General features: G+C 35.3%; 2 protein-coding genes, 1 long non-coding RNA gene and 1 pseudogene across 4 annotated transcripts; all 4 read right to left on the bottom strand.

Moving 5' to 3' along the window:
* Positions 1-1,835: 1,835 nt before the first annotated feature.
* Positions 1,836-3,931, bottom strand: LOC121234125. Of its 2 annotated transcripts, none has more exons than XR_005934307.1 (4): positions 3,866-3,931; positions 3,405-3,765; positions 3,150-3,325; positions 1,836-3,055 (listed from the first exon to the last, which is right to left on the bottom strand). It is a non-coding gene; the product is annotated as an uncharacterized LOC121234125 (long non-coding RNA). The 2 variants fall into 2 exon arrangements; XR_005934306.1 differs by having other exon boundaries at positions 3,658-3,765.
* Positions 3,932-25,801: 21,870 nt separating this feature from the next.
* Positions 25,802-29,888, bottom strand: LOC121234124 (RING-H2 finger protein ATL20-like). Its single transcript, XM_041129945.1, has 2 exons — positions 29,177-29,888; positions 25,802-26,076 (listed from the first exon to the last, which is right to left on the bottom strand). The coding sequence occupies exons 1-2, from the start codon at positions 29,820-29,822 to the stop codon at positions 25,850-25,852; spliced, it is 873 nt and encodes a 290-aa protein (XP_040985879.1). The 5' UTR covers positions 29,823-29,888; the 3' UTR covers positions 25,802-25,849.
* An 11,845-nt stretch (positions 29,889-41,733) lies between these two features.
* Positions 41,734-55,260, bottom strand: LOC121235253 (annotated as a pseudogene).
* A 12,327-nt stretch (positions 55,261-67,587) lies between these two features.
* On the bottom strand, positions 67,588-69,703 carry LOC121235425. Its single transcript, XM_041131769.1, has 4 exons — positions 69,396-69,703; positions 69,172-69,267; positions 67,944-67,999; positions 67,588-67,758 (listed from the first exon to the last, which is right to left on the bottom strand). The coding sequence occupies exons 1-4, from the start codon at positions 69,442-69,444 to the stop codon at positions 67,588-67,590; spliced, it is 372 nt and encodes a 123-aa protein (XP_040987703.1). The 5' UTR covers positions 69,445-69,703.
* Between the last annotated feature and the right edge of the window lie 2,386 nt (positions 69,704-72,089).

The following is a 72,089-nucleotide window of genomic DNA, read 5'->3' as shown; positions in this document are numbered from 1 at the left end:
CATAACAGTAATGACAAAACACATTCACAAGTAAATTAGTAAAGTAATCTCAACCAACACACAATTTAAAATCACCAACACACAATAACTTAAAATCACCAACACATGACAACTTAAAATCACCACCAATACACTACATCTTACCACCAATACACTACCAATACATTACATCTCACCACCACCAACACACAACATTTAAGAGCACTACTAAAACACTTCTCACTACTACCAACACGCAACATCACCAAAACACATGACTTTTGCAAATCTCCACTGCTACACAACATATCACCACCACCAACACAACTTCTTAAATCACCACCAATACACAATATCAAACCATCATCAAGTAACAACATACTCCACTAGCATCATTCAAACTATTTTCTGGTTGTGTTCCTTTTGCCGTAGAAGATTGTGCTCCATCCATTTCTAGTTGCATCTGTGCATGTAATAGCAGAGAAAGTAAGACACACATAACAACATATAAATACATTAAATAAGAAAATCAAGTAATTATACACTTTCTTGTGTCCCCATCACTGGGATTTGTACACTATCTTGTACCACTGGCTGTTGCACATTTTCTTGGTTGGCCATCACGGATGTTTGTACAGTTTCTTGTGTACCCATAATCGATGTGTTGATTTAGTTCCTACTGCTTTCCAATAATTCAGTGTCCAATTTATGCCACCGCTGACAATCCAAAAATAAGCCAAAAAAAAAAAAATTATCAAGTACGATATAAGCAACTATGACACTATATATCTATTATCAGGTAACAACTAACATAACTTGCATTCCATGCTCTCACCGGTTTGCTTTTTCCCTTGTCATTATGGTTTTTAGCAGCCTTAGCTTTTATTTTCTTCACCTTTTCCTCCATCATCAACATCCTCCTCTTAGTCGGGGGTCTTCTCTTACCTTTGACAATATGAGAACTTAGTACTTTTTTAGAACTTCCTTCCGTGGTTGCATGAACAATACTTAATCCAACATTTGAAGCTACGCTGTGGGGATTCAAGGTGCGGTATACCTCATTCATCGCATACAACTTCGAGACCATATCCTCAGTATACCCATCACATGATGTTGCATTTTTTATTACCTCATAACAAATTTTCAATAGACGTTTATATCTAAATGTTTCAGGCCTTTGATCCTTCTTGTCATAACTGCTCAGAATAATAGTGTACTTACGGTTTATGTCCTTTCTCCACCGGTCTAATATGTACTTTTTAGGCAACCCATAGACTTTTCTAGCTGAAAATATGGCAAGGATATGCCTACACAGTATCCCTCGCATCTCAAACAACCCACATAGACACTTCGCCTCCAACTCGACCTCATTAAAGTAAACAGTATAAACAACCTTTTTGATGAAATCTTCGGCTTTAATTTCATCATCGACATGGTAAGTTGCGATTACACCATCCTGTTTCTGAAAATGGCAATGACAATAAATCATTCCCATTGTCTCGGATTGAACTTCCCTAAATTTGGCATTCATGTACACTTTTTGAAACTTCTTCTCAAGTGCCAAGTGTGATATGAGTAGAATTGTGAAGTTAAATGAAGAAAGTCTGCTTGGTTTTCATTCTCAATTTTTTTATTCAATGCACTGTTGAACTGATCAATAAACTCTTTTAAGTTTGTCTTAGCTTGCACATAGCCGTCGAAGAAAGCGTTCATGCTCTCACTATACTGAGTTGTACTCATTCCTGCCTAAAACAATTCTTCAAATATATCGACACAAAAAACTCTCGCTCTGCATATAAGTTTTGCAACCAAACATTTTCTTGCAAGTTGTACGTTATAATAAGGATGTTCCAACCAACTCAAACTCCTCGATAGTAAGGGAGTCATAGACAGAAGATAACAACTTACTTTTCAGGCCACATTTGTATTGACTATGGGTACCAAGCTTCTCAGGAACCTTGCGCAGTATGTGCCACAAGCAATATCTATGACGCGTGTTAGGGAGCACAATGACGATAGCATTTTTCTTTGCGCGATCTCGATCTGTAATAATAGTATTCAACGCCTTTCCATCCATGCAATCAAGCCAAGTTTTAAGTAACCACACAAATGATTCTGTATCCTTGCTTGAAATAAGCCCTGCACCTAAGAGGATTGACTGCCCATGGTGATTTACACCCACGAAAGGTGCAAATAGCATTCCATATCTATTTGTTAGATACGTGGTATCGAATGTCACCACATCTTCAAAGTAGTTGTAAGCTCCTCTACTAAGGGCGTCTGTCTAAAACACATTCCTCATCCTATCATCATCATCCAAATCCATTATGCCGTAAAAACCATCATTCTTGTATTGCATCCTTCGAAAATACTCAAATAGCGCTTGTGTACCACCTTTCTCCAACCGTAGGTGACGTGCCTTATCAATGTAGTTACGACAATCTTTTTCCCCAAAGGATACGTTCTCAAACCCACCCGCATCAGTCACGATAGCTTAGAAACTCTTATTCATTTGTATGCCAGCTTCATCATTTGTATCCAAAACCCTCTTAACGGACTCACTAACTTCTCTATTGCATCTGAAAAACCTAGATTTTCTTGGACTTAGCATATGATTGTATGTGTTAAATGCCGATGTGACACACAACTTCCCATTATTCAACAACACAGTCATCCTTGCCTTGCAGACTGTTTTGCTTGTTGGCCGAGGCTTAGAGACATTTGACGTCCGATTCTGTGCCTTGCCACCACGAGCATATCCTAGAGTGACGTATTTGATAGTCCCATCATTCTCCCTTTTACTCCTTTGTGCTATTATCCCAAATCTACATTGTTTACCGTACTTTTTATAGTAAGCAACCAACTCATTTTCTGATTCAAAGCACATCTCTGCCTTTGGCTCCTCAGTGATATCACACCCTAAAGTAGGCTCCGTGGACAGTGTCCCGAAACTGCCAGCCTCCTTGGTATCAATAGTATTACCCAAAGAGGCAGTAGATTATGCTTCAATTTCAATCGAGTCTAGGGATGCGTCACTAGTTGTCTCAACAGAGTGACTTTGTTGTGCCTTATTTTCCTGATATTTAAAAGAAAACAATTATAACGAATCAATATATGTTGTGGAAAAGGATAGATACATACTACAATCATGTGGAAAATAAACCGATCACCTCACTGCCACATGGATATAGGTTGGCATTTGTAGGAGGAATAAATGCTGGTAAAGCGGAGCATGAGCTACTAGCAACACTAGAGCTAGCATTGGAGGCATGGCAGCACTGATAGTGGAACTAGACATGGAAGTGGAACTAGGCATGGCAACTAAACTAGGCATCCATGGATATTGCTGCAATTTACAAAAAAAAAAAAAAAAAAGATTAAAAACTCGAAATCACACTAAGTACATGAAAACTCGAAATTATCACCTGATTGCTCCATGGAAATAGGTAGGCAGTTGGAGGAGGTCCCATCACTGGTATGACGGAACTATACAAGGCAGTGGAACTATTCAAGGCAGCGGAACTTGATGTGGCAATGGAACTTAAAGTCGCAACAGAACTTAACGTGACAACAGAAGTAGAGTTCCATGGATGTTTCTGCAATCATACAAAAAATGTTATTAATACCCTTATAAATAATTAAATGTTATTTAATGTTACCACATTTCGAAAGCATCACTTGGTTGCTCCATGGAAATGGGTAGGTAGTTGGAGGAGGTCCCATCACTGGTATGGTGGAACTATACAAGGCAGAAGAACTACTCAAGGCAGTGGAACTACCTGATTGCTGCAATTTTTTCAAAATATATATATATATATATATAATTATAACAAATATTCAAGTTCATAAAATTGGTTCCCATGTACTACTTTACCATCCACATCACCTAAATGTTCCACGGATATGGGTTGGCATTTGGAGAAGGCACAAAAGATGGTACTCATGCATGAGGTATTGGACTGTAGTAACCATGTATGTAGTTTGAAAAATCTAGATAATGAGGTCTCAACATGTCCTAATATAACACACAATAATGTTAATCAACCCAAGTTGGCATTGACTACACATAAAATAAACACACGATAACTGTTGAAATAATATTACAATACCTGGGTTGATGGATTTGTGAGAGGTGATATTAGGCGAGATGTGTCTTCTTTCTCTTTCCCCATCTAGACAATTCAAAATAGAATATTGAGATCTTGTGTAAATCTAGAAAAGTGATAGCCAAAATGATAATGCAATCAGGTTGTTGATTTATGACTCTAAATTGGTTTATGACTCTTTCCCCATTTTGGCTTTATAAACAGTCTTGTGTTTTATTACTCTAATTTGATCTGGTCTTCTAATCTTCAAACCAAGTTGAAAACAAAAACCCATTTCTTCAAATCTTTCAAACAAAGCCAATATCTTTAACACAAAACCCAAAATCAAAGACAAGAACAATTTTGTATGGACTTTATAATCTGGGCATATTATTAATCTTACATACTTTTTCATTGACTGTTTTTTTTTTTGGAAAGAAACACAAAAAGCTGAATCTTTAAAACAAAGTCCAAAATCAAAGACAAGAACAAATTATTATGGACTTTATAATCTGGGCATTTTATTAATCTTACAGACTTTTTCATAGACCTTTTTTTTTGTTTTTTTTTGGAAAGAAACACAAAAAACTGAATCTTTAAAACAAAGCCCCAAATCAAAGACAAGAGCATATTTTTATGGACTTTATAATATGGGCATTTTATTAATCTTACAGACTTTTTCATAGACCTTTTTCTTTTTTGGAAAGAAATACAAAAAACTAAATCTTTAAAACAAAGCCAATATCTTTAACAAAAAATCCAAAATCAAAGACGAACAAATTTTTATGGATTTTATAATCTGGGCATTTTATTAATCTTACAGACTTTTCATAGACTTTTTTTTTTTTTTGGAAAGAAACACAAAAAACTAGAAAGTTTTTCCATGTACTCAACAAGATTGACCTGCTTTCCTACTTAGATTTGAATTTGTACATTTCTTTTTAAGGGGGAAAAAAAGCAAAAGAAAAAAGACCCAAGTGTACGAGTACCTTGGTCTATTTCCTAGTAATTATCACCTTGGATATTGACTATGCTCTACTTTTGGAATTATTTTATCAAGAGGAACAAGTTTCAAACTTAGGAATAAGACTTTGCCAAGCATTTGCAATACCATTTGCAGGCGTGCCTATCATTTCACACAAAACTAACCTCCTAACGCATCTCTCTCTTGATAAGAAATTGTTTCATAGAGTTTTTCACATAAAACTAATCTCCTAACGCATCTCTCTCGGTAAGAAGCCAAGTTTCATAGAGTTTTTCACATAAAACTAATCAGATGAACAAAATTAGATGAACAAAATCAAAAGTTTTGATCTTGGATCTTACCTGGTTCGACATCGAAGGGTAGAACGCGCGAGATCAATTTTGAACTGAAATTTATTGCTGAAAAATTGCAGACGACGTCTCTTTCCTTACCTTTTCAAGCCTTTTTTGTTTTTTTTAATATAGATGATGACGTGGCATTTAGCCACATCAGAGGTGTGCACATACATGCATAAATTTCGCCTGTATGTAGCAGTTTTGGTTGAGTTGTGATTGAATTATGTAATTATTGCTAGTATGGGATTGATGTAATTCAGTGGCCTAAATTCAAAGAAGCTAGTAGGTTTTGCTTGAATTGGTGCTTGAATTCTGAAGGTAGTATGTTTTGCTTGAATTGATGCAATTAGATGAAATAATTTAATTATAATTCAATTGTTAATTACTCTACGATCGGTAGAATTGTAAAATATGAGAAAAATAAAATAAAATAAAAAATAATAATATTATTAAATTAATAAGATTTTATATTATTTTGACTAATAGATGGATAATCTAATATGGGAATAGGTTATGAATGGAATAGACAAAAGGTAAAATATATGATATTATCCAAATTTTAGATTTGCATTTGGCTATTCTAATGCTAATGATAATCATGGGATGACCATCCTTTTGAGAGAATAAGAGATGGCCCAAGTAGGCTCGGTAGATACCGCCAATTCACTACAACAAATATGGGTTTTTTTCACGAATTAAGATTTTGATCTTTTTGCGGCGACGCTTGTCCGCCGCAAATATACTAACCATTTTAATTCATGTTATTAGTATTTGCGGTGGTGTTATGAGCTTTTTCGACGATAATAACCCGCCGAAAATACTAATAAAATTAAATCCTCCGCTCCTTTCTCCCCCCTCCCCTCAAAAATACCCGCGCGATACTCTGAGTCTCTCTCTCTCTCTCCCTGCGACTGTCGAGCGTCTCCTCCCTGATGCGCCTCTGCGAACGGCTCCTCCTACCTTCGAGCCATCATGGGTCTTCCCCCTTAGCGCCTCACCCTCTCGTTGATTCTCGTTCTCTCCCTCTCCGTCTCGGATCCCAGCAGATCTGTGCACCTCCGCTGTCTCCAACCATGGCCATCGCCACCCTCAGCCGCCCTACGGTTATGCCAGTCTCCAACTGTCGCTCCACCCCAGCTCCCACATCTCTCTCCTTCGCATGGTCTCTTTCGCTGGTCTCCACCGCACACCCCCACGGTTTTCTGATTATAGTGGCCTTCCTCACCGCCGTGAGCCACCATCGCCACCTCCAGCCAAGACACAGCACCACCACGAGCAACCCATGGACGCAGCAATACCTCCCGCACGCCTCCTTCGCTGTCCAACCCTTAAGCATGGTAAAAATCCTACCTTTGTATCTCAAGTGCATTATTCTAGTGTATATAGACGTGTATGGCTGGTACACTGCGTTGAAACAGAGAATTATAGGTATGGAAGTATTCATTGTGATGTGGTTTTATTAAAGGAAATGATGAAAGTCTGTGTAATCTAATCATGTAAACTTGCCTGTTGATAAAATGTGGTTCTATTGGGATTATTCTTTAAACTTCTCGTCGTAGACTGACGATCTCTTTTATGGAGGCTTTTTTTAGGTGGCTTGCACTTGCAATTTTGGGGATATAAGAATTAACATACGTACCTATATTTTTGTGTTTTTGTCATTCATCTGCTTGTGTACCTTGTCCAGTCCAGTGTTGCAATTTCGGGGATTTAAGAGCAATTTGTTTTTTGACTCTGGAATTTCTTGTGAAGTTTGGATCATAGTAAATGATGATCTTTGAATCTGTGCTTGTGAAACATTATGAACATGACAAGAGTTGCCACTACTATATTATATACTGATTCCTTTGTTATTTTATATGTGCTCACTGCTTTTGCTCTTCTTGTGGCGTTTGATTTGGATTCGTTTTGCATTCTTTTCCATCCCCAACTCCCTTAGGAGAAACAAAGAGGAAGTTTGAAAGTGTGTACACAGGAGGTACCATGGATACTCCCAACTCCGATAAAATTGTTCAATACTGGCATTGTTGTGGGTCTGAAGATCCCTTTGACCCTGGATGCACTGCGTCTCCTCATTCCTCCTATGATGACTGATGAAATTAATTAAGATCTGGTTCACTTCTTTTTCCCAGGATTTTGGACTCGTTCCTAGCTTCTATGATATGTTTGTCATACATATTGTTCATGTGTATTTTCTTACTCTAGCCTTTAATTCTTTACTGTTTTATTATCTTCACCTAAATGAGATTTATCTCATTCACTTTGAAAATAGCTCTTATAGATCTAGAGGATGGGCGATAGCCTTGTCACCACTCCTCAGGTATTACTTTCGGTTCGAGATTCTATGGCTTTTGCACTGCACTATCCAAGAATGGCGCACACAATATATTTAGCAGATTATACATATGAATACTGAGAGGCTTCTAAGAAGGTGTGTGATCAATTTTTATAACTCTTCTGGTTCAGTTCTATTCTGCTTCGTTTTTAGGAGATATGCGTGAAGTGGTGGAGCATGTTGCTGCTCGGTACCCAAAAGCTAATTTATATGCTGTTGGTTGGTCTCTTGGTGCAAACATTCTTGTTCGATATTTGGGTCAGGTAGGATAACCATATAACTACGTTATTTTTTTTGTTCTTTTTGATCATGTCGATTATATACGTCATGTTTAGCAAAGTGTTCTCCTTGCGATTATTTTTTCGTATCGAGTATTTTGCTTTCTTTAACTCATTCTCTTCCACGATTGATGAGTTGATGTGATATGTTGATTCAGGTTTGGAAGGCTTCTGCTTTTTAATTTTGTATGATACAGAGGACCCTGTGCCAGGATAATCTTATTCTAGCTTGTATGGCTAAGCTTGAATATGGAAATAATTTCAGATTGTCGGAACATCCACTCATTTCATCAATGCCTTCATTAAAATTTTAACTAACCAGGTGGAATACGCAGTCATTTTTATGGTCTACCCACAGGCTAACCTCCACTAGATCATAGGCTAGCCAGTGTTTTGCCACTGTCTTAATTTGTTCTTTTTCCCTTCTAGCTGTGGTGCGTTTTACTTGATCTGTCATGAATAATTGAAACTATTCCATTCATATATGTTCCATTTCAAAGGTTTTTCAATTTTGAGGTTCTAAGCGACAAGGGAAAAGTCTATAAAGAGATTAGGGTATTGGAAAATCATGTCACTACTTCAGATTTATCATAGTGGTGCTTCATATTTTTTATCGAGACAGTAAATCTGCGATTTTGGGGCATCTGAAGAGTGGAATGTGTTAAGTTAGGATGTTGAGTCTTAATTTCAGCTAATTACACTCTGATGTGACCTTGAATGCGACGTGCTAAAGCCACCATCTTTGGGGAGAAGTAATGTTATCTGGTTGTAGGAACTACTCTTGGACTGGCTTCTTATTGTTTTCTTCTTTTCACTTGCCTCAAATCTGCTGCTGTACGTGTTTCATTTATGTTTTCATCATGTGTGACTTGCAGGAATCTCATACTTGCCATCTTTCTGGTGCTGTGTCACTGTGTCACTGTGTAATCCTTTCAATTTGGTCATAGCAGACGAGGACTTCCATAAGGGCTTTAACAATGTCTATGACAAAGCTCTTGCAAGTTCTCTCTGCAAAATTTTCAAAAAGTAACCGCTTGTTATATTGTCCTGATACTTATTTGAACCTCAGTTTGATCTCTATGATTGTGGAAAGTATCACTTGAAAACTTTTTTAAGGACATGGGTGGTGAATATAATATCCTGTTGGCTGCCAATGCAAAGTTTGTTCGGGATTTTGATGAAGGACTAACCCGTGGACCATGGTATGTGTTTCTTGTACATGGGAGTAAATATTTCGTTAAGGATATAATGATATTTCATGATCCTGCAATACTTTCTACAATTGATGCAGTTTCATTCGGTTTCAAGTCAGTGGATGACTACTACTACAATTCAAGTAGTTCAAACTCAATAAAGCAAGTTCGCATACCTTTGCTTTTCATTCAGGTAACTAACTTCTTTACCACTACATTTCTATAAGCATATATCTGGAACCTCAACCGTAACATAGAGCATGTGCATTTCTGGTAGATCATTTTTTGTTTTGCTTTTCCGTCTTTTCATGTGTATAAATTTTGGTGATCAATTTTCTGATAGACAAATACAAAACTCATGCACTTGCATGATTGAGAACCTATGACCTCACCCTATGTTAAATCTTGAATATTTAATATTTCTATTTCAATTCTCTTTCTATTTGTGTTGATATTTTTTTTAAACCATGCCCCACTATTTTATGTATTGCACTTCTCTTTCATATTTTTGTTTTTATGAATGTTTAATTTGGCTGCACTGATTAGAAGCAATCATATCTGTGCATTATTTTATGGTTCTAAAGTGGATTTTTTTTTTTTTTTTGTTTGTTGGTTGGGCGATAGCCTATTTGGATTGCAATGGAGTGGATGGAATGAAGTAGTTTCACTTGTGTTGATGTTTGAGCATGGAATGGAGTTGGGATGAAGATGAATTGTTTTGAAGTGTTGGGATTAAGTGATGGAGTTGTAGTGAGTTTATAAAGTATGATGATGATGTTGGTTTAATAGAGAAATTTGTGTATATTAAATGTATTGGGTATGGATTAAACTTGTAAAAACAAATGAGTGCTTTGAATGAATTGTATGTTGATCTTATAAAACTTGAATGGATTATATGGATTGTATGATTGTGGTTTTGTGGAGCCATGAATTGTAACTTATAAATTTTTGTGGTTGTGTGGTGTATGTGTATAAATTGTATGAACAGTTTCCTCTCTTGGCTTCTCATTAGAGCTTTTTCTTGTGAATGTTAGCACAATTTTACATATTTTTTTTTAAATTATTATAAGCGTGAATTTGGATCTCCAAGGTTCAGATATATTTATTTTAGCCTATATTAGACTATTTGTTATAATTATTTTTGGCTCAGTCTCACTTTTTTATTTTACAATTTATTTATTTATTATTTTTTTTTCTGAAGTCTCTTAGTATTTGCTGCAAATGCAACTCGTGGCAAATACTTTTTTATTTGCGGGAAGTGATTATTTCCTGCGATAATAGTTCTTAGTAAATAAGTATTTTATGGAAAATATTATTTCCCAGAAAATATGTTATGGGCAAACACTTTTTGCCACAACCTCTTCCCATGGGGAATTTGAAGAGTTTTTTCCCACCGCATTATACTAGATGATTGTGGTGGGAATTGCTTATTTCCAATAGAATTGATCATCCGTAATAATTTTTCGCCACGATCGAATTTGTGGGTAAAACTTAAAAGACATCTTTTGACACGAAGGGAATTTATGGATATACTTGATTTTCCACAAACTTCTTACATGGATAAAGACATTATTACTGACTACGAGTCGATGTTAGTAAACTTAGTTGCCACGAAATTAAAATGTTTTATCCACCGTTCATGTCGTGGCAAAAATGATGGTTTTTCCCATGAAATCAAAATTTGGTGGAAAACGAATTTTTCCCCACCGGTTTTATTTCACGAGTCTCTCACGATACAAATTGGTGGGAAACATACAATTTCTCACGAAGTCTACACTTTTTTCGACCACAATCCCTCTTGGGAAAAAATAAGATTTGTTGTAGTGATTTCAAAGATTCTAAGAAAAACCTACATACATAATCTTTCGGTATATTTTCTAGGAAAAAAAAATTAAGTTTTAAGGGCAACCTTGAGCTATTTATGTAATTTGTTAATGTAGAAACTATTGTATTTGGCATATTCTAAGGAAAATATTTAGTTAAGTTGATTTGTAATTAAAAGTGCTAAAATTGGCCAAACCAAAAGTTGGCTCGACAGTGGCTTGGTGTTGGCTTGACCTAACATGTTTAGCTATAACATTTCTATATTCGAAATATAATTAAAAGTCCAAAAAACCCACTCTTAGGTAACATCTTTTCTGTGCTACTTAATTTATTTATTTTTTAAATATACGCTACTGCTATACATTAGTCAGTGAAATATTAAACTTAGTCAGTGAAATAGATCGTTTCCATAGTTCAACCTCACCTTTTAATTGCAATATATGAAAAATATAGATATAAAATTATCAGTATTCATGAAAAAATACAAATTTGAAATTTATTTGCTTCTTTCTTATTTTTTATATGGTTTTTTACCACTTCGTTAAAAGTATTCCTAAAATTCTCAATTCAACTATTTATTCTAGACCAAAAAGTACTTTGTCCCTGCCCATCATCGTAAGACATTTTAATCATATCCTATCAAATTTCAAAATGACCCCTAACTCTAGGGGTTTTTTGGGAATAAGCTTTATCTCATCTCATATAATTTTCATCCCAAATATCACTAAAACATAAACACTTTTTAAATTCAAATCTTCAACTTTTTCATCAAATCATTATAATTTTTCTAAACTTTCAAACAAAATACAAAAAGACAATTCAACTTTTTCAAAACCTAAAACAAAAATAATATTAACAAATTATATTATAATAATATTATAATAATATTTTTATTTAATTTTTTTTTTCTTATTTCTCAAAATCCAATAAAACATCATAACTACTCAAATCATATCATTATTATTTATAAACTATTTCATTATTGTTTATATATTTTTCATTTTATTTCATTCTTCAAGCATACGAAAACAACATATTAGTCTGAGTCTTTAATAAAAGCATAGAGATTGTTTTATCAAAGTAGAAAAATTAGTCGGAGTCTTTAATAAAAACTTTTTAACACCAAAGTTTGACCCAAACAGATATTAAAAGTTACAAAATGTTTTTTTTTTTTTTTTTGAAAAAAAAAAAAACAAAAGGAAAACAACATATGAGTTTTTCTGTATTATCTCTAATGACCTTCAACCCCTTTTTGGCTCCTCACCGCAATCATAATTTAGAATGAAAATATTGAATTGTCCGTTGAGGAAAGGAAAGTGCATGCATACTTTATCTACAATCTGTCAGAGTGGCACGGGTTAAGCATTTTTGCATCGTCTTCATTTTTTTTTTTTAAAATAAACTTCATTCATTCGTGAAAATAGAGTTATAACTGTGACTAATATATACAAAAAAAAACCTAAATTACAAGCCAACTATTTAAGGTTGGAGCTCCACCAGTACGCAAATCCCTTTGTGGCTGGTATAGTTTTAAGTTTAGAACTCTCTACAAACAAATCATTTGAGAGACTATACTCTTCTTAAAGCAGAGATTTCAAATCACGCACTCTAGAGACTGTTTTTTTTTTTTTTTTTTTTTTATTAACCTAAAAGCAAAGGAAGTAATTGAAAATGTAAATGATATGATGTGCTTAATTTCTACACAATTTTTGTCACACTTTTACTCTTAATTTTATGCTAGTTTGTGTTTAATTTTCTTATTTATTAGTGTTTTTATTTATTTTGTTTATTTTTGTTTAGGAATAAATAAATTGAAGGAGTCATAGAAATTAAAGGAGTCATCAAGAGAATAAGAAACGTTTATTTCTCGAAATTCCTGAATTATCCTTTGGTAATTGGAGAATAACTTTTGCTAGAGAACTCCAATAAGGGTAATTTTGGTATCTACGGAAATCTAGGGAAAAATCCAACAACTTTTGTGTTAAAGCCTTAGCTAAAAACAAACATATTTAGAGAGCAAAGGGTGCATCAAGTGGGAGGTAAAAAATCTGCCAAATTGGAGCTTGTCAACAATTGAGATTCTCAATCTGCATACAGTTTCTTTTTTAACTCTTTCATATTTTCTTTATACAATTTTCATTATGAATTTTAGAATTATTATGGTTTGTTTTGATTATGATTTCTATGTGATTATGATTTTATCATTCCTTTTGAGTATAAATTATTGAGTTTAATGTTCTCAATTATCTAGCTAATAGTTGAATGATTTGTTGTGCATGTTAATTTGAGATATGATGCATGTAGTTTAGCTTCATATGATGTATGCCATGAATTAAATGAAAGACAAGAATGTGCCACGTGATTTGTGCGGCTTTTATGTGAAATATTATTAATCTTAATGTGTTCAAATGTTTTTAAATTCACATAGACATATCGCGGGTTATCGTATGTTGGGTAATTATAATTCTACTGAGAGAGGGTCTTAGATAAGTTAGAATATTTCGCTATTAAATAGGATGATAATTGATTGATTGTATAGTTAGGATTTTGAATTGGATTGGTTAGGTGTGTCGAATGCCTTAGTGCTTTCATCTTGAGTGAAATCTTCTTATTTTAAGTATTTGGTCAATTCTTCATTTGTTGTTTTAATTTAATTTGTTGTTGTTTTTTAAATTCAAAATCCACCACTTTTCTTGATTTTCATATAACTTAGAATTAGAACAATTTCAATAGTTAATAGGTAAATAGTCTTCGTGGGTTCGACATCTTTCTTTATCACCATATTACTTGGTACAATTTTGTGCACTTGCGAAATTTGACAACAAGTTTTTGGCGCCGTTGTCGGTGACTATTTATTTTCTATCACTTTTGATACCAACTAGTTCTAAGTTAATTTGAATTTTGTTTTCTTAGTCTTAATTGTTAATTTTGTTTTTATTTTTTCTTTTTGGATTTCCCGAATTGTGCATGAGACATACTCGAAGCTTAGATTTAGTACATTTTGACCCTGAAATTGAACGCACCCTTCATCGTTTGAACAAGGAGAAGGGGGATTCAACAACCGAGAACGAAACAATGGAAGATCAATTTGGAAATAGGACTTTGGGAGATTATGTTGTCCCCTTAGTCACCGTAGCTACTTCTAGCATTAGACGGCCTACCATTCTAGTCAATAACTTTGAGATAAAACCTAATCTTCAAATGGTGGCTTCAACAGTGCAATTCAGTGGCATGCCACATGATGATCGAAATGCTCACATAGCTAATGTTTTGGAGTTATGTGATACTTTTAAACATAATGGGGTTTCTGATGATGCTATTAGATTGAGACACTTTCCATTCTCCCTCTGAGACAAGGCAGATGCATGGTTAAACTCACTTTCACCATTAACCATAACTACATGGGACGATTTGGTTAAAAAGTTTCTAGCAAAGTTCTTTCCCCTAGCCAAAACTGTGAAAATGAGAAACGATATCACCACTTTTGTTCAATTTGATATGAAGTTGCTTTGTGAAGCTTGGGAGATGTATAAAGAATTGCTTAGAAAGTGCCCATATCATGGACTTCCTGTTTGGATTCAAGTACAAACATTCTACAATGGTTTGCAGCCTACAACACATGCAATTATTGATTAGCAGCCGGATGGACTTTGATGAAGGAATCACCAGAAGACGCATATGAGTTGATGGAGGAGATGGCAACCAACAAGTACCAATGGCCAGTGGATCGAGGGTGTAACAACCCGATCCTATGATTAGGCCATAAGATAAGTTTTATATATTTTTCATATAACTATAAATATTCTATTATTATTATTATTATTATTATTATTATTATTATTATTATTATTTTATCAGATTTTACATTGTTAATTTTAATATAATTATTATGATATTGTTATTATTACTATTGGTATTTTATTTGCATGAACCTTCAGATTTTACAATAGCCAAGAGTTCTTTTGTTTTTAAGCCTTGTTATCTCTTGATTGTATAATCCTAATCTTATCTCCACCAGCTAAGTAATCCTATCTCCACTAGCTCAGAAATCCTCCTCAATCCTCCCTTTTCCCTCTCTATAAAATCCCAAGAAAGCTTTGTATTAAGCAACACAATACCATAGAGAAGGGAAAAATTCACAGCAAGCCCCACGTCAAAAACTAGTCAACTCCCATCGAACCCACTCCCTTCTAGTAAGTCCCCGACAAAACTCTCTCTCCCTCCCTCTCTTGACATCGCACCACCTTGACCAGAAGAACCCAGTCACGTCGCCGGCAATCCCAGCCACTCAGAGTCGCCGTCGCACTCAACCCTCTCTCGGTGAGTATCACACGACTCTCTACCGCGAGCCCTCTGTTTCTCTCACACGGCCTTCCTTCTCCAATAGATGGCTTTTATTTCCTTTACTTTACTAAAAAGTATATACAAGTTGACCAAGTCTTCCCATGAGTTATTTTCTTTTATGTGTCTTGTATCAGACTTTCCAAAAAGCCCCTCCACTAAATACCATAATTACTTTTATGCCCTTTAAATTATTGTTGTGTAAACCTCCCGCAAATCCTCCTGAAGGAAACCTTTCGGAGTAATTTTAAATTAGACTTGTCTTTTTGTGGGCTGATTATTAAGCCAAAGTTTTTACTTAGATAAATATATTAGTCATAGACTTATTTTTATAAGAAAATGTTTGAAGAATTTGAAATGTATTTTAAAGTATACTATTGAGCCTATTATTTTGTTAATATTTCCCTTTGTCTATTTAGTCTGATTTTAAATTATTAAGTTATATTTTCAATAAAAATTAAGGAATAGGTTATGAGTTTTGAATAATATTATTATGTATTAATTTAAGTGTAATTAAATATGATTAAGTCTATTTTTATCGAATATTTCCACCAATTATTTTAGATTCAAAAATACATACAAACATATATATATATATATATATAATGATCTTTGAAAGATTAGATATTATATTAGTATTTAGATTTCAGCAGTTTAATCTTTATTTTAAAATGCTTTTTAATTCAATCTCTATCGTATGAAGAGAATTTGTACTGTTTATTGCAATAGATTTGATATAATTATGCTATTAAAGTTTTAGATTGAAAATAAAGAAATATGTTAAGAATATTTAAATGATATTAATATTTATTAGATTTCTTGTAAAATTGAATAATTATGTTAATTATAAGAAATGAAACTTATTTTAAGAATTGAGGTTTTTATGACTTATATCCCTAGTATTATACTAAATTATATCTTGGAAGTAAAAATATGCTATTAATATTTTAAATAATTTAAGATATCGGTCTTCATTGATTTTCGTGATAAACAAAATATTTACTTGATTATGTTATATGATATGAATTTAATTAAGTGGGATAGTAGGACACATTTCCTAGACAGATATAGTGACTTATAATACTTCATATAGGTAACGAGCTATGAAGTAAGATTCAAAAAGTAGTGCTAAGAGGTAAGTAATTTCATCACAAATTAGGATCATCATAGTTCAGATTATATAGATTATTTTTTGCGCCAGTTCTTTGACAATCATTTTTTATATACTACTCATGGCATATGCAAATATGTTATCCAACATAATATACGATCATGTCATTCCGCATCATGTTCAGATTCAAAATTTATAATTATGTCATGCATCTCATGTACATAAGACACATAAGTTATCATAAATTCAAGTGTAAGATAAGATCATATCAGTTAATCAGATGACCATTTAAATGCATGGTGTCAATGCAGTTCAGTTTCAGAGTGGATGTGCAAGTCATGAACTCAAGCGCGGTCCACCATAGTATGCTAGAATACTATCAGTGGCTCCCCTCGCGGCTGTGAGACGTGGGGCTACTGCACAACCTCTCACAAAGGGTTAAGTGTGTTGGCCAGTTAGATCAATCAATTAAGTCAGATTAGTCAATTAATCCAGATAAATCAGTCATGCATAGCATAAACATCAATATGAACAATTATGAATTTAAGCTCTCAGCAAGAAATCTTTTATGAAAATCTTATATTTATTATGTCTACGTTGTAATGGATTTCTTGCTGAGTTTTCAACTCATTTTAGTTTATTTCATGTTTTTAAACCACTCCAAGTGATGACATTTAGGAGAGTGAGACAGCATGATAGGACTTGACCTAAGGAGGCGAGGCAGAGGCTAGATAGTTTATGTCATGTTTAGTTTATGATTTAAAGTTTAAATATATTATTTTCGTAAACACATGAGATTTTAGTATTTTTTTTAAATAAGTGCTTTCGCAGAATCTATTTTTGGATTTTACATATTTAATAAAATTTGTTTTATTTTTGGAATCTTTCACATTTGACGCGTCATTAAGAAGAATTTTTTTTTTTAAAATTCAAGTTTAGTAGCACACTAGCTCCCCGAAAATTCTAAAAATGTCTTTATTGAGGAGTGGGGTGTTACAGAGTGACACCAAAAAGAACCCAAGGGGTTCACGAAATTGATTCTTTTTCTGCTTTAGCTGCTCAAGTTGCAACTTTATCTAAGAAATTAGACAATATCAATGTGAGTTCCATTCAATCTACTAACGCAATTTGTGAATTTTCTACAGAGAATTATATGGGGGTAGATTTTCAAGTGGGAAATCCATTCGCGAACAATAGTTTGGAGCAAGAGCAAGCAAAGGGCAAGCAAACTTTGTGTTGAATTACCAATGACAAAGCAATCCTTATTCCAACGCTTACAATCCAGAATGTCAAAGCCACCCAAATTTCTCATGGATCAACTCCCAAAATGTTGTCAAGCCTCCACCGGGTTTTCAAAATCAATAGCAAGAGAAGAAGCCGACTATAGAGGAGGTAATGGCACAATTTATGGCCAAGGTGGATGCTAGATTTTTAGATTATGACATTGCTCTAAAGAACAATGAGAACACTATGCAGAGCATTGAAAGGATGGTTGGTCAACTGACAAAATTAATGTCTATAAGGCCTCAAGGATCACTTCCAAGCATCACGAAAAACAACCCGAAAGAGCAAGTTAATGTCATTACTTTAAGAAGTGGAAGAGAGCTTAATGTACAAGAGGAAGAGAAAAATTTCGGAAAATAGGAGTTGACTGTGAGAGCCGCAATGCCCACATCCAAGGCTACGACGCCCACCCCTGTTCCGAGCTCAACTTTGAAAAACTCGGGAAATCCTCCTGAGTCTTGATCTCCTTTTACTTCTTCTTATGTTCCTACTATACATTTTCCTCAAAGACTTCAGAAAAATAAGCTAGATAAATAATTTTCTAAGTTCCTTGTTGTTTTTAAAAAGTTACATATTAACATTCATTTTGTAGATATCTTGGAACAAATGCCTAGCTATGTGAAGATCATAAAAGAGATTCTATCAAACAAGAGAAAATTAGGAGAGTATGAGACCGTGATGTTGATCGAAGAGTGCAGCGCCATTTTGTAAAATAAGTTGCCACCAAAGCTTAAAGATCTAGGGAGGTTTACTATTCCTTGCACCATTGGAAACTCTTATTTCGAAAAAGTTCTATGTGATTTAAGTGCTAGCATAAATCTGATGCTCTTTTCTATTTTCAGGTAATTGGGGATAGGAGAGGTTAAGACCACCACCGTTTCACTTCAATTGGCAGACCGATCCATTAAAAGACCAAGAGGCATAATAGAGAATGTTCTTATTAAAGTTGACAAGTTTATTTTTCCTACAGATTTTATTATTTTAGATATAGAGGAAAGTCGAGAAATCCCACTTATTTTTGGTCAACCTTTCTTAGCTACAGGAAGAACTCTCATAGATGTGCAACAAAGGAAACTAATACTGCGGGTGTAAGATAAACAAGTTACATTTAATGTATTTGAAGCAATGAAATACCCGTCAACAACAGATACATGCTTCAACATAGATGTGATTGATGAACTTGTGGTAGAAAATTTTGAAGAGAGTTATCCTAAGGAACCAATTGAGGCATGTCTTGTTCAATCCGACACTGCTGATTCTGAGAATTCCAAGATAAGCAATTGTGCACACTACTTGGAAGCATCTCTGCCTTACTTGCCTAAAAGGAAGCCGGAAAACATAACATTGGGCAAAAACACTACTCCACAAAAGTCACCCATTATTGAGACCCCTTATCTAGAACTCAAACCTCTTCCTTTTCATATTAAATATGCTTATTTACATGATTCTTCTTTACCCGTAATAATTTCTTCACCTTTGACAAGTCTTGAAGAAGAGGAGTTACTTCGAATTTTGAGAGCTCACAAGCAAGCTTTGGGATGGACTATAGCAGACGTTAAGGGAATAAGCCATTGACCTTGTATGCACAAGATTTTAAGGGAAGGGAATTATAAGTCTACGGTGCAACCACAAATGAGACTTAATCTGAACTTGCAAGAAGTTGTAAAAAAGGAAGTTCTCAAATTGTTGGACGCCAGAATTATTTACTCTATTTTTTGATAGCTCATGGAAAGGAATTGTACTTGAGCATAAAGTTTCTTCCAAGGGCATTGATGTGATATCCCGTATTTTAGTGTTTTTATATTTTTTTTTGTGAAAGATTATTTTTTTAATTAATTTAAATATTGGTTCTCCTGTCTTAAATTTATTGGATTTCTCATTGAATTTATTTTATAATATTTTAGTTGTGAAATTTACTTTGATGTGCTTTCTTGATATTAATTAGTGTTTGCATTTAAATTTGCTCTTTGCTTTAATGAATAATTTTATTGTTGGACTTTAATTATTTTATTTTATTAATATTGAGTTGTAGTTTTTTTTTTTAATTGGCTCTTATTTATTTTTATTGTGCCATTTTCTTTTGTTGGACTTTTCTATTTTTCGGACTGGGCCTGTTTAAGTGTCTTTTAGTTTCTTTTGGGTCCCAGCCCATTTATCATACCATACCCATGGGCCCAAATACATGGAATGGACCAGTAAGCCCAAGCCGTCGCAACGAGGAAACAGTTTTCACTTCCATATCTCATGCACGTATGTGATCTTCCCACTAGGGTTTTCAGTAGCCGCTAGATATACCACTTCATCACAGAAACCACCATCGTGCAGCCCCCATAGCTTCTACAACTGTGTTTCTCCTTCCGTCAGCATACTTAGCATTGTACCCCCTAGGCCTCGCATCTCCGTCCTCCACCCCCCACCGTGCACTTCTACAGTGCACCACCCACGGCTAGCAGAGATCAAACTCGTCCACGAGTACTCAGATCACAACAAGAGACCCACCCACCGAGAGCCACTCCACGAAAGCCCAATCCCGCGTATGTCCACCGCACGGAGTCACCCTGCCCAAACCTCACAACCACCACCGAAGGGCAGTTCCACTGCCAAGCTCTTCCACGCTGCAACCCACACGACAAGCCCCCTGCACGACTGAAGACGCTACTTCATTACCACCGAAGGACCCCTATTTTTAATACCCGAAATAGAGTAATCTTGACTCAACCAACCCATAGCCCTTAAGCCACCGCCCACGCCGTTTGCCTCAGCTGTAAAAGATGACATTGTCACTGCTCCCAGCCACCTTGTCTCCGTTTCGTCGCTGCCCTCATGGTGAGTCCCTCACATGCTGTTTTTCTCTCGCTCTCTCACTCTCCATTCGCTCTCCCTCATCTCTCTCTCTCTCTCTCTCAGTGTTTTTTCACGTTGCCGACCACCCAGTACCTCCCCAATTCGCTGTCGCGAGCTTCCCTCTGGTGAGCAAGGATCCGCTGCACGTCTCCCTTCCCTCTCGGTAAGCTTTCAAACTAGGATAGTTGTCACCCGTAAAGTCTTATGAAGGAAGAAGAATAATTTTGAGATGATATTACAGTTTTTCCCTTTTAGTTGTAAGCCATCCAAACCTTATTATGTTAACGTGTAGTTTCGGTTGGGTTGTTTTATATGGTGGCAACTTACATACTGTGCTTGTTGTTATTTGGAATTAGGTTAAGTGATTAGTAAGCGGATACCAATGAATTTGAAAAGCGACAATATTTTAGGGTAATGATAATTTTCGAAGTTTAATTAAAATAGGTTATTTTAAAAGTTTAGGCTTAAATATTGAAATACGTGATTTATTGAAAATTTACTAGAATTACGTGATTATTTTATAGGTGACAATTGATTTTTGTTCAGTATTGCTATAGAGAAATTCTGATAAGCTAAGAAGTTCAGGTAAGCGGGATTCCTATACTAGACTTTGTATAAAATGAAATGAATTGAGGTCATTTTTGAAAATGTGCATGTTTTCTTATGAAAAGAAATCTGAAATGACTTCAGTTTTTTGTTCTGCATTACTCATGAAATTCTGTATAATAATAAAATATTTTCTTGCATGACTGTTGTAGACATAAGCTTATTTTTGGTATTCTGTTATTGAACTGAGAAAAATGAGCGAATATGAAATTTTGATAAATTTTGCATGTGACGCGAAGATGTTCCGAATCTGTTTTGAAAAATGTGAAATGATTTGAATATCAGTACTCTGTTTTGTTATTATGTGGCATCTGAAAAATCTTTAGCATGACTTTCTGATTCTGTTCTGACTCTGATTCTGATTTTGATATGGTGATTCTGATTCTGTTTTGCTCTAATATGTGGCCTTGTCACGGGATACAATAGTGACCTCTGGCCCTATCACCGGATACAATAGTGACCTCTGGCCCTGTCACGGGATATAATAGTGACCTCTGGGCCGCCACGGGATATAATAGTGGTTTTCTGTTCTGAGTGCAATCGCTTTGTTAACATGGTGATTTATGTTCTGCTTGGCTTTCCGCAGGATGCACAACCCTACCATGGGGGTTAAACATGGTCTCTGTTCTGATATGATGCTCTGATATGATATGATAAGATGAAAATATTCAGTCATGTTGTGCCAAATGAGTCTTTGAATATGAAAAGTTAGTTTCTGAATATAAAATGTTTGAAAAGTCGCTCAGATTTTCTGATAATATGTATTTTTGAGATTTGCATATTGATACTGAAATGTTTTGTTTCTGCATTCTGAACTCTGTGAAAATATTCATGTTTATACACTAGTATATGTCCTATGTTTACTGAGTTATTGATAAATCACTCCCTTATCTTCATAATTTATTTCAGATGATTTTGAATAGTTCAGCTAAGGATCAGGATTATGGAGCATCGGTGAGATGATTATTTAAGCATAGTGGATTACTCATAGAAGATTTTTGAGAATTGGCGGATTTTATTAAGAGATTTTTTGTAGTATTCTGATGGTTTTATATTTTGGAGTCTGTAAATATATTGATGAATTGTGAGTTTTAAGTTACAAGGAGTAACTCTTCGATCCCTGCAGAGAGTAACTCTTCGATCCCTGTAGAATCGGGGCGTTACAATTGAGGTAGATTGGGCTAAAGTAAAGGTCATTGAAAAATTACCTCCACTTAGCACGGTCAAGGGTGTGAGAAGTTTCTTGAGACATGCGAGGTTTACTTTTCAGGGAAGTTTACTTTTATCCTTTCAATTTTTCATCTATTTTGATTCTTCACATTGGAGACAATGTGTTCTTTAAGTTTGGGGGAGAGGTCATTTATTTTGGAGTATCAATTTATTTTGACAAAAAAAATATATATTTAAAAGTTTTGAAAATCACAAAAATATTTTCTTTTCCTTTTGTTTTGTTTTGGGTTGATGATCACAAGCCTATGATATTACCTAATTGAAATTTAGGAGGATTTTGGAAAATACTAAATATGTCTTGTTTTGTGCTTAATTCTTGTGTTAGCTTAGTTTATTTGAATTCCTTTGAACACTCTTGTACAATACCATGATCAATAAGTTGCTTTCTTGGCTTAGAGTATATTTATGTGAATTAGATATTTTCTAAGATCTCACTGAACTCTAGAACCTATTTGATAATCTCGAGGCAAAATCCTAAGCAGCACACCACTAGAAAAATGATCTAGGCCATCTTTGGAACATTTGAGCTTTTCTAGTCTACCCTAATTATCTATCTCTAGTCACCCCTTTGAGCCTTAAACACATCGGTCATTTTTCTTTTATTAACCCACATTAACCACACATTTTAACCCATAAACACTCATCCTACACTTTCAAGAAAATTTGTTGCTTGTTTAGTCATTGGAGAAGAGAAAAAGTTTATTAAAGAGTTAAAAGAGCAAGAACAAGTTTTGCTATTCTATTATAAATAATAATAATAATAATAATAATAATAATAATAATAATAATAATAATAATACAACCCAAATTAAAAAAAAAAAAAAAGTTTGGTGGTTGTGGAATAAAAAAAAAAAAGATGAATAAATTGCTCATAAGTTGCTTTAGGAAGTAAATGTAATTTCTTTTTCTCTCTTCATTGGTGAAGCTAGTATTGAATTTTCTTGCTTTGAATTCCATACTAATTTTTTTCTTTTGCCATTACCCTAAGTCGAACATTACAAGCTTTTATTAAGACTTTTTGTTTATCTTTGGTGGTGTGTTTGTACTACATTAGCGGAGAGTTGATTTGAAAAATAGGCATATGAAGGTCGAGAAGCTCATTTTCATAGAGATCAATCATACTTCAATCCAATTTGTATAAATTGATTCGAGTTAATAGAGTAGCAAGTTGAGATTGGATACTCATACACACTCAAAAGTTTTCTTGTAAACCTAAGCATGCTCTTGAATTAATCTAAAAACTTGTTAAGTATTTAGACTTTTCCTTTAATCAGTTTATTTATACAATCCACGAGGCAATCATTATGAGAAATCAACTTATTCTATGTGTTTAATTTTTCTTTTCCCTTTTCTTTTTCTCGAGGACTAGTAAATCTTAAGTTTGTGGCTGTTTAATGTGCTTAATTTCTACACAAGTTTTGTCACACTATTCTCTTAATTTTATGGCTAATTTTTGTTTAATTTTCTTATTTATTATAGTTTTTATTTATTTTGTTTATTTTTGTTTAGGAATAAATAAATTAGAGTTATCAAGAGAATAGGAAAAGTTTCTTTCTCGAAATTTCTGAATTACCCTTCAGTATTTGGAGGATAACTTTTGCTATAGAACTCCAATAAGGGCAATTTTAGTGTCTACGGAAGGCTAGGGGAAAACCTTACAACTTTCCTATTAAAGCCTTAGCAAAAAACAAACATATTCAGAGAGGAAACGGTGCATCAAGTGGGAGGTTGAAAATCTACCGAATTGAAGCTTTTCAACAATTGAGATTCTCGATCTACATACAATTTCCTTTGTAACTCTTTCATCTTTTTTTTGTACAATTTTCATTATGAGTTTCAGAATTATTATGGTTTGTTTTGATTCGATTATGTACTAATTTCTATTGCTTTCTCCATGACAATTCCGAATCTTATTTCTATGTGATCATGATTTTATCATTCATTTTGAGTATACATTATTGAGTTTAATGCTTTCAATTATCTAGCCAATAGTTGAATGATTTGTTTTGCATGTTAATTCTATATATGATGCATGTAGTTCAGCTTCGTATGATGTATGCCATGAATTGAACGAAAGACAGGAATGTGCCAACGTGATTTGTGCAGCTTTTATCTGAAATATTATTAATTTTAATGTGTTCAAATGCTTTTAGATTCGCATAGACATATCGCCGGTTATTGTATGTTGGGTAATTCTAATTCAACTCGAGAGAGAGGGACTTAGGTAAATTAGAATATTTCGCAGTTAAATAGGATGATAATTGATTGATTGTATGGTTAGGATTTGAGATTGGATTGTGTGGTGAGTCGGATGCCTTAATGCTTTCTTCATGAGTGAAATCTTCTTCTTTTTGAGTATTTGGTCAACTCTTCGTCCGTCTGAAGGATCGATACCTTGGAAATCTTGCGGCGGGGTGCATGGTGGTCACCGAGCTCCGAAAAACAACAGATCAATATTTTGCCCTACTTTGAAAGAAAAAAACACACACCAAGAAAAATAAAAGAAAAAACTAGAGAGAAAAGGAGGAGAGATGAGGGAGGGAGGAGCCGAAGCTGCAATCCGCCCTCCTCTAGTCCTTATTTTTTAGGTGTTGCTCTAGAGAAAAAAAGGAGAGAGCGAGAGGTCACATAATGAGAATGTTCCCTCCCGCCTCAACATTTTTGCATCTTGAAACATATATGTTTTATGGTGTTCCTTATTGCATCATTATAAAAAATAGAATAAAAAATATATTACTAAAATTAAATTCAATATCCCCAAGGAATAATTCCTGACTTTGCCACCACTGTTGAAGCCTCAAAAACTTGGGCTACAAATCGGTTATTTTGGAATATATTGAGAAAGAAAAATGTTGGTCTATATATAAATTAAAATTCTACGCACTAACGTGGTTTAATCTAATCTATCATATTACGAACTTTTTTTTATAGTAAAATAAATATAACGTATTATATTAAGCTACTACATCAGTATAAAAACTGTGTAAAAATTATATAAAAATCTAACACTTATCATTTAAAATTTATACAACTCGATTCTACATTGAAAATATAAAACGTCACGAAAAAGTTCAATGGTAATCCAAACTCCCAATTTTGTAGGAAGCATTCTCCTTCAGTACTTCATATTGCATGAAATACCTTTACGTATCATAGACACTCTCGAGTGTATGATCTGTGTGCACTTAACGGCCAGCGAGTCTAGAATAGAAGTCATAATTCAAATTTTGATTTGGCTTGTATAAATTAGAGACTCAAAAAGCTTTCTTTTTGCCAAGAGAAGTAAAACTCCAACACCAACAAGAGGAAAAATTATTATTACAAAACGCTTACTTTTCCTACATTATTTAGCTTATCTAGTGTACCGAATTAATTCTGAGAGAATGATAAAACTTTATTTAACGTTTGTGTTCGAAGTGCTAAACAGTTTCGTGTTTAATGTTGTTGACTAATTTGTCTGTATGATCATCAGAATCTGGTTTGAGGCCATCATAGTCTCCATAGGATTTTTCAATTTCAGTTGGGTATAATGCTTCTTCCGTTTCCTGCTGGCGGTGTATTTTCTTGGAGTGATACGTCTTTAAAAATGCCACCGACAGCATCGCCATGACCAGAATGCAGATGCTGATCATTGGACTTAAGAAGACTGCACAAAATGAATCAAAATTAGTAGTACTACTTTGGATTATTCTCTCTCTTTTTATGATACGTGAAGATCATTTGATAAAAACTAACTAATATATATATATATATATATTGAATAGAAAATTTCAGAAAATCTTTGGAATTCTTATGAACGAAGATTTTTCCCCCAAACATGGGGCATATTCCGGGCGTTTTATCCCAATCAATTCTTTAGTCGCATGACCTCCAGCCTCTAAATCGTATTGTAATTACTGAATTACACTTTATCCAAAGAAGAAGTGGAAGATGCCTCAAGCTGTAGAAGAGAGGCAGTCTTATAAAGTGGGCATTTCAGCATTTAGTGAGCATAAATATTGTCGTAAATATGTTTGGAAGGGGAATTTCCCTCTCCGGCCCAACCTTTGGGCCGTGCAAGACATTAAGGCCCGTCTTGATCCAAGCTCCATCTTCCTACAGCCCTAGGATTGTCAAAGGAGCTCAGCCCATGAATTATGCCAGTCAAAGGAAGGTGCATTGCACGGGAAACCAAACTGAGGGGGACAAACAGAACATGCCAACCCGAACACCGCCTGACACCTAGCATTAAAGGATCTACGCCAACAAGTGAACGAGAAGCACTAACAACCCTACATTTTCTGACATGGGCATGAAAAGTGGCTGCATAGATCATCCACCGTCAAGGCGTAGCCCGGGGAGCCATGCCACATTAATCGAGTCACCCCTGGAGTCACACCGCATTAAAGGCCCTAACTGGGGCTACTGGGGGGTGACGTGAATCTCCTGACACGGGGTATGAAATGTCTCCCAAAAACTTCGTATAAAAACTGCGCTCCAAGTACAAATGACTATCTCTGAATTCAACAATTCTCATACAATTCCTTAAAACAATATACTGATTTAGGCATCAGAAGTTCCTTGGATCACTACCGAGCCAACCTTTTTTTTTTTTTTTGTGTTTGCAGGAAGGAAAACCTTGACTTGGATTGCCAAAACTTTGTTTAGGCAAACAAAACACGACCTTAACAATGCCTACTTTATATTTCCATATCTCCACTCTTATATTCAAGTAAGAATACTTTTGTAGATTTTGATCCCAAGAGTAGAACTAAAGTGGCTACTACACAAGTAAAATTAAGAACTATTGACCTACACCAAGCGAGATGATTACTAAGAATTAACTTATAAACTAAATTTCTCAATTGACGGGGGATTTGATACATCATGTTGAGACTTAATCTACATTCAAAAACAAAAGTTAACAAATTTGAGTTTCATAATTTTATTTAACTGTTTTTATAGGCCATAATGTTATATCAATTCATTCTTTATGTACCATGCTTAATCTTTATCTAAAAGAAAAAGGGAACAAGAAAAATACCATGCTTTATCAACAAAACAATTATGACAAGAATTTGTGAATATAAATCATTTCTACAGTTTTAAGACGAATAAATTTTATACATTTATTTTAAAAATATATATATAAATTTAAAACTCATGTAAAAAAATAAAAAATTTCCCGCTTTAAAACACGGATTACTTAAGTCAACTAATTATAGAGACAGACATATCCTGCGTCAGTTTTTGGTTGCTTTGAACAAAATTGATGATAATTTTGCCGTATTTTTAAATTCAACGCTAGATGGACGTGTCCGGTGGGAATATGGAATTAGGAGGGGAAGTTAATTTTCTTGGGCAAGTGGGTACGGACGAACAAGAAGCGAAGTTTCCTTCAAAGTCTTCGTCGATTTGACCAAAGAACAAAGAACCCCAAAACTATTTTAATATTTTCGAGGGAAAATAAAAAACGACCACGAGACATTCCTAGTCCATGAGATACACAAAAATATCCTTATATTTTTTTATTTTTTATTTTTGGAGGACTGTACAAATATTATTCTTACAAAATTAGAGGCAAGGACATGATCAATTATAAGAGGCACTTTAGATGAATTATTATTTCAAAAACCATGCTTTTTCTTAAGCAATAAGTTTAGAATAAATAAAAAATGATAAATTTGGAAAATAATATAAATTAATATAAGACTAAAAATAGTATAATTAGCTACTGTATGTGATGATTATAATTGGTCGAAACTTAGAATAACACAAAAGAAAAAATAATGATGTTTTATAGAAATTAATGTTTATGATCCAAATGAGACCTCTTTTCTCTTCTTCTTCATAAGATCTTTAATTATTTTTATCAAATAATATATTATTAATTACAAAAGTTATTATTTTGAAAAGTTTAAAGAAATTTACAGATGAGTTGAGATGAGTTGAGATTAAAGTTAAAAGTTAAATAAAATATTGTTAGAATATATATTTTTAATATTATTTTTATTTTAAAATTTAAAAAAAATATATTTTTATTTTATTTTATGTGAAAATTTTAAAAAAATTATAATAATTAGATGAATTGAAGATAACGTAGACGTAGAGTTATTAAGCAAATCCCTGCCCTTAGCTGACTAGGCCGAGCCGGCCTCAACAGTCAACGGAGGGCGTCCTTTTCTGGGGTTATATGACCCAGTCCAAACGCACACTTGCGGACAAAACAACAATTCATACAATTTTCATTAAAAACTCACTTTAATTCAGGATTACTGACCTTGTAGTAGCTAAAAATAACTAAAAATAATAATTTTTTAATGTTTAGTTGTAATATAGTGTAACTACGTCATTTTTCTTTGCAAATAATATTTGTTTAGGCTTGTTTGAACAGTAAAAATATCTTATCTTATTTTATTATTATAATTTTTTCAAATATTTAAATAAAATATAATAAAAAATAAAATATCAAAATAATAATATTATTAAAAAATAATATTCTAATAATATTTTATTTAATTTTTAATTTTTATTTAAAATTTCTTATCTCACTATCTAAACCGTAATTTAATGGTGGGTGTTATTCTTTTTAACATGTTTCACCCTATCAAAGACCCCAAACGAATATTTTATATTACCCAAAACATAATAATAATAATAATAATAATAATAATAATAATAATAATAAGACATGCTAAAATTTCCAAAAGCAAAAAGGGTTTATGCACAAAAAAAAAAAGGATCAGAGGGAAATGAGCAAATGTCACCTTTATCCTTTGCTACGCTGGAAAGTCGTGTCTTATACTTCAATTCACAATGGCCTCCTTCTACTTCACAATCTTGGAATCCAGGTAGGTCCCAAGATAACCCAAGACCGAAACTATTATCGGAGAGGTACGGGCTATAAAGAAAGGGAATCGCCACAGTTTTCACCGGCCTGCAAGAATCTGGAAGAGATAAAGATGGTTCTACGGTATAGACATGATGTCCAGAGCCACTCAGGCAGGGAACCTCGGTGAAAGAAGGCGGAAGCCTGGAGGAACAATTGAGGTATGTGTAGTTCTTGACAACGTAGTAGTAACGAAAAGGTGTGAGGGAGAGATCGAGGTTGAGAAATACTTCGTGGACACAGTTTTTGGGGTCAAGAAGATCGAGTCTTTTGGCGTCGTAAGAGATGGATTTGATGACCAAATCGCCGTACGATGGGAGGTGAATTAGAGTTGCGTTGTCTTTGCAGGCGAGCTCGAAACTGGGGTGGACAGAGTGCGGCGGCTGCAGGCTTTCTGCGTGGAAAGGAAACTGAATCTTGGGCGCGCCAGGAGCGCACCGCATCATGGGGCAATTGGTTTCAGAAGCCTTTGCGCTCAGCAGTAAGGTGGAAGAGAAGAGAACGAGGAAGATGAAAGCATCCATTTCTTAGTGATGCAGAGAATATGCAAGGTCGGGGGCAATTCTAGCTGTTGGTTTATATATTTGTATCGAAACGTTGAATTGATACCGAGTTACTGGAAGAGAGACTGGGTCACTGGAGCCCACCCAAAGGTCATTTTTACACCTCGTATTTTTTGTTTTATTTTTATAATTATTTTTCTTTACTTAATAGTTAAGAAATTACTATTAATATATTTATATTTTTTTTATATTTTTTAAAAATATTTTAAAATGATAAAAAAAATGAATAATTTTTTTTTTTTTTTACACTAACGGTATGATAGAGCAATACATTCTGAGTGGTAGAGTAGCAGCACTCAAACCTCTTTCTTTCTTTCTTTCTTTCTTTCCTTTTTAGGATGAAGTTTAATACAAAACTTTGAGAAGTCCTTATATTTATAAAAAGAAATTATAAAAAAAAATTTATAAATTAGCATAATTTAATATAATTCGTCTTATTTTTTTATATTAAAAAATATTATACAATCTGATGCACTATCTCGAGTAACTGTTAGAATTTGAGGGTTAAATATTTAATTAAATTAGTATCTAATAATCTTAGAGTTTTTAGATCAATGATTGAGTCTTTAACAATTGATATTAGAGCAAGAATCACGTTACAAGTTCAAGTCACGGAAGATACGACTTATAAGTTGTATTAAAATGTTTTGACATTTTGTATTGACATAGTATTAAATCATTGAATACTAATAAATGAGAAAAATGGCTACTACCAGATTAGTGTCAATAGAGTGGGTCACCGTAAATGTCAGATTAGAAAATATAGTGGAATGTTATGATCCTGATAGTTAAATTAGTGATATCCCTGTTTCTAACCCACTAGAAGGATTGCAAGATTGGAAAAGCAAAAGTCAATGAAACTTGAGATGCGTGCAAGTAACCGGATTCTTATTATGCTTTTGCACGGAACAAGTGGGAACCCCTTTGGAGAAAGAAAATAGGTCTGCACCAGGTTTTGGCACTTTTTCCCATCAACTCTATGAATTTTCTTCTGAACATGTTTATGTTTTGGAGCCTGAAAAATGCACTCTCATCCCTCCACTCAACCGCTTCATTATACTTCTGTGATTTTTTATTTTATTTTTTAATTTTTTTACTTAATAATTAAAGAAATATTTTCTAATAATATTATTATTTTTTTATTTTTTTTAAATATTTAAAAGTGTTAATATATATATATATATGAAAAAGCAAAAAATAAAAAATAAAATGATCTTAAAATTAACAGCAACAGTGGCTGTAGAGCCACCCTTTAAAGCCTCGACTCCTAAGAGTCTTTCTTACTCACCCTCTTGGAAACTTCATTGGCAGGTTTGAGTCATATCTGTAGTCTTTTTCTTCCTCTTTACAAGTCCTCTAAAGTTCCATCGAATCTTTCCTATTGACTAAGGTACATTAATATGAATATGGCCCTTAAATTATATAGCAGTCAGGACTCTTTGGCTATAAGCTCCACAAACTGCTGCCCCAAATTAAAAATATATACATCAATTCCTCCTGACTGGAAATAAGTACTGAGAATCGTCTTTACTCTCAAAGAATTGTGAAAATTAGAATCATGTTGTGCCGATCTCTTTAATTTCTTAGTTAGGAATCAGGACGAGGAATTCAGAGTCACTGTTTGAAAATTAGACGGTTCTTTCAAGGATTAATTATAAAAGTAATCCTCGTTTTGCAAATTCCTCCCTCAGTTTCAAATTTTTATAATTCACTCCCTAAATATAAAAAGTTTTGCATTAAATTCTTTTGTCTACGAGACTAATGGGGACGTTGCCACACGGAAAACAATCAAAATTTGACGGGTTGCATTCAAATTCCCCACCAGCAGTCTTATTAAAAAAATATATAAAATATCAGTATTAAAATCTAAAAAACAATTGGAAAATAATATAAGAAAAATATAAATTTAAGAAGATTATTAGGAGTTGTTTGGAAATAATTTTCATCTCATCTCATATTTTTCTCAAATATCACTCAAACACATATATTTTCAAACTAATTATTACAATTACAATTTTTTCAAACTCCTAAACAACATTTTTTACAAAAACAAAATGATATTCTTTTTTAAAAATATTAATTAAAAAATCCTAAATAAAAGTGGCCAATCTGGCCACCTGAAATCAGATTGGCTGCCACGGACCGTTCGAGGCCCACGCCATGCCTCCAGAGTTTTTTTATTTTCTTTTTTTTTTAATATTTTGTTTCATTTAAGTTTTTTAATTTTTGAAGTAATTTTCTTGAATATTTAACTTTACCTTTTAAAAAGGAATATATAGATATTTTTAATAATTTTCTTAATTTTAGATTTTTTATTGTTTTTAAATAAACTTATATGTAGGAACTATCTGGACAGCTCTCATTGGCCATAGCAGCTCTTGGCGTGTAAAACTAGTCTATGCAATTGTCAACATTTTACAAATTACCAAATAGACACTAAGGGGTACCGTAATCATTTATAAATACCAATTGAATATATTATTAAATAATAGAAATACTAATCTTCCCATTTGAAGTTGCACGCAATTGTTATGTCATTTTAGTTAGTTACAACCGTGTACGGGTGGTTAAAAGGGATCAGGGAAAGGAGGTGATTTTCTTGTCCGGATTCTTATGAACTTTCTTTAACCTTGGAGGTCAGATTGCCTCAAAATATAGATGTTAATGAATCTTATGGAAAGTAATCAAGGAATGGTTGAGGAAAATGTAGATGTTGATGATCAAAGAAGAAATGTGCCCAGGGGGATAAGGTTAGACTTTCCACACTTCGATGGTGATAACCCAGCTGGGTGGGTGTTCAAGGAAAACCATTACTTTGATCTTCATCGAACCATACCTGCTCATAGGTTGCTCATGGCCTCTAACCACATGGAGGGTGAGGCATTAATTTGGTATCAAGATGCTTACAAGAGTAGACAGTTTAATAGCTAGGAAATATTTACACAAGACATCCAAATGAGGTTTGGGCCCACATCCTACGATGACCCCATGGAGGCTTTAACTAGACTAAAACAAACCACCCTTATAGTTGTGTATAAGACTCAATTTGAGGCCCTCTCAAATCGACTGAGGGGTTTGTCAATCCACCATAAGCTAAGTTTCTTCTTAAGTGGTCTGAAGGATGAAATAAGGTTGCCCATCAAAATATTTTAAATCCTATTAGCCTAAGTGCTGCGTATGACCTAGCTAAAAACTTGGAAGAATATTTGTCTAGCACCAAAAGGGCTCTTAAACCAACAAGTCAAAGGAGTGTAAGGAAATATGAGAGACCACATAGTCAGAATCATGGGGGACATCATGGGGAAGGGAGTAGTAGATAGCAGAAACCCAACTCACCAACAAGGAGAATATCTTAAGCACAAATGGATCAAGAAAGGAAGAAAAGGCTCTATTATCATTGTGATGAGAAGTGGAACCCTTCTCATATTTGTAAAAGTGCTAAGATATATCTGTTGCAAGTAGTGGAAGAAGGGGGAAATGAAGTTAGAGAGGATGTTCCTTGTGACACAAAGGAGTTAGAGGAAGGAGTTCCAGACACTATACTAGAAATTGAACCTGAGATCTCTCTCAATGCCATCACGTCACTCCTAGCCACACCACTCTGATTGTTGGGAAGAATTGGCAACAAGAGGGTGGTCATTTCCGTGGATTCAGGGAGTACCCATGACTTCCTAGACCCATCAATTGTGAAGAAAACCATAATCCCTATGGAGTGTATCACTAAGCTATTAGTGAATGTAGCTAATGTGGAAACCGTCCAAAGTGAAGGGCATTGCATAAGAGTTATTGTCAAAATTCTAGGTAAACTTTTCACACCTCCCTTCCATGATCTATCACTTGGTGGTTGTGATATAGTATTAGGTGCACAATGGCTTAAGACTTTGGAGCCAATTCATGTGTTGGACTTTACACATCTATCCATGCAATTTAAGTGAGGGAGAAAAACTGTGCAATTAATTAGGCAAGGTGGGGGGCGAGGGTGGGAGATGAGAACCTCAATCATGACCTAACTCAATTGCTACAAGAGTTATAGGTTGAATTTGAAGAACCTAAAGGGCTTCCACCTGAGAGATCTCATGACCATCGGATCATACTCAAGGAAGGGACCCCCTGCCCGTCGGGCGCAATTTCTATTTCTACAAGGCCTTATAGGTGTTCACATTACTAGAAGGTTGATATAGAAAAAATAGTGGCAGAGTTATTGCGATCTAGAATGATAAGACCCAACACAAGCCCTTTTTCATCCCCAGCTCTCTTAGTTAGAAAAGCTTATGGTAGCTGGCGATTGTGTGTGGACTATAGAGCATTGAATTGGAAGACCATAAAGGATAAATTCTTCATCTTAGTAATTGATGAACTGTTGGATAAACTACAAGGGCCAATGGTATTTTCTAACCTTAATTTGAGGTTCGGGTACCATCAAATCAGGGTGGTGCTAGATGACATAGCTAAAATTACTACTCACAATGATGCAGGAAATGAAATTTTATTTATTTAAGATTCTTAGGAGTGTGAGATTGAGAACAGTTTGTTCCATTAGTCTCAAATGAAATGAATGTTTAGGATTTTATAGCACGAAAAAACGATTTTCATTTTTTGGATAATAGGTGTTTGAAAATGCGTTTTGAATTATTCGAGGCACTTAGGAGTTAAATTCTAAGAAAGGAAATATGCTCCTAGTTTCATATGAATATTTAGGATTTTATGGAGCAAAGTTATTTTCATCATTTTCGGAGTGCATAATGACTCAGTGTAAGCGCCATGTAGCACTCAGTCTAGTGTTTTCAAGATCACTGTGTGGAATGTCTAAATTAGGTTAGATAAGTTTTATTTGGACATTTGGCAAGATCTTAGCTACACTTGGTGAATAGTATTAAACACTTGACACCAAGAGGAACCATGAGATGAAAATGTGAAGAAAATCAAGCTTTGTAATCATTCAACCTAAACTAAACATTATTCCATCAACCCATCCAATTAGTGCCAAACTAAAGAGGGTTTAAACCCCAGTGAAACTCCAAATATTTGGAATCCAATTAAAACCTCAAAATCTTAGTGAAAACCAAAACTCCAAATGGTTTTCTCAAACTGCAAAAGTTTGCCTCGAGACCCTAATTTGAAACCTGTTGTTGCTTAGTATTTAATCACTTCATTACATCACTTCCACATGCTAATAACCATTAAAATTTATGTTATTACATCCTTATTTATTCTTTTACACATTGGTAATTTTATTGGGCCAATAAAAATTATATTTGGGTTTGTTAGAAACCCAAATCTAACCAAACCCCATTAAAATCCCAAATGAAGGCCCACTAGGTTAAGGCCCATTGAGGCCCAGAAATTGCACCACCAAGGCAACGCTTGTGGAGGAAGTTTTTCCTCTGCATGGGTATCCTTTTACTGCCTAAGTTAGACCCAAATAGTGGTTGATGGGAAGGCAGTAGCACATGGTATTACCCACAGTTTTAGCTGACACCCGATCACCCAAAGTGTCTTTCACAAATCTCCTATCACCCCTCTAGATGTTTAAGTGTCTTCCTTGTCCATTTTCCTTGTATTTGGTCACTTTTCAAGCCTTTTTTTTAGAGGAAACCAGAGAGACTCTCAGACAGTTTTTCTGGCCTATATTGCATGACTTCACATAAGTTGTTCCTTTTTGAGTGTATTTTATGTCGATATGTTTTGTATAAAATTTTATGGTCATTTTATGTGAAAAGTTTGTTTAAGCATGAAGAGTGCATTCTGGGCAATGAGCTAGACAGTGTGTGATTCTTTTATTTTTTTTAATGGTGTTCTTGACAAGATATTAGTCTAATATTTTTATAGATTATAGTTAATATACTAGTATAAAAGTTTGATATAGATTATTTGCATGTCATAAGATTTTTATAAATGTTTTGTAGAGATCTAAAAAGTTGAAAATTGAGAGTATGAAAATAGATTTTCTTTTGAATAAGCATAGGTCATTTTATTATGAAACATGCTCCAATGGCTTTGATATTCAAATATTATGTTCCTAGGACTTTGATCTACATATTAGAATGTTATTTTGAAGATTTTTGGTGCTGATTTTAAATATATGATTTTTTATGCATGCAAAGGTTCAGATAGGCATTTGAGGTTTTCGGGTAGGTCTATGTTTTGATGCAAATGTTTCCAAGTGATCTTAGGTTTGCTGCTTAGATATATTCTAGGACTTGATTATTAACCATATGATGTTATTCATTTGTGACTTATTTCATGATATATTTTGGATCTAATGGTTTGATCAAAACCAAACCACATAACTTTCGATTTTGGTGAAAGGGTGAAAACCGAATGTATCAAGTGTGATTTTGTGACTTTTTGTGATTTTAGCTTGATAATTCAAAGCATGGTAGCTCTTAGGAAAGTTTTATGAATGTATTGAGAGTATGTTAATGAACGTTTGGAATTCTTGGAGTTATTTGGAAAAGAGATAAAATCTTGATCATCAAAGGTTGTGCTTAAGGGTAAATACTTGAAGTTTTGTATTGAAGGAAATAGGGATTTTTGTGATGAAAGTTTTGTTGGTTGTTTTAGTATGTTATTTTAGCATAGGATATTATCTTCGTAGGTTGCATATTTCAGTTTAAGTACGAGAAATGAGATTTAATAGAATTGCAACAAAAATCAAGAAATTGGCCTATATATGTTTCGACCTATGAATGTTTTACCTAGTTCTAATGTGTTTTAAATTTTTATAATTAGATATTTAAATTTAGGACAAACTTTACATGAGAAATGTAAATTTTGGTGAGTTTTGTAATGAAGATGTGAAATCCTTGAGTTAGAGATAAAATGATCATTTTTTCACATGTAAAAGGGTAAAATGGTAATTATACTTTAAGCTAATATCTATATTTTTTTAAGTTTGTTAATAAGGAGTTTCGAATGTTTAGAAATATCTCCTTACAGCTTCCCATTTATTCAAGCATTTTATTTGTAATGCTATGCTCACTGTAAGTTAACTTCTAACTTACTATCAGATATTATGTATGTGTGTTGGTAAGAGAATATTTATTCATGTTCCTAAGCTCTTATACATGTCATGCTATGCTATGTCATGAAATATTTATCTGTTACACAGTATGCCATGTCACGAATTGTTCATCTGTTACATATTATGTCATGTCACGAAAAGTTATCTGTTACTCATTATGTCATGTAATTCAATGTTTATTTGTTACAGCCTTGTTATGTCATGCCATGATTTATTTATAGGACGTTGCTACGTCCATAGAATATTTCTACCAAAATTCACTACCGAACACTTCAAATATTTTTTTTTTTATATTTTTTATCTCTTCTTTCACTATTTTTTTAAACTATTTAAATATTTAAAAAAAAAACACATTCATTTAAAAACACTTACTTAATCATTAAGAAAAAAAATAAAATTCAAAAAAATTAGAAAAATTTTCGGTAAAGAATTTCAGTGGATATCTTCTGTGGGCATAATGTTTTCCTTATTTCTAAGCACATGCTTATCTGTTACACGCCATTTCATTCATCTCACATATATATGTCACATTACGTTATATCATGTCATATGTCATTTCATTTCATGTCACATCATGTCTTGAGTTTGGAGTGTGGCTCCAAAATAGTATTTTTCAAGTTTAGTCATCTTAGGTCCACGTACAGTCAAGTAATTATTCAAGTCAATATTATTCTAAATCATTTTGGTAATGCATGAGACAAGAGGATCATTATGGTAACTCTATGAGACAAGAACATCATTATGATAACCTCACGAAACAAAAGTATCATTATGGTAACCCCATTAAATAAGAACATCGTGACAATTCCATGAGATAAAGACATCGTGGTAACCCCATGAGACAAAAATACAGTTAAGTCAAGTTCATGTTTAGCTCATGTTCCTGTCAAGTTCAAGTTCAGTTCATGTTCATTTTCACGTTCAGTTCACGTTTAGTTTCACGTTCAATTCATGTTCAGTTCATATCACGTTCATGTCAGTTTATGTTCATGTTAAGTTAAGTTTTTGTTGGCACATGTCATAATACTATTTGCCAAGTTATGCCATGATTATTTATGTACACATAAGTATTCATGTCTTTTATTGTCATGCATGCGTTTATAAACTACTAGTTTAAGTTGGTTGTTAATTTGCTGAGATTTGTAATCAAATCTCATTTCATAGTCTCAATTACCATTCCTCCAAGAATAGTAGATCATGTGTCAGGTCGTGGAGAGCCAGTAGAGGATCACTTGGAGGAGGTCGATTAAGCCATGATGCGATGACAAGGAGCTCATCACTTCAATCTCTAATTTGTAGATAGGATTATGGCTATTCTAGCTGAGTTGTGCGAGCTACTCCTTAGGCTAGCCTAGTAGTTACAATGTTTGTTTGCTTTTGTACATGAGAAGCTTTGTCTCATGTACTAACAATGTTGTAGATATTATTGACAAAGTATTGTATCTTGTGACTTTTATAAAGTATGCTTATGTTAGTTTGGGATATATCGTATCTAGTATATAGTATTCATTAAAGAAAGAAAATTATCTATTGCAAATATTACATATTGTTTAGATGCATGCTAGGTGCATTGCGTCTTTAATTTTCATAAGCGGTGGCAGATAACCTTGTGTGCATATCTCGACAATTCAGAACTCACCAAATCCCAAGCGAAATCTGGGGCATAACAAATCCTAAGAAAATTTGTGTTGATATTTTTTGACGACATATTGGTTTACAACAAGAGTTGGGAGGACCATTTATACCATCTGAAATAGGTTCTAGGGGTGCTAAAGGCTCACCAATTGTATGCAAAAAAATCTAAGTACAAGTTTGGCGTAAAAGAGGTGGGGTACTTGGGGAAAATTATGTTTGCAAAGAGTGTTAAAGCAAACCCAACCAAGGTGACTTCCATGTTAGAATGGCCTACACTAGAAAATCCCAAGTCTTTGAAAGATTTTTTGGGATTGACTGGTTATTATCGCAAGTTTATAAGAAATTATGGGCTCATTGCAACCCCACTTACTAGCTTATCAAAAAGAATGTCTTTGAATGGACTATTGCAGCTACAAGAGCCTTTGAGGAACTTAAACAAGCTGTGACACAACCTCCAGTTATAAGGTTACCAGATTTCTCCCTTCCCTTCACTATTAAGTGTGATGCTAGTAGGGGAGGGATTGAGACAGTGCTTATGCAAGGTGGGCAAAATATAGCCTACATGAGTAAAGCTTTATAGGGAAAGGCTCTTTCCATCTCTACCTATGAGGAGTTGTCTAGCTTAGTCACAACTATACAGAGGTAGACACTTACTTCTTAGGCCATTCTTTCATTGTAAAACTAACCAATAGGCTACCAAGTTCTTATTCGAACAAAAGATGGGCACAAGTAGCACAATAGAAGTGGGTGACAAAGCTAGTGGGTTATGATTTTGTCATTGGGTATAAATAAGGGAAAGAGAATAAATTGGCATATGCACTTTCGAGAAAGTGGGAGGAAAACAACGAGGACATGGGAGAAAGGATGGGGTTTTAAGACTTCATGGGTTGCTCAAGACTGTGGTGTCTAATTGAGATCCAGTTTCCTAAGTTCCTTTTGGAAGACTCTATTTAATATGCAAAGCTACACTCTCAATTATAGCTCAGTTTACCATCCACAGTCAGATGGTCAAATTGAAGTTATAAACAAATATTTGGAGGGGTTCCTAAGGTGCTATGTAGGGAGTAAACCTAGAAGCTGGTCTCAGTGGTTGTTTATGGCAGAATGATGGCATAATAGTTCTTTTCATACCTCTACCAAAATTTCCCCTTTTGAGACCCTATACGGCTAGGCCCCACCTAACTCCTTTTCGACGTGCCTGGAACAACAATTACCATGGTAGTAGATCAAGAACTTTCGGCCCGTGAGCAAAGCAAGGGTATTTTTAACAGAAAATTTACAAGAAACTCAGAATTGTGAAAACTTATGTAGATAAAAGAAGAACAGAGTGATCCTTTGAGGTTAGGGATTGGTTTACTTTTGCCTCCAGCCATACCGCCAAAAGTCAGTAGCCATGCGCCACCACATGAAATTAGCCCCACGCTTTTATGATACATTTCTGGAGGAGGCAAAGATCAAGTCAGTGGCTTATCGTCTGAACCTTCCACATAGTTCGGGGATGCACCTTGTGTTTCATGTCTCGAAGGTTGAAGAAGAAGCTCGGTGCTCAAATTCAACCCATCCCCACTCTGACCCCCGTTAATGCCTTTGAGAAGATTCAACTAGAACTCAAAGCAGTCTTTCACCTTTGTCTCAAATGCCACAGATAGCATCCCATCACTGAGGTCTTGATCAAGTGGGTGGGGGCTTCAGAAGAGGACAACAGTTGGACAAATTTGTGGAGGCTTGGAGAACTATACTCACACCTTGTGGGCAAGGTTTTCTACATGGGAGAGATTGTTATGTGTTCTGAGTTAGACACGTGGTGAGATGAAAGGGTGTCGCGTGAAGGAAGGATGGAAGAATAAGAAGAGCTTAACGACGTCGCTTTTGTTGGAGAATACTAAAAGGAACGTTGTGTTTTTACCCATAGTCGAGACGGTGCGTTCCACTCTGATATTCTAGTAGCCTTATTTTAATTTGCTTTTAATTTTATTTTGCCACGTAGACAATCTGTTTTAATTTGTTACAACTGTGTATGGGATAAAGGGAACTAGGGGAAGGGGTGATTTTCTTGTCCAGAATGTTCTGAACTTTCTTGAACCTTGGAGGTCGGATTGCCTCAAAAATCCTTGTTCTCGAATGAATCTTACGGAACTACTTTCCATCTAATTTTCTCAAATTCTATTATCTTCGTTATTGTTCCTTTTTGTGCTTCCATCTTTGGACCAGCTTCATAACAAAGTCATTCTGCAAGGGGTTCCTCACTCCCTTGTGTGGAAGATCGAGGTGGGGAGGGGGTTCTCCCTTCACCCTTATGGAGAAGTCTTAAAGAGCAAAAGAGGACCTCCACTTCCACAAACTTCTTATTTTTGTTTCATTTCTTAATTACTTTTTTGTATTGTTATTACTATTATTCAATTAAGTAAATGTTTTTATTATTGTCAGAAATTATTACTATTATTATTATATGAAAATTACAATTTGGACCACTTTCAAACTTTGCTTTCTTCGTCGGATAAGACTGTAAAATCTCAGAGTGAAACTTTCAAATAATCTTTTAATACTTGCCCGGCAAACTGTCTGTACATGCTCGATCATATATGATTTTCCTGTATTTCAATGACAGAAAGAAACCACAACTTAATCCTGTACATTTTTCTGGGATTAGGTTGTGTTTGGTTGTTGAATCAAACTCAATTCATCTCAACGCATCTCTAACTAATTATTGATGGTCCTATTACTTTTTCAACTTCTCATAAAAATATTAAACTCATCTCAAATTACTTCATACGTTTCAACGTAAAAAGTTAAATCCATCTCAATAGGACCTGCAAAATACTATTATTTACAATTCAATTCAACTCAACTCAACTTATATAACTCCAATTAAATTGAGAATTCTTTCAAGGTAAAATACAAACACATACAAACACCCTTATATTTATGAATTATAATGTATAAAATGTAAATTTCTGATGATTATGCTACACGATTAATTTGGTCATACTCACACATTTCAAAATAATATAGGCGACATACTACTCTTGGGATCAACGATATACAAGGACACACATACACTGAAAACTTGAATAATTTACTTGAGAGACGTTGGCTGATACACCTGAGCCCATACATTACTAGTACAGACAACAGAATGACCCGAGAGAGAGAGAATTGTGATTGGAATTGGAGGAAAGGAGAGAGAATTGTGATTGGAATTGGAGGAAAGAATCACATGAGCTCCCTTGCTAGCTTCCCAGATTTTTCCTTTATAAAAACCACATCACCATTTGATGAGGTCAGCGGACAGTGATTTGGTTCGTCCTCTTCAGTGACTGCTGAAGCAAATGATTCAGATGATTCTGACCCGTCATCATAGGCACAGTATTTAGAGCAATGGCACACAGAGAGCCCAACAGAAGAACACATCACAAGAAATATATTTTAGAATTTACTCATTTGAAAGTTGATATCATATCAATCCATTTCATCTCAATATCTAAATATCAATTAAATAATATTTTTTATTTTTTATTTTTTTATCTAATAATTACTTAATAATTACAACTTTATTAAATTTTTAAATAAAATACAATAAAAATTTTAATTTTTTTAAATTTCAAAATAAAAATTATATTAAAACTTATGTTCTAAAATTATTTTAACTTTATAATAATTTTAGTCAACTTTTTATCTTTCCTTTTCAAAATTTCATAAAATTTTTTAATTCAAATTATTTTATTACTGTTTAAAATTTTTTTATCTCATCTCAACGTCGACAATGCGCTCTACTGAGTCAAGCAGTCACTGTCAAGACAATTCCAGCATATTTTAGACAAGATGGCCCTAGAAACAAACTATAGACGCGCCTGGGTGAGAATTCCTAGCGTCCAGTGCATCAATTGCAAATACACACCCTAAACGTCCTCGGTTCATCAAAACAAAAAGCACTTTAAAACTTTACTTTCTATTACTAGATAAACTTCAGCTAATGCCAATTAAACCGACGGATTTTTAACATTTTTTATGAAAAGACCGACCCTGCAATTGAATACTTCACCTTTGCCCCGATGAGGATTGTCAACAAAATGATTGAAGAGCAGGCTGATTCAAAAAATTCAAAGAAAAAGAAAGTTCTAACCATTCCCATATTTTAACAAAGTAAACTTGTAACAACCGGGCCTAACGGCAAACTTTTTTTTTTTTTTTTTTTTTTTTTTTAATTTTTGGATTAAATATATGAAAAGTCCAATTGAATTTCTTTATGTACTTTTTTTTATGGGCCCAAATTATTGAAATGGACCAAAACGCTCTAGTTCATGAGATTTTCTTTCAGACCCCACGACATGCACGTTGTTTTCCTCTTCATGCACGTCTCCACTTCCCTTTCTCTCTAGGGTTTGTTTTGGTTTTCAATCCCGATACGTTTATCCCACCTGCATGTTTTCCCCTTCCCTTCTCTAGGGTTTTCATACCACCTTATATATATATATATATATATATATATATGCACTTATCATCTCATGCATGGAGAAACTGCCAAAACACCGTTGCTGCCCTCTTCAACCTTCTCCCTGTCACTACCTCCCAACACCTGCTAGCACAGCCACACACGGCTGCTTCACGGAGTCATCTCTGCACCCTTGCATGACCGTCCACCACCCCATGCACCACCGAAGGGTAGCACTGCCCAAGCCATGTGAACGTAAACCCTTGCACAAGAACAGTCATAGCCTCCATCCACGTACGTTCGCAGCAAGCTCCTTCGCACCGCCACTGCAAATCTCCACTGGAAGCAATGCTGCCGTAGGAATCGCCCACAGCCACGGCAAATGTGAAAACCACCGTGATAGCCCATTACTCTGCCCTGCACCTCCGTATCCAACCGCTGATAAGCTTTGGACATGGAGGGCTCTGTTTTTGCACGCCGAAACAGAGGAAGAATCCCCACCGTGGGCCACATCGTCAGCCCTCTCCACTTCGATGCCACAACCATCAAAAGACGCCGGAGGACAAGCCTCCACCTTCAGACGCTGCCCTGGTCAACGCCCAGCCCCCAGACTGTCGCACGCCTCGCTGCCTCAAGGTGAGTTTCCGTTCTCTCTCATGCCGAGCTCTCTCTTTGTCCCTCTCTTTCTCTACATGAGGTCTCTCTCATTCTCTCTCTCTCTCCTGTGCTCAGCCACCCAGCGGCCAGCATACCCACCGAAGCCACCCAGCTCCGACCGAATCCCTAGTGCAACCTCTTTCCTTGGTGAGCCTCGTCGCTACCTCCTTCTTTTTCAAACTTGAAAACAGGTTTCAGTTTTAGTGGATTCAGATAGTGCCATTAGCGTTTTGTTGGCTTAAGTTTTCAGTTTTAATGAGTTTTCCGTCGCATGCATTTTTTGGTTCCAGTAAACGAGTTGCCCTGCTTATAAAGGTGTTTTGCTCTTTACGTACTCAAGTTAGGTAAGATTAGATCTAGGTATATTTTTAGAATTAATGTATAACTCGAAAGCATTAATTGATATCGAGGTAATTTGGGAAGTGTCTATATTTTAGGGTGGTAAGGGTTGTAGATTGATTCTTTTAAGGAAAAATTAGGTTACGTAGTATTTCAGGTTTATGCATTGATATACGTGTTTGATTGGATATTTATGAAAATTACGTGGCACTCTTATAGGTGACGATTGATTTTTGTTCAATACTATTGTGGAGAAATTTTGTTAAGCTAAAAGGTTTAGATAAGCGGGATTCCTGTAATGCTCGTCCTTGTGGTGTGACCTTTTATAAAATGTTTTTAGAAAGGACGACGGGAATTACTGTTCGATTTAAAACTTTTTACTTGCATACCCAAGGTGCAAGACTTTACGTTTATAAGATAAAATGTGTTTTATCTTATAAAACACATTTTACAGCAGAAAACATTAATCTTAAAATAAAAAAGTCTCTCGCACAATTAAAACTCATGCCTAGACTTCCGTGCTCTTCCCCATGGGCCGTGTCCGTCCTGATCATTTAGTTCCTGTGAGGGGGAGGGACATGCATAAAAACTAAAATGAGTTGATGACTCGTAAGCATTACTTCATATAGTTAAAATATAACAACATAGGTTTTTATTCATGCATTCATCATTCATACATACTATATGTACACGTATGCATGCATACATGCATTCATTTGAAAACTCATTGGACAAGGTTTTCTTTTGAAAAATGACTTTCTTTTCATAAAACGTGTCTCCCGTCAGTGCCTTCATTTCTGAAAGAATGCGGTGCGTTCATGCATATGTGCGTTCATTTGAAAACATCACTGGACGAGGTTTCCTTTAAAAATGAGCTTTCTTTTCGCAAGACGTGTCCCCCGTCAGTGCCTTCATTTCTTAAAAGTTTGTGCGTTCGTGTGTTCATGTGTTCATGCATACATCCATACTTTCTTATCACTTTCATAGGCCAGTACACACTATTACACCCTGTGTGTTGGGGTTAGCGGTCTTCCTTTAGACCCAAACTCCGCTCATGGCCACGGGTTGGGAATCCCTGTTCAGTCAATGGGCAGCACTGGGTGCACTTCCAATACTACTTACCTGACATTGCAATCTGCCCATTCATTGGTACCCTTTGCATTCATTCATGTGGCCGTTACGTATCTTCATACATTTCATGCTTTCATGTCTTTCTTTACTTTTCATTCATTCATGTCAGCTCTAAAGAGCTGGAGCTTTCATTCTTTTCTTTTCTTTCATTTAATGGTTCAGTTCATGGAAAAACATCGTTTAAGGCATGGGCTTAAACTTTCAGTTCATTTCAGCTCTATCCTTCGTTTAACAGTTCATTCATAGAAAACGTTATTTAAAAATATACATGAGTTTAAACATCAGCTTTCATGGCATCCATAAGCGTCACCTTAAACGTCATCTTTCATGGCATCCATGAGCATCACCTCATGGCACACATGAAAACGTTGGTTCATAGGATCCATAAAAACGTCGGTTTCATGTCTTTCATGCATTTTCGTCAGTTCATGGATTTTCTTAGAAAATATATACAATAGATACAGCGTATAGTCATCCATTCATATGCGTACAATTAATACTTTCGTTGCATAAAAAGGGGCTGCCAAGGAGGGCCGTACATACGTATACATTTGAACAATTAGCATTTTCTTTCGTAAAACGTCTTTCGTGTCTTTTGGTAAAGCATCGTAAGGAAAAACGTTTCGTTTTCATTTCTTTATATTTTAGAAGGCTCTAGAAGAGTATGAACGTAACACTTACCTGAACTCCATGCTACTTGCATATCATGCAGTCCATTCATGTGCGTGTCAGATGACAACCTACATGCATACACATAACCTTAACGTCATTCTCTATCTAATGCATAAGCAACTTAAACTAGAAATAGAACTACACATCACTTGGAACACTCTCCTTCTATCTTGTGCTCTTATGTGTACTTTACTATGTTAAACCCTTCGATGAGCACTTACGGTCACCACATCTTCCAACTCAAGGTCTTGCCTCGAGTGTTCATCCACTAAAGTGAACCCATGATTCACCTTAGGATTAAGACACTAAGATATTCGTCTTACTCTTCTTACTAACCACATTCGATGCATGATTCCGATCGATGGAATCACGCATCCCAGTCCTAGATAATACACCCATTACTACCTTCATGCACCTTAACCCACACTAAATCCTCATTCCCATCCATACAAGCCACACAGCTCTAAGCCAGATGTAACACCCCGTATTTTAGTGTATTTTTTACTGAAGGATTATTTTTTATTGTTAAAAAATTTATCTTCTTATTTTAAAATTGGTTGGATTTTTTAGTAAGTTTATTTCTATGATTTTAATTTGGTGAAAATTATTTTTATGTGCTTTCCAAATATTTATTTATTGTTATGCATTTAAATTGCTTTTAATATTTAAATTAATTACTATGGGATTTAATTATTTCAATTTGACTTTACCATTGCGTTTGAATTATTTTATTGAACTTATGGTTTTAAAATCATCTCCATTGGATCATTTTTGTGACCCAAGTTATGAGGATTGGACCTCATTTCTTTTCCCTCTATTTTTCTTTCCTCTTTTTCTTTTCCCTTTCTTTTCTTTTCTTCCTTATTTCTCCTTCGGTTTCCTCTCTCCCGCACGCGAAGCCCAGCCCCTCCCTCTCTCTCCCCGTGCGTCCGTCGCCTTCAACACCAGCGCCGTCGTGAGCCAGCGGTGGCTTTCACCGCCCACCCCATTGTGTTCCCCTGCCGCCGTTAACCACTACCAGCTCTTCAAAACCGCGGGCCACTTTCGCTCCAGCGTCGCCGTCGCGCCACCTCCGGCCACCATCTTCACACCACTTCATCCCCAACCTCTTGGCAACCCATTGGACCCAACCCCAACTCCGATCCGCCACCGGTGAAGCTCCACCATCTACATTTCCGATTTGGGTATTTTGGTCTTCTACCGCCCATTCCGCCGCCACCCACGACAAACTGCCACCACCATTGCCTTCACAGACCTCCCTAGGCCCTACCCTATCAATCTTGGGTCTTCGTTTGCCTCCGTTTGAAAGTTGGTATTTGTGACCCACGGCCACAGTGTATTTTACACTGTGGTGTTGCTCAAACGTCGCCTTTTTCAACTTCGTGATCCTTCGGAAATTGTTATATTGCACTGTAAGTATTTCTCCAACGAACTTTTGTAATTGAAATGTATTTTTGCACTAACATATTACACTGTATTGTTTGACATGCCGGACTGAGTCCGAGGAGTTCGGGGGTCAGATGGAATTGTGATTGGAGTTGTTTGGTTGCTTGATTGAATTGGTTATTAGTTGTTGATTGTTATGGATCAGTGTTGGTGCATGTACATATCAATATTTCATGCATGATCATGTTTGTAAAGAAAACTGGGTTTTCGTGTATTGCATTCATGTGCATGTGTGATTTGGAAAAGTTATGATTTCATGTGTGAGAAATTGGATTTGTTTGGATTGACTGATTTGAGAAAAAAGGGAAAGGAACTGTAGGGATGGTGGTAAGCAGGGACGGTGGTAGAGTCCCGCCTGTGATTCCCGCCTACGGTGCACGCGGTAGGATGGTGGTTGTGTCCCGCCTATGATTCCCGCCTACGGTGCACGCGGTAGGGATGGTGGTAAGCAGTGATGGTGGTAGAGTCCCGCCTGTGAGTCCCGCCTACAGTGTCCGATAAATGGTTGGGTTCTGCGTAAACCATTTTCTGGAAAAGTATTTTACGGATATTTTGGGCCAAAATTGGATTTTGGCGTGTGTTGAAATTAATCGTTTTCGGGAAAAATGATGTTTTGAGAGAAATGTATATTCTTTTTATGCATGCATGTTGGTCGCATTTAATGCATTTATATTACGTGGTTATTTGGGTTATACTTACCTGCGGTACCGTTTTATGGTATCGCAGATTTTGATGCAGATGAGGATGATGAGTCTTAGGCTTTGGCTCCGTTGGGAGAGCGATCTGGGATTGCTCTCGTGCATCGATATTTGTTATCCTAGTCTTTTATGTATTTACCTTTTGTAATATATTTGGAATGATTGTATAACTGCTATTCAAATTTTTACTGATGTTTGATTGTAAATAAATTCTGGTACTTAGTTGACTATCTGCTGCGTTATTTTATTTGTACACTGTTGCATGTACACACACTGGCACTTCGTTGGGATGTGTGACCGTGTTGTCACCATCCTGGCGTCTTGATCCCTGTGTATTTATATAAGGGGGATTGGGGGCGTCACACCAACTCTGAGGCTTAAGCACCGTGTAACTGCGCCAAGGACAGATTACCCATTACATATGGTGAATCCGTCCGGCACATGTATCTAACCAGATTACACATGTACCTTATCCCTTTATCACTTGAGACTAACATATAACATGTTGATCACTACTCGTAGGGACAAGGACCATACTCCGATACCAACCTTCTCTTAACCCAGCTAGCATGACTCTTCAAGCTACATGTTCCTCTTGACAGTTCATCCCAACACTTAACGCAACAAGACTCCATTCACAACCACGCCTTATGTCACGTCATATAGCTCGAGACTACACCCAAGCTACACCATAACCTTGTCTCGTCACTTGACATCCCACTATGTCATTTCTACGCTAACTCCCAACTCATCACGAGTACGGTTTCTCACGTACTCCTGTCACATCGTGACATTTCGTCACGTTCCTGCTACATCATTTCTACACTAACTGTTCACCCATAATAAGCACGACTACCAGTGGTCGTGTCACTTTATGACATCCCCAGTCATGCTTCCGCTGCGCACTTTTATACTTATTCTGCTACTTCACGCATACTCCTAGCTATAAGTCCATCACTGTGACACTTATCACCTCAGACTACAGGCTACGCTATAACTACTTCGGGACACTGTTCCACAGTTCCTGATACTACTCATCACATTCCACGCCCATTGATCACACAACCATTCTTATTTCTACGACACGCCACACGGAGTGTCGCTGCCTCGTGGAGTACACTCCACGTATACTCCATTTTCACACACTACGACCCATCTCTATTACGGCATACGCGCCACATGGTGCATTGCTCCACTACATGGAGTACACTTCTCGTATACTCCCTTCACACACGTTACGTCACATCACCACTACGGCATACCTGCCGTATGGTGCATCACTCCACCACATGAAGTACACTCCGCTTGCACTCCCTTCACACACACTACGCCACATCACCATTATGATATACCCGCCATATGGTGCATCACTCCACCACATGGAGTACACTCCTCGTATACTCCCTTCATACATACTATGCCACATCACCATTATGGCATACTCGCCAATGGTGCATCACTCCACCACATGGAGTACACTTCACGTGTACTCCATTCACACACCACTTCACGTGTACTCCACACTTCATAGCGCACTACACAGATATGCCCAACACTTCACTACACAGAATGCCCAACACTTTACTACACAGCACATCACAACACAACGAACTCCACAAATACTAATAGCACAGTCCACAACCTAATCAATTAATCAATATCTAACATAAATAATGAGAGATAGAGGGTTATACCATCGACGGGATAACCCGTGCGTTGCTCGCTGATCGTCACGGTCGATGATGTCGGAAGGGTCGTACGTGGCAGCTAATCCACGTACAGTGACTGTTTGGGCTTTTGGATAGCTAAGTGTGGTCTTGGAAGGGCTCAAGGTGGCATTGTGATGGTGGCAAAGAGTGTAACACGGAGGAACTAGCCGTGTATAGTGGCGGTTAGCCACGCGCAGTGGTTGTCCATCACGTGCAGTGGCTACCCACCACATAAAGTGGTGGTTTGGACCTAGGGTTCGGCTAAGGGAGTTGTTGGTGGAGCAGTGGAGGCTCGGTGGTGGTGGCACGCAATTCACGGTGGTGGAGGTCAAACTGGCCGTGTGTGAGGGGGAGATGCCATGAGAGAGAGTGAGGGAGAGTGTGCATGCATGGGTGGCAGATCGGGGCCATGGGTGGTCAGGATATGTCGGTGGTGGCTGGAGGAGGTTGGAGATGGCGGTCACCTGCCGTGGGTGGCGGCGTACGATGGTGGAGGTGGCTTAAGGGGGAGTGGGCGTCCGTGAGAGAGTGAGGGAAGGTGAGCATGCATGGTGGCTCGGCTGGACGTGGGGGTGGCTAGGAGAGGTGGTCGGTGGTCAAAGGAGGTTCCAGTGGTGGTGCGGTGGCTGGAGGAGGTGGAGCTCCGCCGTGAGTGTTGAGAACCTGTGTAAGAGAGGGGGACTTCAAGGGTGCAGGCAGCGGGGAGATGGAGGCCGAGCTTGCTGGAGAAGGATGGCCGGTGAGAGGGGAGGCTCTCGTGGAAGTGGTGGAGCCAGAGGACGGCGCACGGCGGCGCAGCAACATCAAGCCCATTCGGGCTGTGCACTGACGAGAGAGAGGAAGAGAGAGCGTGAAAGAGGAAGACTAGCATGGGAGAACTCACCAGAGGGAGGAGGTGCCGGTGGTGGCGGAGGTGAGGCTCACTGGCGCACGGCGGCGCCGGGCTGGGCAGTGGAGGAATTTGGGCATGGGGGGTGTCGTGCAGTGCATGACGAGGCTTACAGTCATTAAGGGGAAGGACAGACTATTGCATAATCCCGTCTTCAAATTTGCTTATGTCAGAAAGAAGTAACGTAAGTTAGAAAGAAGAAGCATACGTAAGAAAGGAGCGGGGTATTATAGTTCCTATACTAGATTTGCATAAAAATAAAAAATGCGCTAATGTTGATATTTAGAAAAATATGCATGTTTTGTTATGAAAAGAAATTTGAAACGACCTTAGTTATTTGTTCTGCATAACTCATGAAACTCTGTATAAGAATAAAGTAATTTCTGTCATGACTGGTGTAGACATGAGCAAAGTTCTGGCATTTTATTTCTAAACTATGTAAAAGAGAGTGAATATGAAAAATTGTGCATAAATTATATTTTTGTGATCTGATTCTGTTCTGTTCTGAAAATCTTCTGTACTCCTGATGTGATATGATGTGATTTCTGAAACTTCTGGCATGACATTCTGTTTCTATTCTATTCTGACCTTATCACAGGTGTAAAACTGTAGCATCTGTTTGGGTTGGTACTAACTTTTCTGGTTCTGGTGAACCCACTTTGGAAGTAAAGTGGTTTTCTACGTGGTCTATCCTATGTGCAGCTCCGAGAATAATAAAGGAAAGAATCACATTCTGTTTCTGCTTGATTGGCTATCAGGATTTGCACAACCCTACCATGGGGGTTAAACATGGAATTCTGTTCTGATATGATGTTTCAGTTATGCTATGCCAAGAAAATTTTGAATAAGAATATTTTTGAAACTTTCGCTCTGATATATTTGATAACATGTTCTTACTTTGCATTCTGAAAATAAAAAGTGTTTTGTTTTGCATTCTGAACTCTTTAAATGCTCATGTTTACACACTAGTATATGTTATCTGCTTACTGAGTTATTGATAACTCACATCTTATCTCTAAACATTTTTCAGATAATTTTGATGGTTCAACTGAAGAACAAGAGTAGGAAGTTTTAGTAAGGTATGATGATCGTAGAGAAATAAGTACTGAGGGTACAAATACTTATTTGAGAATCATAGTTAGTAAATTGATTATTTTCGGATATTTTGATGCGTTGGGTTAAGGATTTTTTTTGAGTTTTTGGAGAATTTTTAATTTATGTTATGGAGATTTTCTTTGTTGTCCCTTTGAAGGAACATGGATATTTTGGTTGAGCAAAAGAATTTTATAGTTGTGATGTTGGAGATGATTTTAGGTAATATGAGCTAACTCTCCGGACCTTTAGGAACGGGACGTTACAAAACTTCATACAGAAATATACAGTCTATCAATTCATGCAGAGGCCAGATTTTCTCTTTATTGGATAGCCAGCAGCTGCATAATTCTAGAAGAGAATACATACAAGAATAAAATGAAATAGCTTGCAAACATGCTTTTGTCCTGTTAGTGTATGTATAATCCAAGATACATATATATACACTAACATGTCCAAATAGACTGACCAGAATATGTTGGATGATCAGGCAGAGGTCTCACTGCTGTAACCTCGATGCTTTCTGGCAGAAGACAATTGCAGAAAGAACCTGAAATATCAACCAAATATGCAATCAGATGAATGAAAAGCCAGTCATATGTTGGCCAAAAGATCCCTTTGCGAGGCCAAGAAGTGTTAGAAGCTATGCACCCTTTATAACCCTTACATAACCAATTTCCACTGGGGCGAGAGTGCCATACAATATAGACTTGTAGAGATTCGACAGTAGCCTGATAACGTACTAATTAAATATGACAATATGGTATACTGGTGGTTATTAATAGTTATATTCATAGGGCTAAGGAAGGTAAATATGAAACTAGGTTCCCATGCACATCCAACACTAAAACACCAGGTAACATGCATAATAGCAGAAATGCACGCAGGGATCTGTTACCTAATGGAGCAAGCCAATTTACCCATCTTGGTATGGGCTTTCCAGTTAGCCGAGTACAACTTCATCCGTGATGTGGTTGCAATTTTTGGCAATAAAATGATAGGTGTCTCCATGATACTTTGCAGAGAGGTGCTCCATGAACAACCGGAATTCTGAATGAGACAAATTGGTGCTTCCCAACAACACTGACAGTCTCAAGATGAAGCCAGGGCAACTTCTTGGTTCCACCTCAAACACCCCACTAGAAGAATATTCATGTGCTCCAAAGCCATACTCCAAACCATGAACTGTTCATCAAAATTTAGTTACAAGTATTATGACTGGCACACCATAGAATTGAAAATACAAAAGCTTAATGCTTGGACTCAATAACAAAAACAACTAAAACTCTTAGGACTTCCTTCTCACCATGTGGCATTTGTATGGTAGTCTCTCTCTCTCTCTCTCTCTCTCTCTCTCTCTCTCTCTAATACCCAGGTAACACTCAATATGGGGTTTTAAATTCTTGATGTCCTTGTCAAGTCATTCCATCATGGGTAACACGGCTCAAGTTCGACATTGATGCCATTTTTAATGACTCAAAGAAAGTCCAAGCCACATATGAGTCTAAAATCCAAAAGAACTAGTCAATGTTATGATTCTCTCTCTCTCTATCACTCACACACACGCATACATCCCAGACATCTTTTATGTTTATAACATTTAGTGGTTCACCAATACAAGGATGGAGTTTTCTTTCTTATAATAGCTACTTTCTGTTCTTGAAACCTCGTGTCCTACATTAATAGAATGAATCTATGCTCTAACGTATGACTTGTAGTAAGTTGCTCCAATCCGTGAATATAGCAGTTTAACAGGCAGCATGAATATTAATATTTGTATCCATTCTTGAAGTCCTGTGTCCTACATTAATAAAACGAATCTATGCTTTAATGTATAACTTTCGATAAGTTGCTCCAATCCATGAGTTTATCAGTTAAACACACTTTGAGAAGCAAGCTACATGACTTCCATTAATTCTTGCTATAATATTCCTTGCAAATGTGAGAATATATATTTGTTTAGTTTATCAGATATGGACACCTCGTTAATTTTATATATCCTTTGTGGTGAGAATAATGAAAGTTCACATGCTTAAGAAAATTTGTAGGATACCTCCTGAAGCCACAATTGATTTAACAATACAAACAATTGATCTTCTTCTACTCCGCAAAATAATTGAAACAATAATATGATATATGTTTTCCTAGAAATAGATATCCTATCCCCAATAGCCACTATAGCTATATAGTAGTGCTTGTTCTTTGTGAGGAAAAGAGCCAAAAATGAAGTTGCATCCAAGCATATATAACCACTTAAACTAAGCATCCCAGAGAATGGAACACCACCGAAATGCATGTGCAGTACTGGCTTCATTCAAATGATTTGTTATTTAGAAAATGGTATTTACCTGAAAAACATTCACCTCATATCATCTTACTTGCATTTATTCTTCTAGGTCTGAGGTACCAAACACATAAAATTTCTGTAAATATCTTTCTACTTGTAAATTGTGTATATATCTAGCATGATATAACCATAGCCACAGGAGAAAATAAAATGCGAATAATCACTACAAGAAGATTGTTGATTTGTTGCTAGCTATTTCTTGCAAGAATGACTATTTGGAATAAAAACAGACTCATTTTAACAGAAAATAATCATTTTCGCAAAAAATAGCTGGCAACAAATAAGTAATCTTTTTTAGCGAGTGCCATAAGTGGTATAGTCATTCAAATCCAGTACTAGAATGCTCTGTCAGTCACTGTTGAATCCTAGAAATAATCTAAAGATTCTATCTATTATGAAAACACAATTTTCTAATTAGAATAATGAATTTCTTTGATTTTGAGCAGCAGTTTAGTCATTCAATTTTATTTTATTTTTTTTTCAATTTCGATTTTAATCTCTCGCAAAAGTTTGTGCTTGGCCAATGCGAATATGAAGTTTCAAAGTTCCCAAAGTTGTGCAATTATAGGATAGTAAAAATTTAGAAATTCCAACCACATTAGATCATATAGTTCAAAAATTTTACATTCTCCTACAGGGTAAAGCCTTTTTTTTTTAATAAATTTGGAGGTGGGAAGTTTTGAACTCCATACTTCTATTTTGAAGGCTGAGATGATATCAATCAGGTCACAGTCTCGTTTGTTTTTACAGTTCATCTCATATCATCTCATCTAATTATTAAAATTTTCTCAAATTTTTACAAAAATATAATAAACAATTCAATTTTTTTAAATTGCAACTCAACTTTTTCAAATTTTAAAATAAAAATAATATTAGAAAAATATATTCTAATAATATTTTAATTAACTTTTAATTTTCATCTTAATTCATTTCATCTCATTTTATCTAAAAAAATAAACGAGGCAGCTTTTATTTAGCTTATCAATAAGCCAGAATTATGCCAGCAAAAGCCAAAAAAGACGTAATGGCAGCGGAATTCTCACCTTCAATCATATGGTGTCATAATTATCTGGGGATACAAACTAAAGACACGGAAATGTCCCTTGAAGATCACAAATTTCGAGAAGGAAAGAGTCAAGAAACTAGTGAAATGTACAATCTAATTACCTTCAATGCTTGAATGGAAGACGCCAACGCCGAACAAGCAAAGGTACGGGCGTGAGGTCGTAGACATTGAGGTACAAGGGAGACAGATTTATCTTTACTCTTTCGTTTTGATCGTTTTGCGCGCTTGAGCTCGAGCTAGATCTCAACGGAAACAACCGCATCCGTACAGCCTTGCCAACCCCCCACGTCCTCAAGTAGAACATATATTCCAGGACTCACAAGCTCGCCATCTTCAACGTACCAATCCTAGAAAACCCATGAAAAAATCAAAGAAAAACACAGTTATTAGAAAATTAGTTACGTAGATTCAAAGAAATAAGTGGAAGGAGAGAAGGCCAGCTTGGAAATTTTCAAGGTATTAGCAATAATCGTTTCGCAGAACCATTCTCCTCGACTTACCCAGGAAACAAACGGGGTTTAGAGAGAGAGAGAGAGAGAGAGAGCTTACAAATGGAGAGGAATTGGATGTTGTCTCTGGAGGAGAAACGTGGGAGCACTCAAATCATGAATTTGCGTATTAAATCATTAGCTTGGAATTCTTCCTTTGCTGATCTAATTAAATATTTTTAAAGCTTTTTAGTTCAAGTTTTTATCATTATTTATTACTACTATTCATAAATATTTTTACACTATTCACGTGGAAATTACCAACAACATCTAAGCATGCACTTGCTCGTTTGGATACTTGGTATATATCAAAATTCTTTAAATAATAATAAAATAATTTGAGTTATAATGTCTTATTGAATTTTAAAAAAGGATAGAGAAAAAGTTGAATAAAAGTTATATTTGTTTTTGTGCTCGGATAATGATCATTAGGTGAAAAAATTAAATATTTGAAATTAAAAAGCACTACAATAGAAAGGGTCTTTTAGGACGAAAATTTTCATCCCAAAAGACCCCAATTTACTTTTTTGGGACGAAAAAAATTCGTCCCAAGGTCGTTCCAACATCACTGTGCCAAAAGGTATTTTAGGACGAAAGTCACCATTTTGTCCCAAAAAATATTTTTTGGGACGAAATTGAAAGAAACCGTTCGAACATGTTTGAACGGTAATTTCTTTTTGTCACGGTTGAAATTCCTCCCAAAATATCGTTCGAACGGAAAGAATTTTAAGTTTGAACAGTAGTGACGTGTTTGAACGATTGCGAAATATGTTCGAACAAACATGAAGTCGTTCCAACGGTATGAATTTATCTTTCTGTTTGAACATTAAATGGTTAGGTCGAACGGTATATGGGTTCAAACGGTATAGGTTATGTTCAAACACGACTGAAATAAATGACGTTCGAACGTTGTGTGATCGTTCAAACTCTACGAACATAAATTTCATTCAAACATTATGTTAACGTTCGAACGCTATTGTCGTTCGAACATAGAGTTCGAACGTTTTATGTTCGTTCGAACGAAATCTCTTCAATTTAAATCAATAATAGAAAACCAAATAGATATTCATAATATTTGAAAAAATACATTAGAAACTGTTTAACACTCACAAAAGTGTTATAATAAGCGCAAACTAAATAAATAACAGTCGAGACAAGCATTGTTCGTACATAAATAGATAATCCCAAAATCTGTACGTAAAAAGCCATCAGTTGCTTGAAGGCTTGTACTGTTGCATAAGCTGCTGCATTTGGAGTTGCATCTGTCTTCTGAACTCTTCTTGTTGTTCTTCACGTTGTTTGAGGCACATCTCCATATCTGCTTGTTTTGCCAATTGAGCCTCTAACTCATGCTGCCTTGCAGTCAATTCTTCGATTCTGGAATTCGCATTGCCTAGCGCTATAGAAGTCATAGATGCATTCCCAAAAGAAGAGGAAGAGGGACCAGGCTTTACACAACGATCCAAACCGCTCAAATATCCTGAACGTTGACCCAGGACTTGTGTAAAAATATCAATATCACTTGTTGATGAATTTTGATCTGACGCAGATTCAGCACGTAGGGCAACCATTTTATCCTAGACATATATAAGATAAAGAATTAATATTGTCATAAATATTCTAATATATTTAATTAAAACAGGTTATAATACTTACATAATTTTCACGGGCATCAGGATAAGTTCACTCTCCATTACAATCAGTGTGCGATGCAGCATATAATTTTGTCAGATCATAATTAGTATCTGAATCTTGCTACAATAAATGTGTTAAGATATAAAATCATTATGATTCATCCAAATAATTAACTATATCCAATAAAAAAAATAGCAATACCAATTTCATAGAAAGGCGATGGAAAGATCTTGAGCCTGCATGATGATTAATCTTCAATTTTGATCTATTTGTTTTGTTTATAGAACTTCGCTCCTATAAATAAATTGAAAATATTATGAAGCGAATGACAAATAGGACAAGTAAAATAATTAAATTTAATTATACCTGATATGATGGATCCTCAAACATGTCACAAAGTTTTTCCCACTCAGAAGGTCGGACATCCTGAAAAGGATGTTGGCGTGCATCTTCCTTCTTCTCAAACTTATTATAATGCTCATGACACCTCGCCTTATATTTGCGAAATGCATTACCCATAAGCTCTTCCACAGTTTTACGCTCCTCTCTCCGACCAAAATTTAATTCGAAATCATCCTTGAAAAAAATAGTCACAAACACATTATCATTTATAATATTCTAAATTTAAGTAAAATATAGAAATTTATTCTACTAAATCAATGTTTTAAATATTACCAAACAACGCTTCTTGATAAGCTCTTTAATGTCTTGGGGGACTTTCTTCCATGAAGTCGTTGCCAAAGGTGCGTAAGTTCGTGTAAGAGCACCCACATGCAATGCAAGCCAAGCTGCTGGTTGTCCTTCGCCCCTGGTATGTTCGTCAGGAATGTTAGCCTTGATCTTACCCACCTTCCGATATTTTTCCAACTTCACCCCTCTAATGGTGCCTCGACCTTGACGAGATTGTACTGTAGACTCTATAAAAAATAACATTGTAATCAATTTCATTTATATGTCTATTATAGGACCTTAATTAATAACTTTTATGAGTATTAGATTTTTACCTTGTTTTCTAGAGTCAATCTCTAATGGTGAGTCTGAAAGAGAGCTAGGAACAGGTGGAGATGGGTTGCGAACTTCCTTCCGCTTTGGCGGTATAATTTCAAACTACTGATACATTCAATAAATAAAATATTTGTCATCAAGTGTAATGTTAACACATAATTGGTCAATCATAATTTGTATCAGTTTCATTTGACAATTCGCTCTCATCATCTGTAGATACTTCAGATGATTCAACATTTTTCTCAACTGTCGCATCAACAATTTCAGCCTCAATATCTTCTCTATTTAATGGAATCATCTCATACTGGCTCAAATCTACAAACAAATTTAAAGCGGGTTGACTCTCTAGGTATGCTTCTTGAGTAAAGGAGTCATATTCTTCTTCATCTTGTCCTTCCGCCTGAGGGATAACATCATATATATTTCTTAGAGAATATTTTTGTACTACTCGCCATTGATTTCCTAACTTCGGGTCATCTAAGTAGAATATTTGAGATGCTTGAGAAGCTAAAATAAAAGGATCATCTTCATACCATTTTTTTGATGTATTAACACTCACGGACTCCAATACGAGGATTGCTTAAATCCCACCAATCACACTTAAACAGATACACTGCAATCTCTCCCAAATATTTCATTCCAATTATATCGACAATAACCCCATAGAAATCAATATTTTCTCCATCTTGACTTCCTTCGACTAGGACACCACTATTTTGGGTTTTCTTATAACAATCTCGATCCATTGTGTGATACCTACTTCTCCGAGAAATACATGCAGAATATCGAGCAGCGTGTCTCGATGGGCCACGCGCCAATGCATACAATTCATCCGATATATCATTTGGATTATTCACTTACATTTGTACAACCTACATATTGAGTAAAACATATACCATATCAAAATTGAAATTAATATTTTTTCATTGGTTATTGAGTAACGCATATGTAATGTCATTACCCGTTCTTCAAACCATCTCGGGAACTCCTCTTCATGTTTTTGGTTTATATCATTTACTCCCAGTTCCTTGAGCACGTTAATATGATCACTGAAATTGATGATTACCACAAATTTTTTATATTCTTAGACTTTTTTAAAAGTAAATGAGGGAATTTAAATTAAGAAAAAGTTAAAACTTACTTCAAGTAGTTCTCTATCTCAGGGCAATTGTTCAGCACGTACTACTTCAAGTACCACGCACTGCACCAATTGGACGAACTTGTTAGGAAAATACAGAAAATACATTCCGTTGTCTTGCTCGGTCAACGTCAAAGTTTCTTTCTGGCCGATCAAACCGAGTGTCAACTCCGTGGAAATATTTGGAACAGAAGGTATGCCACTCATCGTCAATATATGCTTCTGCAATTGATCCTTCTGGACGGACCTTGTTACCTACTGTACGTTTTAACTTTCCAATAAATCATTCAATGTGATACATCCATCTATATTGAACTGGTCCTGCAAGCCGAGCCTCACGTGGCAAATGAACGGCTAGGTGAACCATGACGTCGAAGAATGATAGTGGGTAAATACTTTCTAGCTTACACAATATTATGACAATTTCTCGTTCTATTCGATCCAAAGCTTCTACATTCAACGTCCTAGCACATAAGTCTTTAAAAAATGCACCCAACTCAGTCAAAGCCACGCGCACATCTCTGGTCAAGTACCCATGGATACCAATAGGCAAGATACGCTGTAAGAAAACATGACAATCATGACTTTTTAATCCAGTTATTTTCCAATCATTTGTTCTCACACACCTTGTTAGATTCGAGGCATAACCGTCCGGTAATTTTATCTTCATTAGCCATTCACAAAATGTAACCCTTTCATTCCTTGATAATGTATACCACCCAATCGGCATGTACATAGACGAACCATTTTCTTACAATTGCATTTCCCGTCTTATTCCCAATTGCTTCAAATCCTTCCTTGAGTTTATTGTATCTTTTGTTTTTCCTTCAATTGACATCAATGTTCCCAATACAGATTCGCATATTTTTTTTTCAATATGCATAACATCAAGGCTATGCCGCAATTTTAACTTCGACTAGTACGGGAGTTCGAAAAATATACTCTTCTTTATCCAATTCAACTCATTTGTAGCTCGTTTTCTCTTTCGTTGTTTTTTACCGAATTCATTACATCCAACATCTATAAATTGTGCAAGTACATCTTCGCCAGACAAATATGGTGGAGGTTGGCCCCATTCAACAGTTCCATCAAACATTCTAAAATTTCCACGCCATCTATGGTCACCAGGTAAAAATTGACGATGACCCATGAAACATAATTTCCTCCCGTACGTAAGTCATTCAGATTTGGTATGTTCGTTACAAGTTGGACATGCCATTTTTTCCTTAGTACTCCAACCTGAAAAATTTCCATAAGCGGGAAAATCATTTATTGTCCACAACACTACAGCATGCATCTTGAATGACTTGTCTGTTAACGAATCAAATATGACAACCCCATTCTCCCACAAATCTTTCAATTCTGCAATCAATGGCTGTAAGTGTATGTCTATATCATTTTCCGGTGACCTCGGACCTGGGATGAGTAAACTCATCATGAAATATGGATCTTTCATACACTTCCACGGTAGTAAATTATACGGCATAAGTACAACTGGCCAAGTACTATGACTAGTACTCATGTTTCCAAACGGATTAAATCCATCTGTTGCCAACCCAAGTCTCACAGTACGCGGTTCTTCAGCAAACCATGGGTGTTCCTGATCAAATTCCTTCCACACCTGGGAGTCAGCAGGATGTGACAAAATATCATCGTTCCTTACTCTGTCTGATGAGTGCCATGTCATGTCTACAGCCGTTGCGCGTGACATAAATAATCGTTGTAATCTAGGTATCAATGGAAAGTGGCGTACGACCTTTTGCGGAACATTTGCCTTGTCCGATGTCCATCTTGACTCGTGGCATATAGGACACTCGTTCAACTGCTCATTATCTCGCCAAAATAATATGCAGTCATTCTTACATACATGTATTACGTTGTAATCAAATCTGAGTCCTCGTTTCAACTTTTTTGCTTCATAGAAGTTACGAGGTAAAATATTGTCTGTCGGCAGTGTCTCTTTATACAGCTCAAGTAACATATTGACTGCCTTAATAGATAATCGACACATTGATTTTATGTTAAGTAATCTTACAGTAAATGACAACTTACTGTGTCTTCTGCATCCTAGATATAGCTCAAGCTGTGAATCATTCCACAAGTGTGCAAAAGTGTTATGGCCCCCATCATCCATAGCTCTTCTTCTTCATATGGAGCCTCAAATGAAGTTGGATATGGTTCGCCGTGTAAAACCCAATCAGTATAACCCTTATCAATACCTTTGACAAACAGATGCTCTCTCACCAAGTCTATCTTATGAGAACGCAAATTCCTGCATTCTCTGCATGGGCATCTGATACGCCCATCACTATCACATGTATCCAATGCAAACTCCAAGAATTTCTTAACACCTTCAGCATATACATTGTAATTCTGACCTAATCGATCGCTAATTCTCATCCAACTCTTATCCATGCCAACTATATTCATTACAAACAATCACATGTGCATCAGCAAACAATCATGTATCATGTACCAATCAATGAGCATGCCACCTTTCACCGGGTAGTTGGTCCTATCCTGTTCGGGATTGTAAGATCATAGTAGCCAACCTATGATCTATTATCTGTCATGTCCAACAAAATTTCGGCAGCATCTCCCCATAGTTCTCCAAATATGCTCATTTGGTTGTGTGCACTGACGATTAAAACGTCGTTGCACCATCACCGAAACTGCATATCCGGAGAACAATGGATGAATCTACCAAAATCATAATGTTGGACGACAACAGATATAGTTCTATAGTTGCGAGAATGATCTTATAATTCCAAACTGTCCACTCTGGACAATTCAAGAGTTATCAATCAAGCATTCATCAGGATTGATAACTCTCGAACGGGTCTAAGGTTTATTTTGATGAACAAACAATGCAAGATATGTTAACATATGTCAAATAATAACAACATATTATTTATATAACAATACAACAAAAACATAATTAGTAGGTATTATTTCAAGATTTATTCCAGATTTTAATTTAAATATTAGTTTTATTAATTTAGAATTAAGTATTTAAGTATTATTAAATCTTAACTATTTGTATTTTAATTTAAAGATTTAGTAGTATTTTAATTTAAATATTAAATTTATTAATTTAGAATTAACTATTTAAATGATATTAAATCCTAATTATTTGTATTTTAATTTAAAGATTTAGTAGTACATATAATTTACAACTATTCGGAAATATTTATATTCTAAATGTAAATATATTGATGTAATGTTTACGTTCAAACGATTCTAACCTATGTTCGAACATAATGAATACGTTCGAATGGTAATCCTAAACCGTTCGAACGTAATCATTCCAGTTTTCAGTCGTCTTCAACAACGCCGAAAACCCCATTAATCACAAACTCACAGCAACACAAACAACAATATCAAAGCATACAAATTTCTAACATTGCAAAATATTAAGTTCAAACCATGCATGAGAATATAAAAGGTATACCTAAATTTTTGGAGATGAAAAGGGAAGGAGATGGTGATATGCTGTGCGAATAAGCTCCACTGCAAGTAGTAATCCGAGAATAATTGAGTGAGATGGAAATTTTTTTGAGTTTGGGGGCTAGTTTGAGGAAGAATACCACTAGTACACGAAGGGGGTAAACTTCGGGCAACACTGAAAGGGCGCGCGGGAGGAGAGCGACAATATTGTGAGGTTCTGTCGTGCTTTTGCAGAAGATTTCATGTTCAAACCGTTCGAACATGAAAATATTTAGCGGGAGAAAATTCCCTCCTAGATTTTCACGTTCAAACGTATAAATAATATGTTCGAACGTTATTGAATCATTCCCGCTCGAAAATTATCCGTTCGAACTTTTATTTTTAACTGTTTGAACGGTATTGTAAATGTTTATTAATATTTTTTTTTCATTATACCTTTGAATAAAAGAACAACATTAATATATATAGACATATTAGATGATACTATAGTTTAATTAGCGGGATATGTTCCCACCACTGCAATAATCCATTCGAACTATAACAAATCACGTTCGAATGGTAGTCCATCAGTCTTTAATTGGCGGGATGTTTTCCCACCATAGCAATAATCCGTTCGAATGTTACTTTATACGTTCAAACGCCAAATATGTGTTCGAACAGTTTACGAGTGCCATTCGAATACATCACCTTTATGTTTAAATATAATTTTTTTATCATTAAATGAAAAGTACTATAAGATCATATTTATTAGTTATATATACTATCATATATATAGTAATCTATACTAAATATCTTCTTATATAGTATAGTATACTAGAGTATACTATAAACATGTAAGATGATATCTATTAATAATATATACTATGATATATATTAGTAATATATACTATAATATATATTATACTATACTAGATTAGTATAAAGGAAAATATATTAGTAATGATTACGATATGATATATAATAATCTATACTATATATGATATATATCGTATCATATATATTATCTTATATTAAAGTATAGTGAAAAATATTAGATCATATGTATTAGTAATATATCCGGAGAAAATATATATGGCCTCAAATATACTAAGGTCACATAATAAATTATAAAGAAATTTATAAGATAATAGTATATTAGTAATCTATACTCTATATATATATATATGCTGTATTGTATCATATATAACTTATATAGTAAAGTATAATGGAATATATAGTATGATATATATTAGTTAAATATAAACTCATACCATATAGTTCTATATGCTATCATATATATATATATATATATATATATATATATTACAACCTCATATATAACACTTTGATGGTAAAATATTATGATATATTACTATTATACTATAAAAAAAATACATATAAGTTATTATGTTTTCATTTAAAGTATTCTACTATCATAATATATATTATAATATATTATAATATTACATACATATTACAATATATATAATCTACTATAATAGTATATATATTATATTAATTTATAGGATTATAAATATAATATACATTTAATATAATTTTTACTAAACTTAAAACAAATTACGTTCGAACGTGAAATATTCACGGTCGAACGGTTTTATATTACCGTTCGAATGTAAAATATTAGTTTTTATATTACCGTTTGAACATTAATATTTAACGTTCGAACGGTTATGCACATATAAGTTTTCGCGGGCAGAGATTTCTCTTACGCCGCCGTCCCCACAGTTTGAAAAAGCGAGAAAACATTTGAACGCACTACAATCGCCGCCGTCTGCCGCCTTAATCAGTACCTACGTCAAACACTCTTCCTCCCAAGTGAAGGTATGTATTTTCAAACTCATTTTACCGTTTATTTTATAATTTTATGGATTTATTCGTTTTTATTTTTAAAAAATTAGATTTTTTCATCAATAGTCACTGTAGAACATCATAAATCTACCATAGAATGTTTAGAAATAAAGAGTATTACGTATTTTGTCGAAGAAACCACGGAATCGATGCTATTTTAAGTGTTTTCATGGCCGCTGAGTTGACTCAGCCATGGCTGAGTTAGATTTGGTTTCCGTTCGAACGATTTAACCCTTACATTCGAACCATATATTAAGCGTTTGAACGGTGTTCAGTTTCCGTTCGACCATATATTATATTCGTTCGAACGCTTTATATTAAATTCGAACTATTTTGTTTATATTAGATTATTAAATTGTTTTAATCGTTTTATTGAATTATTCTATCAATTAATTTATTAAAGTAGATAATTTTATAAATCTTTTTGTCGTAATTAGATTTTATCACTAATGTTGAATATATATTTTATTTTTAAAATTTCAGGTTCATAATAATGTTTTATCGGTGCCGTAAACGTGGTAGATCAGGAGAACCTTCCATCCAAACAGTTCGAGAGAGAACTGTTTTACTTGAGCGATAGGTAAAACTGTCTAATTTTGTAGCTTTTATATGGGAGAGTCATTCCCTCCCATCAGTATTCAATGATCGTGATTGGGCACCAATCTTAGATCAGCGAGAAGAAGGAATAGAGCTCGTTTCCTTCATTGATATCGTTACTGAGTTCTATAAAGAGCTCGGTGCTGCCAGCCTAGACGATGGAGGGGCATACAGGATCTGTGTCCGAGGAGCTTCTATTATATTTTCAGCAGACGGACTCGCTGCATATCTGGGTATTCCTAGGCTTCTTGATGCCTATCCAAACCTGCCGCCTAGAGAGTCTGATCCTTCAGGTGATGCAGCTATGTCTCAAGACGAGGGACCAGATTACTCAGATGAGATCTATAGACTTGCTGATCATGAGGTCAGGGACTTGATTGTTGGTCCAGATGCTCCAGTGTACAATGGGACGAAGAGTATTAGGCAGGTAGATTTATCTTCTTTCTTCAAGATTATGAATTTGATCATTGCCAACAATATTGACCCGCGGCAACACAAGACCAAGGTCGGCATGGATCGAGCAAGATTTATGATACGGGTCGCTCGTGGCATCCCGATCGACTTCGTTGGTTATATATTTGAGAGGATCTGATCAGAGGCACGGTTCATTACGACAGATATACTGCCATTTGGGATCCTCATCACTCGTTTTTTGCTACATGTCGGGGTCGTGTCCGAACCTGCCGAGCGTTCCCGATTTCCGATGGCACCGATCAATAGCACCACCCTGTCATGGAGTACGGGACACTCGACAGGGCTGAGATTCAGAGAGATGCACAGCCGGGAGATACTGGAGTATCGGCTGGTGAGACATCTACACAGGCTGAGGCATCACGCACATCTATTCGCGAGGAGATGACTGACATATTGCAAGCTGAGCTCGGCGTACACACATCAGCAGTGATTGATGCAGTGCATACTGCCATGTCTGAGTTGCGTACAGAGATTATGGTTGTCGTCTCTGGGTTACATACAGAGGTTAATGAGTTACGTACATCGATTAATGCCAATAATGTAACTCAGGTCACGCTCAGTATTCGACTGACACAAGTAGAGACACAATTAGTTGCAGTCGAGGATGTGTGTAGAGACCTCGCATCACAGTAGTTTCTATTTTTTATTTATATTTTCTTTTATTATAGTTATGAGCAATATATATGGTGTTTTGATAATTTGCTTTATTTGTAAATTAAATATAAAATCTTTTCTGGAGTAATTATTGATTTACATTATGTGGTGTATGGTTGATAATATTTATTTAACTAAAAAATCTTATTTAACATAAAAGAAATCATTAAAATATTTTTAAATTAATTATATAAAATTAATTAATGAATTTGTATATATGATATATATTTTTTATATTTTGAGTTTCGTACCGAAATTAATATTATACCTTCGAATGTATAAATGTGGTGCTTGAATATGTTCTAACTAAATATATTCCGTTCGAACGGTTTAGAAAACTTCCTGCCAGGATTTGCCACCAAATATTTTCCGTTCGAACGCAACAAATAATCGTTCGAACATTTGTGAACTTTAACCGCCATAATAAATTAATTCTCCGCCAAATTTTACTGTTCGAACGTATTTTTTGATGTTCGAATGGGAAAAAGTTTTTAAGACGATTTAATTCGTCACAGAAAATTATGTTCGAATGGTTATTGTAACGTTCGAACGGTTTTGTAAAGTCATCAATTTTTTGGGACGAAATTTAAATTTTGTCCCAAGAAATGACTTTTAGGGATGAAATTTTTTTCATCCCTAAATAATTTCGTCCCAAAATCTCAAATTTGTTGTAGTGAAGGTGTTTCATGTTTGAGTGATATTTGAAAAGGAAATTATGAAAAGTTTTGAGAACTTCATGCTTCATCTCTCTGTCCAAACATCCCCGACACGTACGTAATTTATGAGTACATGCTACAACAAATTAGCCTTTTTTCCACGAGTAATTTTGTCACAATTAGTCTACATTTTTGTCCAAAATAATTTTTTCCCGCCATTTCAAGTCGTAGCTGACTCCTCAGAAATGTGCGGCAACTTATAGTACTTAAAGCTACGAGTGAAATATATGTCATAAATACTTTTTTTTCAGCAATTCTTTTCCTCGCAAAAGTGGAAATTTTCATCACAAAAGGTATGCCAACCATGGTTAATTGGGGTCGGAAATACTTATCTACCGCGGTGGAAATCACTGGAAATATGCATTTGTGACCAAAAAAATATTTTCGACAATTTACCTTCGCCCGAAATAGTCTTTTATGAAATAAAAAAAATACTAGTAAAATAGTTTCAGAACCTTATATCTAAAATACAAAAAATGTGAATAATATATTACCATTACACTAAGTGGAGATGAAAGCAAAAGAATCTCAAAGTAAAACTAGAAAAGCTTAACACAACAGAAAATTAAAACTTGAAAAGTTTAGAACTACATTTGACCACATTGACTAAGTACACATATGTGAAAATCTCTAAGCTTACAAATAAGAGACGACAAAAAACTACTCTTAACACAAATTAGATTACTATTTGTACTTTGATTACAGGGTTGGCCCACCTTGATCCCTCTCATATTCCCACTTTGATTGCAAGTTTGTTTCTGTGTACACATCATCATGTCATCATATTCAACTAATCGTTCATAGTATATACATATTCAACTAGCACAATCAGAGCACTCTTCACATATGTAATTTACAACATAGCATAGCTTATCAAAAGTTGGGAACTACATTTGACAACATTAACAAACTGATAATAATTCATCAAGCCATAGAAGCTTACCTTGTTTTGAAGTAGTAATGGTTCTACAGATTTCTTATCCACACTAAAGATTCCATCTGCATAATTCACCACGCAATAAAGAATGAATGTGATAGAACAACAAAAACAAAATGGGTGGTGGAGGTCGTGACTCACGTAAGAGAGGGAGAGAGAGGTATACACAGATCTGAGAGGAGATCTAACTACCATTAACAATTCCATATAAAGTCATAACAAAAAAGAATCCATTCCCCAAAAGTAATACAAAGATGAAAAGACATAGGGCAACAGAGCAAGAAATTCAGCCTGCATGTAAAAGTGCAAAAAAGAAATTCACAAAAATGAAAACACATGAATATGCATTCACAAAACATCACGTATTATAAAACTGAAAGGGTGAAGTCTACAATGTCATTGTACTGATAATATATAGACAGTACAACTCTTCCATGCTAAGGCAGCAAGCTCTCAGGTAGGATGGCCCATGGTCTGCTCCATTGGAGGAATCATAACGAAGACTGGTTGAGCATTGAACCCCGGGAACCTTAATGTAATTTTTGTGAAGATAAAGAAGAAAAGATAACTATGAAATATGAAAAAAGCTATTAGTGTTATGAACTCATTATTGGTCACAGCTCTTTACAAAATGAGAAGAATCATGTATACTACTAGTAAGCTTTAATTATTTTCAAACATAAGGTCAGTTAATATATTTAGTCGAACCATGATTAGCAAATACTACCATCATAGCCAGATAGAAAATAAAAAAGTATAGCTGAGAGGCTTAGACTTGTTTCATGAACCGATGCTCTAGTGTTTATCACACCACCATCTATTTATCAATATCAATTCTTGGGGGCATGTTATGATTCACACCTACTTTAAGTACATCACTACAAATTCATGACACAAAAATCAAGTAGGAGTATAAACGATGGACTAATATACAAGGCATAAGCATGCACTCCCAGAAAAGAAAACACTTCCAGAACTTCCTCTCCTAGGTGTTTAATCATTTTTTTTGCTTGCTTATCTTCAAATTATAAACATACTCGATGCTTTGGTGTCTAGTTTCCACACACAGAGCACTAGCAAAGTTACGTCCAGATTTTACCATCACTTTAGGCAAGGGTTCCTCATATAATTTAGTAAGAAAAACCACAGCAAAACACAAGCCCACATTCCAGCCACAAATTTTATATACCTTCAACAAAATTGGCAATCGATGGAAAAGACCAAAGAACATTACCACTTTGAGAAGAACCCATCTCAGTCATGCCACAAATCAAATCATTTGCCTCCGTTGGAGTCAAGAAACCTTCCTCAGCACCATTTTCCAGCTCGCCTGTAATGCGAAAGGCATTCAATAAGTGCTAGTTCCATAATGAAAAACAACCGTCAAGGAAAAAATGAAGAAGAAACCACCAAATTCTCATACCAAATTCAGAGAAAACAACTCTAATGATCACATACTTGTAAGTTGGGGACTATTGGAAGGAGTAGTAACAAGACCTCCCAACATAGATAAAGTTAAGTGGATAGAAATAAATTTCGCAACTTACCCTAAGCTAAAACCTGCAATATGCAAAATTACAGAGAAAAATGGAAGTTCCTAAAACAAAAACCATGGGAGAACTGCTAATACACTATTTTGTTTTGGATAAATTAATATACTATTTTTTAATAAAATGCAAAAGGAAATCAAGGGAGATGAAATCCCAGAAACTGAAAACAAAAAACCATAGATGAAATGTCCGAAGAGAGAGAGGTGAGGTCGCGATGGGGGCAGAGGCTTGTAGTCATTAGGAAGGAGAGAGAGGTGAGGTCGCCCGGTAGAGAAGCTCGGAGTCGGTGGGAAGGAGAGAGAGGCTCGCAGTCAATGGGAAGGAGAGAGATGTGAGGTCTCAGGGGGGAAGGCTCGCAGTCGGTGGGAAGGAGAGAGAACGGGCAGAGAGAAAAATGGGTCTCTGGCGCGAGCGGGGGGAAGAAAATGGAAAAGAAGGGGGAGTTTTAAATTTTTACCTTTTGCGGTGAAAAATTATACTTTTTACGGCAACTATAGTCGCCGCAAATAGTTTCGACAAATTCTCCTTCTACTAATTTGCCACCAAATAAAACTCGTTGGAAAAAATTATGTCCCAAAAACCACTATTATTGGCGAAACTATTTGCAGCGATATCATTTTTGCTGCAAAAAGTATGAATTAGCAGCACTTTCTTATTGGTCAAAAATGAATCATAAAAATTGATTTTTGAGACAATTTCTTTCGTTGCAAAAAAATCGTCACAAAAGGTCACTATTTGCTACCGAATAAAAATCGCAAGAAAAAATTATGTCCTAAAAAAATATTATCTGCAAACTTTTTCTAATAAGCTTAATTTTGTGGGAAAAGTAAAAAAATATAATGTGCAAACTTTTCTGATGATCTTAACTGGTGGGAAAAAACCTTTAATTTTCACATATTGTAACTCGTGACAAATAGGAAATGGTCTAATATAATTATTTTCGGTGAGATTTTTTGATGACGTGAATTTGGTGACAAATTGTAATTATTTGCAACCAAATTGGATTCGAGGGAATTGTAAAATTTTTGTCACCAACTAATTCTGTCACTAATTAATAAATATGTCGCAGCAAAAAAATATTATCTACAAACTTTTTCTAGACTGGCTTAATTTTGTGGGAAAAAATATTTAATTTTCACATATTGAAACTCGTGAGAAATAAAATTTCGTCCAATATAATTATTTGCGGTGAGAATTTTCTGACGACGTGAATTTGGTAGTAAAATGTAATTATTTACTACCAAATAGTATTCGCGGGAGCTGTAAATTTTTTGTCTTCAACTAATTCCATCACTAATAAATGCATATGTTATCGTAAAAAAGTATTACCTGTAAACTTTTTCTGATGAGCTTAATTTTGTGGGAAAATATCTGTAATTTTCACAGATTGTAACTCGTGACAAAGAAAATGGTCTAATATAGTTATTTGAGGCAAGAATCTTCTAACGACGTGAATTTGGTAGCAAAACATAACTATTTGTTACCAAATAGTATTCAATTTATGTCCCAAAAGCCACTATTTGTAGTAGTGACAAATGAGATCGATCTACCTCTGACCACTTGCTTTTCTCCCATTTTTCTTCATTCTCAACTTATAATAATGTTATTTTATTGATTGAAGCAGATGAATATTTTTAGTATGGAGCTAGTGCATAATTGGAAGAATATGTGTAGGGTTCCATATATAGGTATCCAACTTGAAATATGCTTTAATTTTCATAGTTTCGATTAATAATAAAAACAATTCAGTGTCCTACTTGATTGAAAAGTTGATGGAGTTGAAGAAATCTTTTATACGGCCGAACTGAATTCACTACAACACAATTGCTTTTTAGTGACGGTTGGGAAATTGTGACAGTCCCTAGACCGTCACTAAAAGGCATTTTCTGTGACAGTTTCTGGAAACCGTCACTAAAGATAGAATGAGATTTTTTTATGTTCCAACGTATGGGAAATATGCGTTTGAACGTTACATATACGTTCGAACGTTATGTCTGTTTACGTTTGAACGTAAAATGTTTTGGCGCAACCGTTCGAATATTATTAATTTTACGTTCGAACGTAAAATGTTTGCACCAATGTTCGAACGTTAAGTAATAACATTCGAACGTTCATTGTAAATTTAAATTAAATGACTTTAATTTAAAAATTATGTGGTTTTTATTGTGCATAATTTGTGAACAAGTCTAAAAAATTGAATTGTATATATTTATATATACACACTTTGTAACATATAAATATATATTATTGATTTATATATATTTGAAATGCAGTGATTTAGTATTAAAGTTGAAAAATATAACATCAAAGAAGATTAAAAATTGAAATTAAAAAACGATAGAAATATTCAATAATATTTTTCGTTACAAATATTAAAAATAAAATACAAAATTTGATAGAATGTAGTAAACAACAGTCAGATGATAACGTTATCCGTAAAAGTCGAACTCCGTACCTCCTCAGTCAAGGTATCAACCTTGTCGTTGAGGATAGTTACACGATGGGTGAGTTCGGCAACAGACGCCGATATAGCCTCGAGCGATCGATCGATCTTATGATCGATATGCGCAGTCAGCTGTGAGATGACCGCATCAACCCAAGC

This window comes from Juglans microcarpa x Juglans regia, chromosome 6D (genome assembly GCF_004785595.1).
Source record: "Juglans microcarpa x Juglans regia isolate MS1-56 chromosome 6D, Jm3101_v1.0, whole genome shotgun sequence".
In the NCBI taxonomy this organism is placed as follows: domain Eukaryota; kingdom Viridiplantae; phylum Streptophyta; class Magnoliopsida; order Fagales; family Juglandaceae; genus Juglans; species Juglans microcarpa x Juglans regia.
Note: the sequence above shows the minus strand (reverse complement) of the source record. Positions and strands in the feature narration are given on the sequence as shown.

Excerpts from the sequence above, each read along its gene's own strand:
- LOC121235425 (XM_041131769.1), bottom strand. The coding sequence starts at position 69,444 with ATGTTGGGAGGTCTTGTTACTACTCCTTCCAATAGTCCCCAACTTACA. Across the intron at positions 69,268-69,395 it reads CAATAGTCCCCAACTTACAA|GCGAGCTGGAAAATGGTGCT; the intron begins GTATGTGATCAT and ends TTCGCATTACAG. Across the intron at positions 67,759-67,943 it reads CATTACTACTTCAAAACAAG|AAACAAACTTGCAATCAAAG; the intron begins GTAAGCTTCTAT and ends ATGTGTACACAG.
- LOC121234124 (XM_041129945.1), bottom strand. The coding sequence starts at position 29,822 with ATGGATGCTTTCATCTTCCTCGTTCTCTTCTCTTCCACCTTACTGCTG. Across the intron at positions 26,077-29,176 it reads CAGCGTAGCAAAGGATAAAG|TCTTCTTAAGTCCAATGATC; the intron begins GTGACATTTGCT and ends CATTTTGTGCAG.